Below are 72,089 nucleotides of genomic sequence, written 5' to 3' on the forward strand. Positions count from 1 at the left end.
GCCCATCTGGATGTCGAAGGCCCATCAAGTCAGACCTAAATTCCCTTTGTGTGTGGCTGTCTAGAGACAGGCAGAAACAACCAAATGGCAAAAGTAAGAACATGTCAACTTTCGAAATGTAATTGAGTAGGTAAACAATTACTACATAACTTATCATTACCTTGTGATGTCTGTAACTTACATCTCAAATCAATTCATTATGTCTTAATGTACATGACACAGTTTTGAAACAAAGAAGTCAATCATATACGCAGGTGTATTTGTTTTTCACATATATATATTAGAATCAAACTCGTGATACAGAGAGAACAGGGGTTCTAGACAAAGGATGTTTCATAGTACATTGACAGTGTCCAATACAATGTAATTAAAGTTTAAAAGTTTGTTGACATATGACAACGTACTTAGTACCCACATTCAACATACATTTAGCCTCTTCCGTATTTCGGACGGTCCCCGACCGTCTGATATCACGGCGGGCATGTGCGGAGAACAGCCGGGAGCCGTCCGAACCACGCATGTGTGGAATCCCTCAGCACCGCGGGGAATTCTGGCCACAGCGAAGCGGTTAGAGAATGTTTGACTTTTGATCAAAACAAAAACTCTTATAGGTGTTACAGATGGCGAACGGCCTTTACAATGCGGTCATTACACCGCAATACATTTACATTGCGGTCATTACAACGCAAGTCGTTACAACAACTTGCGCTGGATGGCGCTCTACACTAAGGAATACTATGATTTACTATTCCAACACCTTCTCTACTGTTACACACACTGGAGTTGGGATAGTATATCATACTATTCCTAAGTCTAGCACCTCCAGCGCAAGTCGTTGTAACGACTTGCGTTGTAATGACCGCGATGTAAATGTATTGCGGTGTAATGACCGCATTGTAAAGGCCGTTCGCCATCTGTAACACCTATAAGAGTTTTTGTTACATCACGGCTATTACAACGACTTGCGTTGTAATAGCCGTGATGTAACATAGCGCGATCTAAATGATCGCGTTGTAACGTCACATATTTGTTACAGATTGTTCAAAAGAAAGATGGGTTATGTGTCGACGTTTCGGTCTCCCCAACTCTATTACAGTTACCCAAGTCCACAAGGGAAAATTGGGTTGCCCTTTTGTGTTACATAACTTTCTAAAAGGGACCTTTTCAGAATTACAATTTAAAATCTGACTTCACCATGAGTTGTGATTCAAAATTGTGATTCCAGAGACACCAAACTTGGGGGTTCCATCTTTTCCAAATTGGAAATTACAAGTATAAAATGTAATAAGGTAATCCCAGTACTATCCTGTGGGAGAGATAGGCTTTGCCAATGTGAAAAACGAATTTAAAGAGATTCTCACTACCAGGAGATTTAAAACTTAAAAGTGCATGTCCTACCTTTTAAGTATGCAGCACCCTAGGGCTGTCAGGGGCCTATGTTAGGGGTGACCATAGGTATTAAAAAGTAAGGGTTGGGGTACCTTGCCAGGTTTACCTGGCAGTTTAAAACTGCACACAGATGCTCTGCAATGGCAGGCCTAAGACATTTTTTAAAGGGCTGCCTAAATTGCCGCAGGCCCACTAGTAACATTTAATATACCAGCCCTGGGCACATGTATTCCACTTTACTAGGGAAATATAAGTAAATTAAATATGCCAATTGTGGATAAGCCAATGTTACCATGTACAAGACAGAGTGCACATGTACTTTAGCACTGGTAAAGTGCCCAGAGTCATGAAGCCAACAAAAACTAATTCAGCAAAAAGGGGAGGAGGAAGGCAAAAGATTTGGGGGTGACCCTGCAGAGAGGGCCATTTCCAGCCTTGGGACATATATATATTCTACAATCTGGAAAGTGCTGTTGTGGTTCCTATGGAGGATTTTCACTTTGGTGTTGGGATTTGCTGATTTTGATGTTGGGGTCCTTATTGAAGTGTTTCAAGGGGACATTTCAGAAGGATCTGCTTTGTGTCTTTGTTGATTGTTATTGTCATTGGTGAGTGGGGGTTATGTAGGCCTGATCAATAGCCCTGGAAATATTGGTTGGTCTAATCAAGTAGGTGAGTTAGATGGCAGGCGAGATTAGGCTTTGTAGTAGTAATTTATTGTACAGTTAATTAAAACCTTAACAAGCATGCATCTCATTGGCATATGTTCAGAGCAGCAATTTAAAACAAAAGCAACCATTATAAAAACAGAGAGTGTAGGAGAACGTGCAAGGTACTGAAGCATTGTAAACAGTGTCAATGGTGTTATAATTGACCTAAGTGATCCACATAACATTCATTTTTATGGCAGAAGCCAACAAAGGATTGTCCCAGAGTTGCTTCAGATGTTGACTCTGAGCATTCCACAAACCGTTCATTTAGAGGACCCAAGCAATTATGGAAGGTGCAGGTGCAAGGCAAATTGTTCCAAGGTTGCTGCAGATGTTGCGTAGCAGCTTTGCAGAGGTGTTTTGCATTGCATTCATCTTGGGGGCCAGAACAAGTAGAAAGTCCAAGGTGCAAAAGGAGCAATGGGTTATTCCAGGGCTGCGTCAGATGATAAATATGAGCTGTCCAATTAGGTAGACAGTTTTAAGGACCATGTTCTGCAGCAAGGGTGGTGTTTGCAGAACACATTTTTGCTTTGGCCATCTATAGGAATTTAACTGTTTGCATTTAGTGTGGTATTATGCAGGTTCAGGCTGATGATTACAGCCTGATGACAGGCAAACAAAGTCTCTGCAAAGTAGAACGTTTCTTAGTTATCGCAAGGAAGGACAGATGCATATAATGTGAATGATAGTTTCCTTGCTCAAGCCGCAGGTACGACATGTTGCGCCATGAGTTGCAGGGTTCTGCCATGCCTCGAGATGACCCAGCATGTTCCACTCCCCCAGTCTAAGTGCCACAAACCTGGCTTTTAGCCACAACGGATAGGTGCAGGTGATGTATTTCTGCTGTTTCCATGGGGTATAGGGTTGAATATTGCCCAGGCATGTGAGCGCTTGCTCAAAGCTGCCATATCTTTTAGCGTTGCCAGCTTTTTGCGGTTACTGCTGTGAGCTTTTTAAATGACAACAGGGTTAGGTTGCCTCTGTGAACAAACGTTTGTTTAGTTTGTCTTGGAGATAGCGCTTGGCGGAGGATCCTGAACTCTCTAAGTCAAGCCAGAGAACCCAGTTACACTACTGTGCAAATGACTTGGTTTTTTGGGGTATGAGTGTTAGCTAGACATGGATATCTTCTGCCATCTGGAAGGTGTTGCTTTGGTCTGTATGGAGGATTTTGATGTTGGTCTTGGGATTTACTGATTTTAAGGTTGGGGTCCTTATTAAAGTGTTTCAAGGGGACATTTCAGAAGGATTTTTGTTGTGTCTTTGTTGATTTTTAATGTCGCTAGTGAGTCTTATGTAGGCTTGACTAATAGCACTGGAAACGTGGTTGGTCCAATCAAGTAGATGAGATAGATGGTAGGTGACATTGGTCTTTGTAATGCAGAAGAGGTCCAGGATGCGTCCTTTGCTGTGGGCAGGTGGTGTAATAAACTATGTGCTATGAGCCATTGTTAGCAGGTTGTGAAAGGCATCCCTCATTAGTTTCATCACTCCACCTCCTGCTAGGATGCTGTCAACTGAGTAGATGTTGCTCATTGAGCTTCTGAAGGTAGCTAGAATGAGGTCAGCTTTCTTGAAGTTAAATGCTTGGTTGGAGCCAGATGACCATTATGTGACAATGAAGATGGTGGTTTCAGTTGCATTCTAATGGAAAACTAAGGCAGGAAGATGAAGCTGCTGAGGGCTATTTTTTGCTTTGTTTATGATAACCATGATGTTTTATAGATGACTTCGGAGCCAGTATGTGGCCTAGCTATCCCTGGAGCTACAGCACCAGACATTACACTGCCTGCATTGCACTGAATAAAAACAACCTGCAACAGTAAAATGTTGGGGCAGAGGTATGCAAAATTAGGGTTAGGGGGCACCTCCCACATAACAGCGGGGACACATGTAAAGGAAAAAAGCAGGGGTGTGTAAAAAGAACAAGCATTGGCAAAGCCAATAGGTTTTGCGTATGCAGGATCTATTGGCTTTGTCAATGTATTTTTTTAAATGTCGCGCAGCAGTGCGAGCTTGTGTGCTACATAGCTTAAAGTTTAAACAAAAAGTAATATGACATGGCCTGACTGTGTATGCACGCACAAACAAGTTAAAACTGTTATTTTCCCTTTACTTAATCTGCAGTTTATATTCTGGAACAAATGCCCATTGCAGTTACCAGCGTGTCAAAGCTGGAACACTAAGCATGGAAAGGCTGTGGTGTTACGGCCAGAGCTGCTGACTTTGGAGCTGGGGAACCAGGTTCAAGTCTCGGTGCTGGCTCAACATCCTGTGATTCTGGGCAAATCCCTTGATCTCCCCGTGCCTGGAAAACTGAATGTGTCCTTGTGTAATGTAACTGGAGCTCATGTAAAGCACTCCAAGTCCTTCCAATCGACCTTGCGCTAAATAAAATAAGCTATGATGGAAGTAGGAGAGAAAGAACTAGCCATGGTGTGGGGAAGGGGTATGCAGTGACCCAAGCGAGGTAGTAAGAGGGACAGACCAGCAACGAACAGGGAAGGGGCATGCAGCAATGGAAGTGAGGTGTTCGTAGGAACGGGCAAGCAACAAACAAAAGGCTGACCCTGAAAAGATAAAAAAATAAATAAATAAAGTATGTTAAAAATGCACAGCCAGTGGAAGGACACTGACCACCGGAAGCCGTTCTTGGCCCAAGTTTCAAATCAAAGACAAAGACGTGAAGCTCAGCTGGAGGTAGGAAGAGGCACTGACCAACAGGAAGAAAGGAAACAAGAGTGACGTGAGAGGTTACCAATGGTAAGTAATGGGCAGGCTCTATGCCCCTTTTAAGGTTTTTTTTGTTATAAGAGATTTCACAAGCACAGTACAAGCAATGTGTAGGCGAAACTTAAAAAGGTAGATCATGGAGCCTGCCTAGTCACGTCTAAGCCGTGGTCTGTCCCTAAAAAATAAAAACTTATGAAGCTGCTCTTTCAAGGGGAGCATGGAAAGGGGCACATACAAAAATTGCATGTAAGAAACTGGACGAAGGAAACATAGGGAGTAAAAGAGAAAGGGAAGATGCTGTATGACAAATACAGGGATATAGAGTGTGTCCGGGTGAGTTGTACTGTGAAATATTGGCAAACCTCCATAGACCACTTCATATATTGGACATGGTAGGCTTGTGGGACAGAAGCATCAAAGATGAGAGGCCTTAGAAGTTAGACAGGTTTCTGTAAGAAAGGTAGCTTCATGGCATTGAAGTCATATGGAGTATTGAAGAAGGGAATTCTTCCTCTGTTATTGAGTGTTGATGATCGTGAACTGGTGGGTGTGTTGTTTTCTTTAGAATGGGTGGTAATGAGTGAGGTATTGGTCAAGTTGGTGGAGTTGCTTGAGTATGGGGTGGTGGTTCATGGGCTGTAGTGTGTGCACGCATCAGAGACGGTTATGATGTGGTGTGGCTAGGCACAGAGGATGCACATGATTGCACTGTGGGTGTTGTAAGATGAAGGGGTTCTGGTTCATAAGCACTTACCACGTAATGCCCACTTCAATCGCGAGATGCCCTTGTCTGTGTCAGCCCTTAACCGGTGACACCTGCTGCCAAAAACTCTTGGATGTCAGAAGAATGGAGGTAGTAGTACCTGACCAGGAGGCCAGAGGTGTTACATGACTTGGATCTCATTGCGCACCAGAGGCAGAGGTGTTGAGATGTTGTCTTCTTCTGGCCGTCTGTGAACCTAGTGATCCAGCTGTTGCTGCTTTGAGACTAAAGGAAGGAGAGTGCAGCAGGTACGTTTTGCTGAGCTACCTTTAGCAGCTTCAGGTTGTCACTGAGGTTCCTGTGTCAGGAATCAGTCACAGAATAAAAAATGTATTTCTTTCAAATTTCTTCGTTAAAAATTCTAGCTTACTCTTACTGGTTTTAGGTGTAAATTATTTTTTATTGTAAAATGGACCAAATCATTTCCTCTTGTTTGATGATCATTACATTATTGTCTTTGCTGTTTTGTGGGTGTAAACCACATTTGCACCACCACATTTTATATAATATATGTAGACATGGTAATTTTGCTACTACAGCATATTCTTCGCCCATTAACCATCAGAAATGCCACTTTGCCATCCATCCCTAATAATCCTTTATCAAGGGCTACGGGTAGTGTAGGTTTTTCTCTGCAGTGGTTAGATCCTTTAAGTTTTGTTTTGTCTTATTATACTATGTTACATACACTATATTGAGTATTTGACTGACTGAGTATTCAAAACTCCCCTAAGGCTGTACTATGCAAAGGTGTGCATGGGCAAACAATGCAGATCACTTCTGGACATGGTACGTTGGTCTGTCATGTGCATAGATTGTGCAAGGCTCGTTCTGGCCACTGCTGGGATCATATATGGGATAAGTTAACTTGCTGCGCTGCGCTGCACTGTCTGACAAGGAAATGGCAGGAATGAGCCATTTGTAATGGGATGTGGTGCATTCCTGTCCTTTTCTTGTGCTGGCGCACAATGAACTGTCTAGCGCCAATGCAGGCACCCTTGCACCACGGTGCAAGGGTTCCTGCATTGCATGCAGCATTGGTTTAGTACAGCAAGGGGCACCTTCCTGCACAAAACAATCCTGGGAGGCCTATACCTCTTTCTATGCGTGCTGCAGAATGCAGCAAAGAGGAAGAAACGAGGTTATATATAGTGCAAGTGTGCCTGTGTTGGTGCACAGTAGCCCATTATGCGGTCGGCGCTGGGGGAAAAGACAGGAATATGCTGTAACGCATAGATACAGTGCATTCCTGTCCTTTTGTTTTGACGTAGGGTAATGCAGCAAAATTCCCTGTGGTGCTGCCCTACGTCAAAGAGGCCTCTGTCTTAAGGTTAGCGTCGCTCTTGCACCACTTGGCCATGGCGCAAGAGCGTCGCAATCGGCCTCATTAATAGACCACTGCAACTGTATTCTTTAGTGGCACCTATCCGGCCTGGAATTGCGTGCCAAATGTATTTTCACAAGCACACACTGCGGGCCTAATTTATGACGTCTGATGTAGGGCAGCGCTGCAAGGAATCTTGCTGCACTGCCCTACGTCAATCAATCATAACATTTGTATAGCGCGCTACTCACCCGGAGGGGTCTCAAGGCGCTGGGGGAGAGGGGTACGTTACTGCTCGAAAAGCCAGGTCTTGAGTTGCTTCCTGAAGGAGAGATGGTCCTGAGTTAGCCGGAGGTGGATGGGGAGGGAGTTTCATGTCTTGGCTGCCAGGTAGGAGAAGGTTCTTCCTCCGGTGGTGGCTCTGCGGATGCGTGGAACGGCGGTGAGGGCGAGGCTGGTTGATCGTAGCTGGCGGGTGGGAGTGTAGAAGGTCAGGCGGTTGTTGAGGTACTTGGGGCCCAGGTCGTGGAGAGCCTTGTGTGCGTGGGTGAGGAGTCTGAACGTGATCCTCTTGCTGACGGGGAGTCGTGCGGAGGCGTTCTGGATGCGTTGGAGTCTTTTCTGAAGTTTGGCTGTGGTTCCGGCGTAGCGGGTGTTTCCGTAGTCCACTCGGCTGGTGACGAGTGCCGGGGCGACCGTCTTCCTGGTTTCGGTGGGGATCCACCGGAAGATCTTTCGGAGCATGCGCAGGATGTTGAAGCATGATGATGAGACGGCGTTGACTTGTCTGGTCATCGAGAGGGAGGAGTCCAGGATGAAGCCCAGGTTACGTGCGTGGTCCGTTGGCTTGGGAGTGGTGCCCAGGGCAGGGGGCCACCAGGAGTCGTCCCAGGCGCAGGGCGATGATCCCAGGATGAGGACTTCTGTCTTGTCTGAGTTCAGTTTCAGGCGGCTGTTCTTCATCCACTCGGCGACATCTTCATCCCTTCGTGTAGGCTGGTTCTGGCGGTGGCGGGGTCGTTGGTGAGGGAGAGGATCAGCTGTGTGTCATCGGCGTAGGAGATGATGTTGAGGTTGTGTTGGTGTGCGATGGCTGCGAGGGGGCTCATGTAGACGTTGAAGAGGGTGGGGCTGAGTGATGATCCTTGTGGTACGCCGCAGATGACTTCGGTGGCCTCGGATCTGAATGGGGGGGAGGCGGACTCTCTGGGTTCTTCCGGTGAGGAAATAGATGATCCACTCCAGTGCCTTGTCTTGGATTCCGATGTTGCTGAGGTGCTGCACTAGGGTGCGGTGACAGACAGTGTTGAACGCTGCGGAGAGGTCCAGGAGGATGAGGGCCGCTGTTTCCCCGTTGTCGAGCAGGGATCTGATGTCGTCAGTGGCTGCGATAGGGCGGTCTCGGTGCTGTGGTTGGCTCGGAAACTGGACTGCGAGTGGTCGAGGGATCCGTTCGTCTCCAGGAAGGTCTGTTGACGGTCTTCTCGATGACTTTGGCGGGAAAAGGGAGGAGCGAGATGGGGCGGAAGTTTTTGAGGTCAGTGGGGTCCGCTGTTGCATCACAACAAAAAGGCAGGAATGCACTGTATCTATGTGATACGGCGCAGTGCTGTCCTTTTCCCCAGCGCACAATGGGCTGCCATGCGCCAACGCAGGCACCTTTGCACCATGGGTCAAGGGAGCCTGCATTGTGGGGCTGATTGATTTTGTGCAGGAAGGAGCACCTTCCTCCACGAAATCAATCAACTCAGCCGATTTCCTCTTTCTATGGTGCTGCAGAATGCAGCGCACATAGAAAAAGGAAAAAAACAAGGAGAAATTAGAACATTGCTCCTTGATGCGCCTCCCTAACGGTATCCCTGGGGTGGCGTTAGGTTCTGACGCATTCCCAGGCTTACGATTTTTCGTAAATCTAGGAATGTGTCAGGTTCCATGGGGGTTGCGTTCCAACACCCACAGCAACACCGATGGAACACCCCTTACACGCAATTTTCTGCGTGAAAGGGGCACATATTTATAAGGCCATGAAAAGCCACCTAAAGTGGCTTTACTTAGCCTTATAAATATGCAGTGGCACACTGCACCACCAGAACGTCAAAAAAAAGTGACGTTCGTGTGGCGCAAAAGTGCCGGTAGGGCCTCATAAATAAATCCCTTTATTTCTGTTAAAAGGGAATTGCCCTAACAAAATCACTGTAGCCCATTTTTACATGAAAAATATTGCTAATAGGTTTAGCGCACATTCGCAATCTAAATACACAGGTGCTTATTCACGAGCCCCTTGCGCTGCCGGCGCATCACTTTTAAAATGAGGAAAAGTGACGCACCGGCGGCGCAAGGGGCTTGTACATAAAAGCATGAGTTCCAAAGAGCATTTTCCATAACACGAAATTTCACACAATGTGGCCGTGAAAGGGCCCAGAAGTTATTTACAGGTTTAAGTTGTCCTGTGATAAACTCCTGAGGTGCATACTGGGGGATATGCCTGTGTGTGCCGAGGGCTTACACTAACCCCAGAGTGGAACCAAATGCCGGGCACAGAGTCAAAAGTGTGGTAGGAGTCAGCTTCCTATGCGTGACGAGCACGGCACACTTCCCCTGTAATGCCTACAGTATGTCGGTGTGCTTTTCATCCAAAGACCTGCATTGCAATCATCTTCGCATAGTTACAGTGGAAAAATACACAGATGTTACCAGTTTGACGGCTCTTTTTGATGCTGGACTGTTTTTGTTAAAAACTACAGCGATATTGGGAATTATTTGATTAAACCTGTCCTGTTTCTGCGCAGTGCGTGCAAACCACCGCACATCCTTGACAATGTAATTGAAAGCAACTGTAGTATGTAAATATGATTGTATTGACTTGGGTTGTCAGCACGATCTGGTTATTACAAATATATATAAACATTTCCCATATAGGATTTGTTGTTTTTTGGAAACAACCCCTAACAAGAATCTCTTCGGCATCTGCCAATAACAAACACAGAATCTGACATCAATTAGTACGAGCCGAATTCATGGCAGCCCCCACTTTATGCAGAATATTTCATATGGAAAGCATTAATGCGCCAGTGGCTCTCAACTGTGCCCACGGAAATGTCCCAATTCAAGCAAAACCAAAAAAATACATTATATTTTGAACATTTGAAGCTCAATTGAAATTATGAAATTGAGTGCAGTACAACCTATTTTAGATTACTAAAATATCATGAAAGTTCATCTGGAAAACTGCACCAGACGTCATAACACAATATTCGCTCAAGAAAAAATTATAAAGATAGACACTAAGGGGCCGATCTACAAGAAAGTGCAGCAGCGTGGCACCGCAAGCCATTTGGCTGCGCCACGCTGCGCCACTTTCAGAGCACAGAAATGCAACATATTTACAAGAATATGTCGCATTCCTGTGCTCTCCCCTGCGCTGGTGCACAAACAGCTGCCAAGCGCCGTGGTGCAAGGATGCCTGTGCCATGGGGAGATTGTTTTTGTGCAGGAAGGGGCACCTTCCTGCACAAAAACTATCACTAAAGGCTTTTTCCTCTTTCATTGCGTGCTGTAGAATGCAGCACGCATTGAAAGAGGAAAAAACAAGGAGAAATGAAAACATTTCTCCTCGTTGCGCCTCCCTACGCCACCTCTAGGGTGGCGTAGCATTCAGATGCACCTCCAGATTTACGATTTCTCGTAAATCTGGAGATGTGTATTGTTCCATGGGTGTTGCATGGGAACACCCACAGCAACACCCATGGAACGTCCCTTAAACGCAAAGTGCTGCTTGTGAAGGGGCCGTATTTACAAAGAGAGGAAACATCACGCAGGGTGGCTTTTCCTGTCCTTGTAAATAAGGAGGAGCTCCCTGCACCACCAGTATGTCCCAGTACGTCACAAAATGTGACGTACTGGTGGCGCAGAGGCTTGTAAATCTGCCCCAAGGTGAGTAGAAGTGAAACCAAACATCCCAGTAGGTAAGAGAGATAGTAAAAAGAAAGAGAACCACCTGGTGGATTACACATGTTGTTGTGAGATAAGTACTTCTATTATTTCCATGAGTGCTCCAATCACTTCGACGTGATTACATCAAAAGGATGCGAGGAGTGACGTCTTTGATGGGCAGGTGCAGGGCTAGGACTCTAATATGCACCACCTGGGCTAGTTTATTACCTGCTACCTTAACTTCTGAGTTACATGGCAATACATGTCAGGGACAACTAGCACCACTTCCCCAAGATGAACCCAACCACTTAATACCAAATAAAAATATTTTTTTAAAGATGTTGATTTAATCTCTCAATGTACGTAGTGCAAATAAGCTTGCTGTATTTCTATTACTGCGTTGAACATTTTAAAAGCCTAATAAAAATAATTGAACAATCAGGGAAAACTAGTATCTCTCCCCTATGCTCATGTAGAAGATCCACGTTCAAGTGATATCTGGAATGGGACCACTCTTCATCAGGAATAAAATTTCCAAACACATTCAACAAAGGAACCTCTACTGTGAAGTGACACCTCACCTCAAAATCCCAAGCCACAAGAAAGAAAACATGGGTGGCACATCCTTCTCTGTTCAAGCAGCCAAACTAGGGAACTATTTACCCCCAACATAAGATCCACGGACAACCACCTTATCTTCTGAAAACTACTCAGGAGTTGGCTCTTCCCCACATAGGCACCATGCGCAAACAGAAATGTACAGCATATCCCTCAGTATATAAGCATTTATTTGTACTTAAATATGTGTATTGCTTTGTATAAACATGTAGAATGAATGTTTAAAAAAAAAAAAATGTTTAAGCACAGCACTTGAAAACCAGAGTTTGTCTAATGCATCTTTAATGTACATATACTTCCTTCCTTCATGCATTTATATAACTTCCATGTACTTAGATCTATATATTTATTACTTTTCTCCTTAAAAAGCATATTCAATGCACTACCATATTTCTCATACCATACCTCTGTCAATATTTTTAATCTACATATACTTCCTTCCTTTATGCATCTATATATTTTCCATGTACTGGATCTATATATTTATTATTTTCTTCTAATTCAGCATATCCAATGCACTACCATATTGCTCTCCCTATGCCTCTCACAATATATCTTCTACCTCAACTCTCTAACTCATCTCAAACCTCTTTCTACTACTCTTTCCAATGCATTACCCTAGTCTCACACTATACCTCTATCTATATATCTTCTACATCCACTCACTCATTCATCCCAAACCCCATACCATTACTATGGTCCCCAAAATAACCCTTTCTAGACTCTCCCCTACTCTACCCCTTCTTGCATCACCTGACACCTCATCTACTAAACCAATCCCCCAAAACAAGCCTTTCTAAACTCTTCCCTCTCCACTCCACATTCCTTTTACTCATCCCAAATCTCCTCCTATTGCTATGCCTTCCCACCAAAAAAAGTCTAAATCCTTCACTCGTCTATCCCTCTGCTATCCTTTTCAATCAAGATAACAGACTAAAATGTCCACTTCTCAAATTTCATATTTGACTATACTAATTCACCACTACTCCTTTATGGGTTCCAAAGTAGAGTGCTAATTGCCGAAAAAGCAATTCAACAGCTCATCAGGGGTAGCAAGCGCTATATAAATGCAAACCTTTTTTCCCTCTAATATCCCTCCCCTACCCTTCTCAATCAAATAACTAAGTACACTAATCCTTTAAGGGTTCCGGAGCAGCGTGCTACTCGCCCAAAAACTACTTCAACACCCAATCAGGGGTAACAAGCGCTATATAAATGCAAACCATTTTCCCTCTTCTATCCCTCCACTATCCTTCTCAATCCAAATAACTGGGTTCTGGTGTAGCGTGGTACTCGCCGAAAAAGCGCTTTGACGCCTCGTCAGGGGTAGTAAGTGCTAAATAAATGCAATTACAATTATTACGGAGGAAGAGGAGAAAGAATATCCCTACATCCCAGGATTGCCAATAGGTAAGAGGAAGGTCCTTCGATTGGGAAACTCACAAACTTTATTTCTTTTAGGGCCAGTGATATAGCCTAGCATGGGAGTGTGCAACATACAGGTTTCTTTTTCATTCTATTTTTAGTTGTTTTCAGACTATCTAAGACACAAGGGATGGGTCTTATTTTTTATGGGTCTCAGTGAATAGAGATTTTCATGTTTTGTAGAGGCTAATTACAGTGATTGTAGGAGATGGGTGGGCTGGCTCTTGACTTTGAGAGAGTTGAGACAGTTTGGATTTGAACCCTGCTTCAGTGAAAATACTTTTTGGGGGCTTTGTCACTACTACGTACCCTACTTTTAAATAGAATGCTCGTTGCATTATGGGCATTTAGGCCTACTTGCGGGTGACATTCATATTTTAAAGGAGGGGTTATGCCTGTCAAAAGAGCTTATGTTGACAGGTTGAAATTTCAGTTTTAAAACTGCATAGACAAGCTACATCAGGAAAGTTTTGTGTATTATGACTTTGGAGTACAGGGTGTCCTTTGCCACCCATGGGTGACACGGGGGAACTTGGTTCAATGCACCAGCGATGAGTGTGAAAGACGAGTTATTGTGGCCACGCAAGACACTACTCAATGTGTTATTGAGATAGAAGTATTGCTTGGGATTAGGGCACAGTGGAAACAGAAACGAACCTTATCTTGTTATTCACAGTGCCACATACACTGTTCTAAGAAGAATTACCAATTTTAAGTTAAAGATATTTATAACTACAGGAACAAAGGGTTTCTGAGCACATCTAAAAGACCTACTCTGAATATTATAAAAACACCAACAAGAAAACATGTTATGAATAACACAAATAAAATGAACATTTGTGGCAGTGTTAAAATATCATCTAGAATCTAACACTGTAATGCCTACTTATATGTGCTGTACTAAGAGAGCATGGAAGTTAGAACAACTTGCAGTCTAGGGGCTAGATGTAGGTAAATTGGATGTACAGATTCTAAAATACCGAATTTTACTGATTCGGTATTTCAGAATCGGTAAATCCTATGTAGGTAAACAAACGGAAAAAATAACGAATCGGTAAGATTCGGTATTTACCGAATCGGTATTTACCGATTCGATATTTGCCATCAATTCCTATGGGCCTGGAGGCTCATAGGAATGAATGTCAATTACCGAATCAGTAATTACCGATTCGGTAAAATTGTGAAAAAGTCAAGGGTGGCAGGGTGTCACTTTGACACCCTGTTGCACCCCTGATTAGTGTTGGTGTGCGCATGTAGCATACGTACATGCCCTAAGGGCATGAATGTCTGTCACATGGCACAGGTGTAAATGCACATTTATGCATTTACATAGGAATTCCTTATTTACCACCAACTAATAGTTGTTGGTATATAACGAATTCTTAAAGCCCTGTAGCACTGTTTACAGTGCTTTCTACATTTCATTTACCGAATCGGTAAATAATGATTCGGTAAATACCGAATCGGTAAATACTGATTCGTTATTTACCGAATCGGAAAAATAGCCTCCTACATTGGAAAAGGCTTTTACCAGTCGGTAACGGCCGAATTCGGCCGTCACCGACCGGTATAAGCCGACCTACATCTAGCCCTAGATGTTCTTAAGGAGAGAAGATGCACTGCAAACCTTTTCGACAGCACAGGCTGTCCTTATCAGTGGAGGCATGAAGACTGTGTTCCCCACGAAATGCCAAACACCCAGTGCAGTAGCAGTCAGTTGCTCTTCCTGCGAAAATTGGTTTTATCAGCTTCAAGTGAAATGTAGCACCTGTGAAGTGTGAAGAGTGCTGGCAGTAGGTAATATCATCTCTGGCAGAATCTTGGGCAATAATCTGGGTGAAGGACCCCTCCTCCCAAGTGGTCAAGAGGCAGTCCTTATATAAATTGGAATTTCTGATATCAGTTTAGGAATGTCTGACACAGATAATGTGCATCAAGTTATGGGGTCCAGGGGCCAGATGTAGGTAATTCATATTTACCGACTCTTAAATACCGAATTTTACCGATTCGGTATTTAAGAGTCGGTAAATATGAAGGGGGGAGATGTAGGTATTACAGATTCTGTAAATACCGAATCGTTAAGATTCGGTATTTACCGAATCTGTAAATACCTAATCGGTATTGCCCATTGATTCCTATGGGCCTTAAAGCCCATAGGAATCAATGGGCAATACCGATTCTGTAATTACAGAATCGGTAAATACCGAATTTTGCAAGGGTGCGGGGGTGTCACTTTGACACCCTCTGGCACCCCAAAAATAGGCATGTGCGCCATGTGGCACACAGACATGCCCTAAGGCCATGTCTGTCTATCACATGGCTAGGTGTGCATGCACACATGAGCATGCACACCTGAATTCGGTATTTTAACACCCAATCGGATTGGGTGGTAAAATACAGAATTTGTAGGGCCTTTGGGACTCAGAAGAGTCCCACCTACATCTGGGAATTACCGAATCGGTAAAAATACCGATTCAGTATTTTACAGATTCTGTAAATTTACCGATTCGGTAAATTTACAGAATCTGTCAAATCTGGCCCCCTACATCTCAAGATGACAAATACCGGTCGGAAACGGCCGATTTCGGCCGTTTCCGACCGGTATTTGCCACCTACATCGGGCCCCAGATGTTTTGTTATGAACATATAAGACAAAAAGTCGTCCATTCAGACTACATTATTTTAGTTATACGTCTGTGTGTGATGTTACCTAATCTTGATATGGTTAGGAGTAGACATTTGACCAGGCGACTGTTGCATTAGATGTTGTATCTGTGTCATTAATAAAAAAAGTTATACTATCACAGTTCCTAGAAGATAAGGTCTGGCGACATCTGCATCTGAAGGCAGGCATAACAATGATTCTGCATAAATCAGGGACTATAGCGACTTCCTTTGTCTATGTTAAGCAAGATGGCGGCCTCCATGAACTAAGATGGAGTCGGACCTACATAAAATAGAATTGGACCTTAAGGATTTTACGTCAACACCTGTAGTCATGTTTGCTCTGTCACTGCATCCGGTGGCAACATGAGTCCTGCAGCCCACTAGTGAAATTTGACTTATGGGCCCTAGGTATACTTGGCACCATATACAAAGGTTTTGTAGATACGCTAAATATGCCAATTAGGAGTATAGCACCTTTTGACATGGATTAGGGGTCAGAGCATATGCACTGGGGCCTAGTTAGAAGAGTCCCAGTGCAAAGTTAAAAAAACAACAGCATCAGTCCAAAGAATTGGGCTGATCATGCAGAAAGAGGCATTTAAATGATTTTTTACAAACTTGCAAAGCACAGGATTCTGTTGTTACATTTTCAGATTATAACTTTTTTATGTGTACATAACCTTTTGTTTGACTCAAAATGAATAATCCATTGTAACTGATAACGGATGTTTTTATTTTTCAAGTACACAGTGTGGGGTAATACACCATGCAGCTTATCCCAGTAACCAAGTCTGGATTTATGCTGCTGACTCTAATTAAAACTGTGGGAGGCACAGTATGCTATGCCTGTAAGTGCATCAGTACAATGGACCAGTTGAAGCGACGCCCCACTGGTGTCAGTCTCTGATTTAAAACCTCTATCCTATTGTCCACTGAAGGTTCCTGGTTGTTTGCTGGGTTTATTTCCTCTTTCAATGATTGCATTACCTATTTCCACCCTTGCAGAACTCCCTCTTATCTTTGCACCAGCAGTTGTCTAACCAGACTATCTCTCCTTCCAGGCCCACTCAGTAGAACACCATTTTATTCCGCCCTGCTTTCAATATTATGGTCAGTTTTGTCTCTGTTCTTACTTTCCTGAGGGAGAAGTGAGAACAGACTACTGAGTCCTCACTGCCCTAACCTTCACCATGGGATACTTGTGCATTAGTGTGCAAATCAGGGTCAACCTTTGTTCACTTAGTTATTAAGTTGGTCCAGTGGGGTCGTAGCCTGCTGAGTCCTTTCTGTTCCAGTCTCGCTCGGTATGCCGTATTGTTTTTGCTCTTACTTGTAGGGGCATATTAGTACCTCTCCTGGGACTGAGAACATCTTAAATGACCATGTCACCTAAACTGGTGAAGCGTAAATCTGGTATTGAGGCAATCATGGAAAGATTAGACAACGTGGACCAGGTGTTAGCTCTGTTACAGCCTGCATATTCCCCCTTGGTGCAAAAGGAAATTACCCAGTATCCCAGTCTTAGGGCCGAGGCAGAATCGGACAGTGGGGGGCTGCTGGCAAGTGCTCTGGTCGGTAAGAAGCCACGCAAAGGCAGCATTTCCCCAGTTAGTAACCTAATCAGGAGCAGGTATACATCATCAGTGTCTTCCTTTGTGTTCTCGGAAGACACCTATCCAGACATTAATCATCAGCAGCTTGGATTATGGCAATGCCCTGTTCCTTGCTATGAATGAATCCCTTGTAGTTAAAATGCAGGTAGTTCAAAACACTGCTGCCCACATGGTCAACACATTGCCTCAATGGGCACCATCACCTCCCACACTTAGAGACCTTCATTGGCTCCCCATTAAAAAGAGAGCATTGTTTTAACTCCTCTGCCTGACCTACAAATCTCTGTCAGGTTTAGGTCCCAAATATCTTCAGGAAAGACTTATTCCATGCCTTCCTGATAGGAACCCAAGATCTAAAAATCAACTTCTGCTACATCCTCGGCGCATTCATGCATCAAAATATGGTGGCTGGGCATTTTCCTATCTCGCCCGGTACCACTAGATAAAAGCTCCCTATGTTTATTTGTGCATGTCCCAGTTTTCCCGGTTTTTAAAAACATCCTAAAATGTGGCAATTCTAACTAGTTCCTTCTTTCATCACCTGCCAGTTAGAGCTCTGAGATGTCCCTTCGGGGTCGAGTCGTTGTGCTATATCAAGATCCAATTAACATAACATAACATAACATAACATTAGGGAGAAAAGCAGGTGACAGGAATCAGAGCAGCAGGAGGTGGTTTCAGACACTACTGTAGGGAACCGATGAGTAGCCTCGTCAAGGTGTAGCCATGGCTGTCCTGTCTGAGCACTCAAGGTGTGACGGCTCTTGCAACCACCATGGCCTAATTGCCAGCCCAGCTTCTGGTCTTTGAGCACCAGAGAGGTAGCTGATAATCGATCATGGTATGGGGCTTCGAGCAGCGTGGCCACTTTGGTCCCTTGGGCATCTACTGTCACTATGGCAACCAGCTGGGAGCAAAGGTGAGGACAAGATACAACAAGCATTTGCAATGCAATAGGTCTCGCAGCATTTAAGTTTGAGTTACTGGCATTGTAAATGACAATGCTTTGCATAATTTTTGTTTTTTGGTGCCCGTGTGTGCATGGCAGTGGTGGTGTCTGTGTGTGCATGGCAGTGGTGGTGTCTGTGTGTGCATGCCAGTGGTGGTGTCTGTGTGTGCATGGCAGTGGTGGTGTCCGTGGGTGTATGGGAGGGGTGGTGTCCGTGTGTGTATGGGAGGGGTGGTGTCCGTGTGTGTGTATGGCAATGGTGGTGTCTGTGCGTGCATGGCAGTGGTGGTTTCCCTGTGTGTATGGCAGTGGTGGTTTCCCTGTGTGTATGGCAGTGGTGGTTTCTTTGTGTGTATGGCAGTGGTGGTGCCCGTGTGTGCATGGCAGTGGTGGTGTCTGTGTGTGCATGGCAGTGGTGGTGTCTGTGTGTGCATGCCAGTGGTGGTGTCTGTGTGTGCATGCCAGTGGTGGTGTCCGTGTGTGCATGGCAGTGGTGGTGTCCGTGTGTGTATGGGAGGGGTGGTTTCTGAGCAGTTGAGGGGTTGATTACACAAAATAAACAGGATATTCGGATCGGTGTCTCGGCCGGCGGAGCTGCTCTACGGAGCGGCCATTCTGCTTTGCGCCCTCTAGCGCCCCCCAGTCTAAACCTGGCTTAACATGAATTTCTATTTATTTGAGTCTCACCTTTAACTCAAAGCTAAGGCTCTCTGATTCACCCGCTCAAGAAACATACTTCTGCAGAACTGCTGTTCAAGCACTTGTACTCTCACATCTGGATGGCGGTAGCACTTGGCTCCATAGCCTTCCAGACTGTACTTTGGCTTCCCCTAGGAGCATTCTGCATGCCGCACCACATCTCATCCAAGGCCAAGGATATATCACATCACCTTCATCCTGATGGAACTTCGTCGGCTTCTTTTGAAGGCCCGCACCATCTTCAAAACCAGCTGCATCATTTACAAAGTCATCACAACCAGCATGCCTCGTGTCTGGCTGACTAGCTTACCATCTCCTGTGGCCCTCCACACACACACAACCAGGACACCGATTACAGTGGGGTAAAAGGCAACATGATTTCTTCATTTATGAACTCAGAATCTGGAACAACATGACAGTACTCACCAGGACCTCCATAATCCTGCTCCAATTTAGGACAGAACTGGAGACGCCTCTGTTATGGAACACTACATAACGATCAGGGCCAACTATAGGGCAGTACGACTGGTGTGACCCCGCACCAGGTGCTAACTTCAGGGGGCGTAAAGTTTGCATGTTTATTTTGGTTTTAAAAGCACCTGCTGCTGCATTCCTTGCCTCCAGCAATTTCCAGGCAACATCAAAATGTCAAAATAACTCTGGTGATTAATGTTCTTCCTGGACAGAGATCAGAGTCGTGTCCAGTTGAGGTTTTGATTGATCATAAAATAGCACAGAGGGTTAATATGCCTGCTGCAAAGAACACGTTACATGCAGATCACCAAGTGCATATAATGTAAATAGGTCAATGGGTTACAGGTTTTTTTAACAGACATCCTTTTGTTACTTGCAGTTTATAAGTTGAAATCCTGATGTAGAACAGTGAATTATTAACCGTCATCAAAGAACTGCATGAACACTGCAAAGTATAGATTAGAGCTTAGTTTGCAAAAGGGGTTCATTTGGGTAGAAATCGATTCCTATCATTAAAGAGAACCCCCAACTACGGTGTTGGGTTTTCAGGTCTGAGTTTGTGCTTCTTCAGACCAAGCCCTCCTAAACTATTCTCCCTACCAGAATGGATGGCCCATGGCTCCAACACATGTAGTCCTCTGTCTTAAGTAACCTTTCTTATAAACGGATTTACCCATGTGTGATTGATTGTCTCTGTGTAATTTGTGTGGGATGCAAAGTGCTCCGACACCTTGCACTGGTATCATTAGCTATGCTTCTCTCCACTGTCTTCCGGCGGGGTCCCACATATATTCATACATCTTTGAGCTTTTAACTATATGTCTTTGTCGTAAAGTTTCTGCAGGATGGGAACTGAATATCTTTGTTAGACAATAATTTCCCCAGGTACTAGCCAGGTTTTTAAAGGTTCTTATTTTAAATGTGTTTCCTTTCTAAGTACTGACGATTTCCCAACAGTCTCAACGTTTTTTAGGTAACGACAGTTTGGTCCATTTTTTTTTCTCACCGTTATTGCTTCGCTTAGCTTCACAACTTGACTGCAAACATTTATTTTTTGTGCCTTTCGACTTATTCCACATATTATAGATTTTCCGTTATTTTCAGTAATAGGAGGAGAAACTGGCTCCAGAGCACTTTCTCACTGGGTATATCTCCCTGATAAACCATACCAAAGTGGTTTTCGTTTTGTCAAGTACGAAAAAACGAGGAAAGGAGAGTGATTTTCGGAAAAGCAAGCATAGTATTACACCTCCACGCCTGAACGCAAACACAAGACCACGCCCCCTTGGTAGATCAGCGAGAGACAGCCAGAAATCTATAGCAGCGGCGGAAAGCAGCGAAACCGAAACTTACCAGCCGCGCGCCCCTTGTAGTACAGATGCGGCGTCGGAGGAGGGGGCGGGGAGGCGTGCTGTGACGTCAGCCTCGTTCTCTGAGTCATTTGGCCCCGGCCTCGGATCTTCCACGCGCTGGAAGGCGGACATAATTCACAGTGACGCGGGGCTCTCCCTCGGGCGGAGCCCCGCGGAGAACACCGGACTGGCGGTAAGTGGGACGGGGGGCGGTGCGCTTATGTGTGCGAACGTGTGTGTGGCGGGGGAGCGTGTGTGTGTGTGTGCGCGACGGGGGTCTCTGTATGTGTGCGTGCGTGTATGTGCGCTCCTGTGTGTGCGCATGCGTGCAGGGGGAAGTGTGCCTGTGTATGTATGCGCTTCCCAGGAGACAGACACGGCGAGCGCGTTCGTGCGCGCGTGGCCTGCGCCGATCGCCTTTTGAGAGATGCGCGCGGCCAGGTGCTGTCTCCTGGGAAGCAGAGTCAGTGACAATAGATCTCGGCGAATACTGTGCTTACGCACTGTATCGCTACGAGACCTAAAAAAGCCAGCATAATCAGATGTTGTCATTCAGGGATCTGGCTTGGATTTAATTTATTCATTGAATATTTTGTTTTTTGTTTGTTTTACACAGAGTTGAGAAAACGCGTTATTAAGCAGCTGCTAAAACAACTTGCATTTGTGCAATATGGCCCAGCTTTTATCTATTTGCAAATGCTACCGAGCCTATACATATATGCTGTACTGTCACAATATTTATTGACTGTTGTAAAACATAGGAAACATATGTAGAAATGTGTTTTCGAATAAAGCTTATTTGACTTTGAATTAAGGTATAAGGTAATAATTAGAACCCCAGAGGAGTAAATCAAGGAGTTTAACCCCTTCCATGCTGATGACGGCCCCCAGCCGTCATGCATCACGGTGGGCGTGTGCTGACGACGGCTGGGGGCCGTCATGAACCCGCCCACTCAATAAAACGGCCACAAAGGCGCAGAATTGCGCCCGCGCCCAAGGGGTTAAAGACCGCATCCATAGATTTAAGATGCCCAAAGTAAAGGAAACGTTAATGAATGGATTAAGGGTTTTACCATTTATCAGTCATTGCTATTGGAGAAATAACCGGATTGTGGCATACTATTTGAACAAAATCATGGGCACATATGAAGAATTTGGGAGCTCTTGCTGGACAAAGTACCATAAGGCATTTAGGCTAAAAAAAAACATGATCCCATGCACGTTTTGGGACCAAACTGACATCACTGTGTGGCTACGGTGCATGATATTGAAGAAGCTCAAAGGTAGTGGCCAGTCGCCTTTTCGATTGGCAAATAGTGGTGGTGGAATGGAGGGTGCAGGGACGTTTAACAATAAAGTGTGCTCTAGAGCTCCAGGCTCCTGTAAATTCAAGCACAAATGCTCCTTCTGTGGTACACCACGGCATCCTGAGTTTAACTGCTTCAAGGAGGTCAAGGACAAATTAGTCAAAAGCGAGATGATACTACACATTTGTCAATACCCCCCCCGAGTGTCATTACTTGCACTGAACCCTTGGCAGAACTATTATCCCTGCCGAGGCCCTGTAGTTATACTCAGTCTTTCACGACACTTTTAGTATATCTGTGCCGGGCCTACAGGGTCCCAGTTATTGCAAACATCAACACTCCTTAGTACTCTGCAGGGGTGTGGTGAAGAAAATATTGATAAGGAGCTTAAATTGGGAAGTTTGGGTGGCCCATTGACAGGACTCCTGCTGTATGAGTTTGTATTCTCCCCTTTGGGGTTGCTCCCAAAGGGTAGTACAGATTGATTCACTATCTCTCAGCACCTAGGGGGGCCTATGTGAATGATGGCATTGACTCATAATTATGCTTCATAAAGTATGCATTCTTGGAAAATGGCCTGGTGTTCTTAAAAAAGCTTGGTCCGAGACCCTCATGGCAAAGACAGATATTGAGTCAGCCTTTCGGCTGCTCCCCATTCACTCAGATGAATACCATCGCCTGGGTTTTCAATTTTAGGGGCAGTATATGCCCCTAATGTATGCCCATGGGACCCTCAGTCTCCTGTGGGTTTTCACACAAGTATCATGGTCCAATTTAGTCATCCATTAGTTGGAGGACTTCCTTTACTTGAGGGCGTTAATATGGATTTACTCCTACACTGAATCCCTTTCTACAATCCAATGCCTGATCTTAGACTTCAGGATTCCCCTGGCTCATGAGAAGACTCAGGACCAGCCACAACCTTAGTATTTTTGGGGATTGAGATTGATTCTATGACGGAGAGTACAGGCTTCCGGTAGACAAGGTGGAAGCTTTTTCGCCCTCCCTGTAGGCATGCCTTGGAGCGCAGGAGGTCACTCTACAGCAGCTACAAAGCTTAATAGGTCAACTCAATTTCACCCTGCAGATAATACCGACGGGTTGGCCATTCTCCTGTTCCACAGCCCAGTCCATGTCGGGCGTAAGGAAGAAACACCATAGGACTCACCTCCCTGGGGATCAGAAGCAGGATTTGAGGATCTGGCAATTATTTATGGACACATTCAATGGGTCATGGGTGTGTCCAGCTCTTTTAAGGTCTAGCAAGGAGTTTGGTTTGTTCACGGATGTTGCAGGCAGTGTGGGTTTTGGTGGAATAGTTGGTGATAAGTGTGGTGAATACACAAATAAGGGATTATGGGTCTACGAAAAACTGTTGAATTGAGCCTGACTATGAAAGGAATATAGCAAAAGAAGAAAGAAAGAAAAAACAATCAAGTACCACAGTATATCTCCACAGTTGTAAAGGTACCCATCAGTTTTCGATCGGTTCCGCCCTGTTCATCATTTGGGACTCCTCACACCGAGGAGAGCAATCCTGCAACCACTTGGGAATAGTGGTTGCCCTAGTGTGTCATTTGGTGTAAGGCTGTTAACCGTGAAAACTGAGTTAAAGCAGTGCATATAAATATTAATAATAATGGTGTGATCATAGTGAAGGGATATAAAATTGGAGAAATGGGAGAGAAAAAACTTTATTACGTATCTCCTATGTGGTGCCCAACCTTGGCCTCATCTCTGGTTGGACTCTGGTTTGGGAACCAACATCACTTTTCTGGAACTATTTCCCACCGTGGTGGCTTGCACATTTGGGCTGACCACTTCCGTAACCAGTCCTTGACATTTTGATCAGATAACATGGTAGTGGTAGAATGTATTAATTCACAGCAGGTGAAGTGCAAAGAAGTATTCAGCTTGCTGAAAGAACTGGTTTTGGTGTGTCTCATAATTCTCATCTTGTTTAAGCACCTGCCAGGTGTATTTAATAATGTAACCGATTCATTGACTCCTTCTAAGTTGCAGGATTTCTGGCACTTCCACTCAACATCAGAGACGGAGTCCATGCACTTCTCTGGATATTTATGGAACCTTGGAACCCTGCCCTCTCTGAACTAATTACAGCAAGCCTTGCACCAAAAACGTAGCGAGCTTATGAAAGGCAACACTCGGGGGCACCTTTTCTTGCTCACTAACTGACTTGGTTTTCTTGGGCAATTACGCTCACAGGGTAGATCCGCAGCATTTGCCAGGTAACATTTGGAAGAATTGGCCCTTTTTGCGAAAGTGGAGGGGGGACCCGATCATTCACACTCCTTCCTTGTTAAGAAAGCCCTTAAGGGAGCGGAAAGGCTGGATGGAAGAATTAGTCAAAGGTGTCCCATGGAGTTAGATAAGCTTGGAAGGATCATTGGGGTCCTGCGGGGGGTTTGTCTTCTCCGTTCAAGGCTGCCAATTTCACTGCAGCCTTCTAAATTGAGGCAAGGTTCAAACAGGACACACAGGGAGGGATCCAGCTCAACAACTTACTTGGGCGGGGGGAGATCTGGTGGTGACCATACCCCGCTCTAAGACAGACCAAATGGGAAAAGGTGAACAGGTCATATTAAGAAAGGTAACAGGTCTTATGGGGTGTCCGGTAAAAGCAGTCCTCAGCTACCTCCAAAGGCGCCCTCAGAAGGTAGTCACCACCTTGGTCATTCATCCCTAGGGTCTCCCGCTGACACAATTCCATTTCACTAAGTTCATGTGCAATTCCCTAGGGGCGGCAGGAACCCAGGGCAACTTCAGCACATATTTCTTTAAAATAGGGGCAGCAATCTCTGCAGCAGCGGCAGGGTTCAACAGGGAAGTGATTATGAGAATAGGCAGGTGTAAGTCGGATTGGTCCAAGCACTATGTTTGGCTCAACATGATGTAGGCTTGGATGAATTTCCTTTCAACCGAAAGCAATGCCATTTCTTTTCTCTTGCCAGTTTTGCATTAGGGCATATGGTTCCTGCCAGTGTGTGGATCGTTGGTCATTTCTTTGTGCACTGGGCACAAGCAACATTTTCGCAGTTCCTTAGGCGCACATTTGAAGCAGGTCTTCATCTTCATTGGATTAGTTGGGGCGGTGTCCATTTGGATGGTCTGCGGCAACTGATGGAGGAATCAGTATCCAGGAGGCTTTCACCACCCGCACTCATCATTTCCCACATCGGAGGCAACGATTTGGCAACCCTGGGCAGGAGCACTCTATTTGAGAACTTGTTAGTCGAAATCTCTTGACTGGCCAAAGAATACTTGTGAGCAGTCATTGGCTGGCCCCAGTTTATCCCCAGGAGGGTAGGTTATGGAGGTTTGGTCAGTCTACCAAGAGCCTCCATGAGTCTGCGAGCAGTTTGAATAGCAGGATGACTAGGTTGTTGATTTCAGCCCGCCTAAAGACAATTTCTCATGGTTGCATTCGGGGAGAATCTTTGTTCCACAGAGACAGAGCTCACTTGTCAGCTCAGGGCACTGTGATTTTTCTGGAAAACATATTTGCTTATGGGGTACAGTATTTCTCACATCCTTAGCTACAATTGCATGGGGAGTGACTTCGTCGGAGGTAACCATCTAGGTCTGTGGCATAGAACCTTACACTGCCCGAAGGGTATTTGTGGGATTGGGAACTCCGGGTATGGCCCAGCCCATTGACAATGCTCTACTTAGGGGCTAATTTACAAGCCCCTTGCGACACCGGTGTGTCATTTTTTTTTATACACCGGTGGTGCAGTGTGATGGCCCATATTTACAAAGCCATGCAAAGCCACCCTGCGTGGCTTTTCATGGTCTTTTAAATACAGACCCTTTCCACACATCACTTTGCGTCAAAGGGGAGTGCCGTGGGTGTTACTGTGGGCGTTCCCACACAACACCCATGGAATATGCTGTATTCCCAGATTCACAACATTTTGTAAACACGGGAATGCGTCAGAATCCTATGCCTCCCCAGGGGAGGCGTAATGAGGCACGAGGAGAAATATTTTTATTTCTCCTTGTGTTTTCCTCTTTCTATGCGTGCTGCATTCTGAAGCACACAAAGAAAGATGAAAACTCCATCAATGATTGTTTTTGTTTAGGAAAGTGCTCCTTCCTGCACAAAAACAATCATCCCCGCAACGCTGGCACCCTTGCACCATGGTGCAAGGGTGCCTGATTTGGCACATGGCAACCAATTGTGCACAAATGCAGGGAAAAGCATTGGGATGCGTCACATCTTATGTTATGTTAATGGATACTTGGTATAGCGCAGTGCCACGCCCTTGAAAGGGCAGCTCGGCGCTGAAGCAACAGACAAACAGAGACGCAGTTATAAGAACAACCAGGTCTTAAGGAGTTTTAAAAAACCTGGGAACTCAGTGCACGCGCTAATGAACAAGGGAAGGTGTTCGATTGGTAAGGTGCAAGATAAGAGGAAGCTCATCCACCATATCTAGATGTACGAATACGCCTGGGACAAAGAAGAAGTTGACTCCTTGATCTAAGATTTCTTCTAGGAAGATAAGGAAGGAACCAGTTTGTCCTGGAGATATATTTGAGTCCTTTGCCAGACAAAGCTTTATGTGTCAGGCAGAGTAGCTTGAATATTGTTCTTTTCCTTACAGGGAGCCAATGATGGGCTTTGAGCAGAGGGACTGAGGATGAGCCATGTTAGCAGTTTGTTAACCAAACGAGCTGCAGTGTTTTGTAGTACCTGCATTTTAGATAGAAGGGATTCATTAGATGCAGCAACTGCATTTCCATAGTCATGGTTGACTGATTATCAGAGCTTGGGCAATGGTATTCCGAGAATTCAGCGGAAGCCACTGAAAGAGCCCCCTGAGAAGGCGCATTGTCCCAAAACACATGCCACAGATGGATGTCACCTGGTACTTCATTGATAACTTATTGTTTAATTGGCAATTTTCCTCATGCAGGCCATAAAACGATGTCTAACATTCTCAATGTCTCGCCCAAATATTTAAAAACCACAGGACTTGACTAGCTGAGCGAGGGAAGCATATTGGAGGTACGGATTAAGTTTTCATGTCAAGAATTCCAGTGACACAAGTAATCCAGACCTTCAGCACATCTGCAGCCCCCTATTTCTATTCAGGTGACAGCCATTGAAGCATTTTCTCAGGGGGCGGTCAGTCGCTTCAACTTCCCTTGTGCAAGGACACCAAATGAGCTGGGGGAAGGAGTCCTGAATGATGGCCAAGATGGTGAATATAGGATTAGGTTGGAAGAGGCAAGAGTAAAATTAGAGAGGATTTGGAAGGGAGCACCCTAACAGAGTTGAATAGAGGACAGGGTAGAAAAAGGAATCAATATCTGTTTAGTGGTTGCTGAATTAGTAGTGAGATTACGGGAGGAGATTAGGGGAGGTATTCAAGACCAAGAGCCAGGCATTTCAGGAGATTAGATGGAATTGTACATTGACTCTTTGGTGTCCCTGCACTCTTCCAGGCAAACTAAAAGGGAAATAGAGTGTGGGGGCAATAAAGCCTAATGCATATTTAGAAGAAGGGGGATATGGGGTGTGGTGTGTGTCTTAGCTATCCATGTACTAAGATGACAATTTTGGGTCTTATACTGATACCCTTATGATCATATCCTTTAAATTAGTCCTAGCTATCCTGGTTTCTTAAATGGAAAGGAGAAGAAAACACTGGCAATGGCACTCATTACAAGTTAAGGGTTACATTCCGTAAAGTCTCTAATTAAATATTTGAATTAAATCATAATAGGTGTATTTATTTCATCATTATTGTAATGTAATATAGTGTAAGGACAGAGTAATGCTAATGCAATGTTTTAGCATTAGCATTACTATATCATTGTTAATATTTTAATTTAATGTGCAGAATATACATGTTAGGGATTAGCTTACATTTTGAATTTATTATAATAAATTATAATTTAACTTAATTTAATTTAATTTAGGGTTAAAATGAGTTACCGGTTTAAAATTATTGAAGATTGTGATTTAATCCAGTTTGAGGTAAGGAAAGGGTTAGTAATAATACAATGTAATTAAACTAAATTAACATTATGCACGCAACGTCCCAGTAAAATTTGTAGTGACTGACAGGGGATGAGGTGGGGGTATGACAAAATAAATGGAAAGAGGTAAAGGTCATTTCAATGCTATGTATGGGAGGGTGAAGTAAAGAGAAGGTTGGAAACTAAGGGAATCAGGATGTAAAAATAGTCGAGATGTTAACATACATTGTTCCGTGTGCAACTGTTACTGTGTACTTGCCCCCAATAGTTTGTCTACTTGAGTCTGTACCCACATTCATAATGTGTATCCCTCAGGTCAGCCTTTTGTTTTACTACTTTTTACTACATTGTTAACTATAAAATGTAACAATGTAACTTTTTAATTGTAATTTTTAATTAATAGATTTCTGTACTTTTTAAGTGTAAAGTGAACTGTTTTACTTTATTTTAGTGTAGCAGATATTTTAATATAAGGGAAATGGCCTTGTGTGTGAGACATTAGGGGTCCAATTCACAAATATAACCTTACACTTTTGTGTAAGTACTTTTTTCAGTATTGAAAAATAAATGATTTAATAGTAAGTTTACGATTTCGGAGACTCCACAGTCAGGTTGACAACTTCACACATAAAAAGAAAGGACTATTCTATCTTTTCATGTGCCAAGTTCTCCACCCCAACTGTGAAGTCTCCGTAGTTGTAAACTTACTATTAAATTCTTTGTGAATACTGAAAAAGAGTGAATGTCAACAAAAGTGTAAGTTTACCTTTGTGAATCAGGCCCAACGTTATAAGCCAGTTTAGAGTGGTGGGTGTGATCCTGTCAAATTTTCTATTGTTGTTAAATGACTGGCTGCAGAGTAAAGATTAGCTTTGAGGGAGCTAGGTGTGGCATAAGTATCCTGTGAGTAGTGTGTTCCCAAGTACAAAACATAAGATCAATAGTGGCTGAAAAATGCACTCAAAGTCTTTTTGGATGAAGAGTTGCATGTCGTGCTGCGTTATCAGTCTTCAATTTTTAGTAATTTTCTTACAATGAAGGTTCTGGCTTATGGCTCGGGTCATAGTGAACCGAAGGGTATAGCAAATAGTACATTCATAAGAGTTCATTACAGTTAAGCATTTTTTGCATACTAATCAATTTGTGGACAATGATATTGAAGACTGTCAAGGAGTATAAGTGTGCATTGCTTGCCTTCATCACATATCTGTGTGTCATCAATGATTTTGAGCATGACATTTTCCATGTTATGTCCTGAACTGAACCCTGATTTATTGTCTTAAAAGTAAATTTCTGAAGTGAATACTTTCAATCATTCTACTATAGGTTTAGTGAGAAACATTAGCTGTGCAATGTGTCTATAATGTTCCATAATATCAGTGGCAGACTTATGTTTTTAGTAACAGGGATACATTTTCCATTTTAATTGCTCACCAACAGGTCCTTGCTTGTGATAGGCTATTATGATTTCAATTACATTGTGTGTAATTTTTTTAAGTTCTCACCCGACTACTGGCAAAACTCCGGACACTCACCCATTTTCTGGAGTGACACCGCGAAGGACTGCTGGACATCGCTGTGAGAGGAGGACGCTGAGGTGAGGTGCGAACGGTTGGCTGGGACTCTGCGGTATGCATTTTTGGGCACTACAACTACGTGAGCCCGGGGCTGTGCGGCCTACTGAGAGGGGGGGGCAGAGCTTCGGCGTGGTGAAGGAATGAAGCTATTGACACAGACTCCGACCCCAAACACTGAAGGAAAAGGGCAGGGGAGTGTGACCCTCACCCGGGGACCGGCTGGCTGGAACTCTGTGATGGCCATTTGCGGGCACTACAACTACGTGAGCCCGGGGCTGTAAGGCCTAATGCGAAGGGGGTGGAGCTGCGGCATAGTGGAGGAAAGAGGCTATTTACACAGGCCCGACCCCAAACGCCAAGGGAAAAGTGCATAAGAACGTGATCCTCACTCGGGGAAAGCTGCTGCATGCTGGAGGCATATCTACAACTAAAACATCGACCATTCTGTGGGCGCTCTCACCACCATAGCCCTGGGACATACGGAGGCATATCAGGATATTCATTGGCTGCCTCTTTTTTCTCTCCCCTGATGCGGATGCCCAGAGACACCCCAAACACCCCCTTCTGTCTATAACAGCGCAGGATGGTACACGCTGGAATACTCAGCTCCGCAAGGACACAACCCAGGAGAAATACAGCCCCCCCTCCTCTTGCACACAAGTGGTGGAGCCTACCCAGACCGTGCTGTGCCCAGTGAGTGACTTTGGTGACAATACTACTGGAATTCAGCAGCTGTGACCCAACAAGCGCTGCTGTGCGGCTGGAGTGTACCCTGCTCCCTCCTTACCCCTATTATATTACTGGGATACGAAGGGGGACAGCACTACCCCAACACGATGGGACGAAACAGATTGAAACATCAGGGTCAGTTGGTGGTGGACCCCACGCACGATATGTCAGAGGAAGTGGATGCTACGCCGAGATCAGAATGTGTCCCCCCTACGGTGGTGCCCGCACAGATAGACAAGATGGACCTTATTCTGCAGGAAGTGAGAGACTCCCGGAAGGCCATAGAGTCGCAGATAGGCACTCTAACCACAGGTTTAACCCTACTGAGAGCGGATCACACGAAGGTAGCAGACAAAGTAAAAGACCACGCCAAGACCTTAGCGGAGATGCTACCGCAACAGAAACAAGCGGAGGCGGATGTTAAAACCCTGCTGACTCAGGTAGCCGCCCTAATAGACCGGGTGGATGACGTGGAAGGAAGGGCAAGGCACATTAACATTAGAGTGATCGGCCTGCCGGAGAAAAGTGAAGGAACTGACGCCAGGAGCTACATGGAACAATAGTTCAGGGACCATATGACGATGGAAGGTCTCTCCTCGCAATATTGCATTGAACGGGCACATCGCATACCTACTGGTAGACCGAAACCGGGTGCCCCGCCATGTCCCCTTAATGTGAAATTGCTCAATTTCAGAGATAGAGACAAATTATTGCAGAAGGCCAGAGAGAAGGCGCCGATCACCTTTGAAAACACTAGTGTCTCCCTATATCTGGACTAAACGCAGACGGTTCAGCGCCAGCATTCCTCATTCCTGGATGTGAAGCGAAGGCTAAGGGACCTGAATATCCAATATGCTCTCTTGTTTCCGGCACGCCTGAAGATACTACATGAACAAAAAGCCTACTTCTTCGAGAGCCCTGGGGACGTAGAGGACTGGATCGAGGTGATGGAGCCGACTGCCTCAGCAGATACCTCTAGCCGCCGGGGCCCAGCCAAGGGATCTCAACAGACTGCATCAATGGGTCGCAAAGGTGGACACATCCGAAGGACCTTCCAAAGTAAGCGAGTCCCCTCGCAACGGCTGCAACAATCTAAGCAAAAGGTGATGATCGCGACGGCAACCTTTACAAACGATCCGCGAGCTGGTAACGAGACTAAATCCTCCACAGAAGAGGAATCTTCGCATGGTTCGGACTCTGAAGGCAGCGTAGCACTGTTTCAATCGGCTCCACCCCAACTGACACAGACTTATTTGGTTGATATATTCACGCAAGTATACACTGTGATGCATTTCTAAGGCGTAACTACGATACACTGTTGAACATTGTTATCCGCTAATTATATGCCTATTGTAGGAGAATACTGATAGGGCTCGGAAACCGTTGTAGCTTCACAAAGCTCTCTCAAGGTAATGCATGTGCGCATGCGAGGTGCAGGAACCGCCCCCCACATGGCGAAGGCCCTTGGTGCGCAATTTTTGATTTGCTTGTTGCACTTTTACGTTGTGGTCTGGTATAGTTCTGGTCCCAGACGTGTATTGGGAAAGTTGGGGGGAGGGATGGTCACTTTCATGACGCAGATACCACTTAAGTCGCGTTACTACGCACCACATTTGCATCCTATAGGATGTACAAATTGACACCGTGCATGCACTGGACAGCTATACTATAGTCACCTGGAACGTACGGGGTATGGGCACCACACACAAATGTCATAGGATACATGCACAGCTGATTCAAAGCAAGGTGCAAATAGCCTGTTTACAGGAATCACACATGGTGGCCGGTGAAATAGTAAAACTTAGAAAGAAATGGAGAGGGCAGATTTTCTCCACCTCTTATTCAGGCTACGCTAGAGGTTCTACGATATGGGTACGCCATGGGGTGCCCTTTGTGGCACATGAACAAAAAATCGATAAGGAGGGCAGATATGTTTTTGTACGGGGGGACACTGGACGGTCAACTGGTGGTGTTAGGATCCATCTATGCCCCTAATTTTGATCAGGACAAACACTGGGATTTACTCAGTGGTACACTTGCAGGATGGGATACGTGCCCCTGGATACTGGGTGGGGATTACAATACGGTAGTGGATGTAACCTTAGATAGATCGCACCCGCCACTACGCGGCACAGGGGTACTCAAGCAAACTGAGGCGCTGGTACGGTGGATGACGGGTTGGAGACTGTGATGTGTGGAGGATGCGACATCAAAACCACCGGGAATATTCATTTTACTCGGCAGTGCATTTATTACACACTAGAATAGACAGGATTATATGCTCTAGTGACATTGCAATGCAGGTGTTTTGCTCTACATACCTACCCAAAACATTCTCTGACCACAACCCACTGGAGGTCACTATCACGTGGGGCAGGGTACCTTCACCGATCCCCACATGCGCCTATGGCCACAGTTACTAGAAGATACGGTATTTCACACAGATATACTACACACGATAAATCGGTACTTCACCGAAAACAGCGACACTGCGACCAACAGATTGATCAAATGTGATGCGTTCAAGGCAGTGTTGCGGGGCAGGGCAATCAGCATAACGGCGGGGGCACGACAAGAATTACATAGGTCATTGGTAGAAACCGAAACGAAGATGGGCAAGTTAGAACAGCTGACAGCGAATGATGACACACACTCAGGGGCGCTCCAAGAACTGAGGATTGTACATGCTGAACTGTTGGAATCTCTTAGAAACATAGATTATCAAGAATACACCAGACATACACATGTAGATGCAGACAGAGCAGGCACTATGCTAGCCAGACTTCTCCGGGATACTCCTCCCTCAGTAATGATTACTGAAATTAAAAAGGTTGATAACACAAGCATATACACACAAGGAGAGATCAATGAGGCCTTGAAAACATACTATGCTTCTTTATATAGTATACCCGAGACGGCGCCAGACGAGCGAACTGACGATTTCCTATCCACCTTGACCTTTCCCACACTGACACCCACGGCACAAAAAGCCCTCTCAGGGCCCATAACCCCACAGGAAATAGGGGTTGCTATGAAGGGCCTCCCTCGTAATAAGACCCCTGGTATGGATGGTCTACCCATCGAATTTTACACCACGTACGCAGAGATGTTAGTACCCAAATTAGTAGACTTATACAAGACAATCTGGGAGGAAGGTGCACTACCTCTTACCACCGCGCAAGCACTGGTAATATCATTGCCTAAGCCAGGTAGGGATCACACGGACATGGTCAATTATCGCCCGCTATCGCTATTGCCCACTGAATACAAAAAACTGAATAAGGTACTGGCCAACAGGCTCCAACCCTACTTACACCAACTGATACATGTAGATCAGACAGGGTTCATACCAGCGCGTAGCACCACCCTGAACATTAGGAAGTTACACCACTTGAAGTCGGAGACACCGCAGGAATTTCCACACGCGGGATGTCTCTCTTGAGACCTTCAGCAGGCGTTGGATTCGATCCACTGGGAGTACATGTTAAGGGCGCTACCGTGATTTGGGATACCAGAGAGTTATATAACATGGCTGAGACTGCTTTACATGGAGCCAACAGCAAGAGCGAGGACCGGTAAACACATCTCGGGCGAATATAGGATACACCGTGGGACGAGACAGGGCTGCCCGTTATAGCCTCTGATTTTTATACTAGCACTGGAACCCTGGGCGGTTGCACTAAGGCAGACCTTCCCAGATATGGGAATACCACTTAGACACACTACCCATCTTTTTTCAGCGTATGCTGATGACATAATTATTTATCTCCGTGATCTCCATCAGCCTTTAGCGCCACTCTACGACTTGTTTAAGTCCTTCGAGATCATGTCTGGCCTGGCCGTGAATATAGCCAAATCACAGGTCTTTTTCTTTACAGATCATGCTGCCACCGTAGAGGTGGACTTCGGGAACACTTCACTGCAGGTTGCTCCCACTACATTCAAATACTTGGGTATCCAAGTGTATAGAATACATGCTGACATGCTAGAGGGCAATCTTGGCAGGACTATACGATCCCTACGATCCAGTATTGTTTTTTGGACCTCGCTATCCTTAGCCGTTATGGGGAGAGTCGCAATAGCGAAAATGGTAGTTCTACCACGCCTGCTTTATTACTTTATGAACTTGCCCCTAATAGTGCCACTATCCACCTTTCAAACATTGAACACCCTGCTAATAGAATTAATATGGGGCGAAGGCGGCGGCGTATTAGCTTGAAGAAACTGCAAGTAAGTACTAGTATGGTAGGGTTGGGTGTCCCGGACTTCCTTGCATATTATTACGCCTGCCAATTACAATGGTTATCCTACTGGGCGGCAGGCCGAAATCTCCATGAAATAGGATACACTACGACTGACTTGGAAAAAGGCGCCCTACACGCTCTCTTACTGCCCATCTACAAACTGCATAGAGACTTACCTACACTACTAACCACTGCATTAACGTGCTGGAAGGCGGCAACCCAATGCACAAAGACACCCTCCACATATGCGAGCAATATACCTCTATTGGGCATCCCGCTTGCCGCTGGTGTCCTCACTAAACGAAAACTGGTGCCATGGGCGGACTCTGGTGTCACAACAGTGGCAGACCTATTTAGACACGAGCTACTGTTGGATCATGACACGTTTGTTCACGAGACAGGTGCACTGCCACACTTATTTTTAACCCACGCTGCTCTACTACAGTACATTAAAAAATATTGGGCACCGCAGGGCCAGGAACCATACCAAAATGAATTGGTGAAGATGGTACATTATATGGGGAGAGGGCGGCACCTGATCCGCTGGATATATCATGGGATCAGCGCCCATACCAGGATGAGCTTAGATTCATTGCGTGCTGTATGGGGGGAGGAGATAGGTAGGGAACTATCGGACAAAGAGTGGGAGAAGGTTCTGGAGCATCCCAAAAAGGTTTCCCGAAACAGATTCAAGTTTATACAAACCATGATGCTCCACCGGGCCTATCTGGCTCCTGATCGGCTGAATAAAATGTTCCCCCAGACACAACATTTGTGCCCACGATGCCATATCCCGGGAGCGGGATTATTACGTATGCTGTGGACATGCCCCTCCCTATTAGACTACTGGGTCAAGATTAGAGAGATGTTGGGACAGTGACGCACCTTACTCTGCACGATGCAGTAGAGGAATGCCTGCTGGGCTTACACAAACACACATCAAAACATAAGGTACAATTTCGCTTCATCGATCTGGCGTTCCTTCTTACTAGTAGGAATATTACGTGTGCTGGAAATCCAGCAGGCCCCCTGAGATACAGATATGGCACGCGGAAATGATAAAATGGGATAGTGAAGAAGGTGCAGCGCTGCGCAGAGAAGGGGCGAGAGGATTACGTAAAACACCTATAGCTCTAGAATGGGAGGCTATGTTAGAGGCGCTCAGATTGGAGGAACCCGATGCGCTAATTTGAAGATTACAATATATATGTGTAGTAAATACTGCAAATTGCCCATACCTGACTATCCAACGGAATATGTGGCTGTGTTATGCAGTTGTATGTAACTTAACTTACTTGGAATGCAAATGTACAGATGCGGATTTTGCTATTGAAATGGACCAAAGTTATTGGGGGTGAGAGGAGGTATGTACGGGGGTTTTCTTTCTGGTTACCCGTTACGGATCACTGATATGTACTTCAATTACGTAATTGTCGCACCAATCATATTTCTGACATGTGATGTACTTATATGACCACTTTATAAGATTATGAACGGAAATTAAAAATCAATAAAATATGTTTCACAAAAAAAAAAAAAAATGCACCGGCAATTTTTGTTTCTCGGGGTTCATTCACCTCTGCCTGTGATACCATAGAAAAGATGTTCGATACCGAGAAAGCCTTCTCAGGCACCTTTATCAAGGCCCAGATTTACAAAGCGCTTGCATTGCAATTGCGTCATGCAAGGCATCACCAGGCAATGCAAGAGCTTCAGTGAGATTTACAATGCCGTGCAGAGCGAACTGGTGTGGGTCTGTGTGGCATAGTACATCTGGAGTAAAGCGAGGCAGGGCAAGTTTGCCTTGCATTACTCTGTGCTGGGAAGGTGTTCCATAGGTGAAGCATGGTTGCTCCCACGCCATAGTTTTTGGTGCTTCCCTAGATTGACTTACACTAGTAAACCTAGTAATGTGTAAGCATGCTACGCCTTCCAAGTTGAGGTGTAACAAGGGGAACCATTGTTATTTCGCCTTGTTTTTTCCTTTTTCTATGTTGGAGTTTGGGAATGCCCACAAACTTCCACATGTGTGGGTCTTCACAAACCTTCGAGGAAGACAATGCCTTGCTCCTCCCTCTCCTCACTCCTTTGATGGGATTTACTACTATGTAATTCTATGCACTCAAAGTCGAGATTTACATAGTAGTAAAGCTATTTACCACCTAAGAAAATTATTTTGTGGATAGCTGTTGCTATTTACCTCTGTACACTTAAGTGCAGGGCTGGACTCGGAACCCAAAACAGCCCAGGCAATGTTCTCAGAACAGCCCCTGGGGAAGCACTGCCTGGCCCCAGGAGGCTAGAAACCCTTGCTTGCTGCTTTTGTTACTGGTTTTGTGCCCGATATTGCAGCACCGCATCCTTCCAGCTCCCGGGGAAGTGCCCGATGAGAGGTACGGCCAGTCGGGCGTTAAATGGCTTTGTGAATGGGGTGCAATGTGTAGCACAGATTTTAACATTTTTCCAGTACATTTGTGAATACTGTTTAACTAACACAAGCTCTCAAAGTTTTACAAAGACTAGGAAAGAGTTACAGTAGTCTGGCTTATGACTAAAATAAATTTGTATCTGCAGCATTTAAAAACGCGTTCTGAGGTAATGCAGACAGCATGTTCAGTTATGATGGGACACAGCACACCAGCTACAAAGACTATTTTGGTCTATATAATTTCAGTGCCAGTGAGGATTGAGAGTTACCTTATAGACCAAGAGGACCCCCTTCCTAATCATATATCGCAACTTACTTTGGTGATTCAGAATAAAACCTGAAAATCATAACAAAGTGAAACTGTGAAGTGTATAATAAAAGCGCCCAGCACCGTGTGCCATCTTCGTAATTACATCCTCCCATGTTAAAAACAATGATTTCTTAAAATTGCAAACTTTCTTACGGTATAATTAAACTTTGAGCTTTAAGTACACCCCGTTAAAATTATAACCCAATGTTTCGTTTTAATCAGTCGCATGTGTTTAGTGTGGCCTGTGGCTTCAGTGACTGAATCTAACACAGTGTCAAGCATGCCATCAGTGGAGAGCAGACCCCAGACATCTCACAAAGCAGCTGGAGAGAATTAAAATTCACTCAAATAGAGCTGTGACGTCTCAGACCAGAACACTTGCTCTATTGCATAAGGCATCTGGTCCAATAGGAATCTCGCGATGCCTTGCACTCACTGTGATGTCAGAGAGTGTCAAACCAATGTCCTTTGACCGTGATGTGAAGTCTCAGCAATGCTCAGCCTCTTGCCAACTGCCCTTACAGGAGGGTTTGCTGTTGTCTTAAGCTGACGGAAGTGTATTAGCAGGACTGGTTACTGGCTAGTGTGCCACTCGGGCATTTTCTAGGGGGCTGCATCATAAGGGGCTGCTTTCAGAACCCTATGGGTTGCCGTGACCTAAACATGAAGGCCCCTTGGCCCTAGGGCACAAGTCTTAAAAAAAACGAAGAGATGTGACTAACCAAGTTAGACATCATGCAATTGACATCATAGCGCGTCATCGCACATGGCATCAAGGGAAGTGACTGCACAGACAGTGGCTTCATGATTTATGACCTCACAAGAAGTGATATCAAACCTTAAGACCTCACACTTGCTTAACACGTCTTTCATGAGTACATTTGAGTGCATTACGAGGTTTAACAAATGAAACCTGATCAGTGCTTAAACCTGTGACTTGATTTGCCTGTATGAAGGAATTAACAGCCCAAATTAGGATGAGGTTTGGGGGCTGACTAACTACAGTAGACAAGCCATGGAGTGCTACACGCTAGGCATACTAAACTTTGCACCAAGAACAAAGGAGAGTCCATGTATTGCATTAAGATGCTAGCAAATGCATAACTGAATATCCAAACTATAAAATGTACTATCCTACTTAAAATACCACCATTATATAAACTGAAAATGTTAGTACACTTTGACCATAATCAAAAGAATACAAGTTGCGTACTGCATTTGGTATTCTGAGCATAGCAAAAGGTATTCCCTATAAAAAATACAGGTATATCTGGATATTCTGCATATATATTTATTCAGACATTATGGACCATGCTATATTGCCACAGAATGTTTAATCAAATAAAAATGAGTAGTTATTGAGGCCTTTTACATCATTACATTGGTGTAGATAGGGTCCTTAAATACAAGAACAGCCAGCACTTGCTGAACATACATAAGTTGCCCATGCATGATTTGTGGCATGACTCCATCAGGTTTAATCCCACACCTTAAACTGTCCTCAGAAAAAGTAGTAAAAAATATAGGAAGTAAATTTCTGCATCCAAGACTCAAGTAGAGAAATAATCTAAACCGCCGGGAGAATTTTTAAATCCCTTGAGCACCTAAATCCATAAAGCAAATTCTGAACAAGGTGGTGAACTGATCATTTAGCTGTTTTAAGTTAAAAGTCTATTACTGCAAATACCTGTGTGTAGCATGCAGATATGTTTGAATCATAGCCACACAACCTCAAACATTTCACCATACTGAAACATTTATGTAATAAGAACCACAGAGTTAAATTGGGCATATCTAAAGTTATGAGGTAGGTACAGTGCCGGGATTGAGACCCTAGTAACTGCAGAAAACAGGACTGAAACTTGTCAGACAGATCAGTGGCCAAGGCATTTTGTCAGGAAGTGAGCTCCATACTTGTCATGGTTGGAAAACATCCTGCATGCTTTCAGCGATTGTGGAGTGGATTAAGATGCCAAGGAAAAAGAAGTATATATGCCAACACTACTGATTTAGGCAGAAGACTCGCACTTTCGTCAACTATACATAAAATATTGTTTCCTTTTGTCAGTGTAAAATTTCCTTTACCCAAGGATTGAACAAACTAACTCAGCCGCCAGTCCACTCCACGGGGAGATAAACACCAGGAGGAAAACCTACCGTTGGTGAATAAAGAGAACCCCATCATGAATCTATCCTGTCAAACGCTGTCACAGGATCAGACGAAGATCCTGAGCAAGGGCCTAACATTCGTCCCCACATCCCATGCAAATGTGTTTAACTTGAAAACAGAACTAACAAAATTCTTTCGCAAGATAAGACTCAAGAGCTTCTTCATGCACAAAACCCCCTTTTCGGAGAGATCATTCACCAGCCTAAGAAAACCTTCCACCTTTACTCCTCACACAGCAATGACTGACCATCGGATCTTGACCTATGAGAATCTGGTCCTCAGGGATGTCCTCAAGACCTGCAACAACGAGCAATACGTGAAACACAACGTTACTAAGAAAGAGCGAGCAGCCCTGGAAGAACTCAGGGACAATAAAACATTGGTCATTAAACCTGCCGACAAGGGGGGAGCAATAGTCATTATGGATGTCGATGACTACAGACAAGAGATTAACTCCCAACTAAGCGACAGGGTAAGCTACCGGCCGGTAGCCACAAATCCCACAACTGAGATCCGGCGTCAAATCCAACTGCTTACTGACAAAGCCAAGGAGATTGGCTTCCTGACTGAAAAAGAATATGCCTTTTTAAACGTGGATCAACCTCGTACCCCCACCATCTATGTGCTACCAAAGGTTCACAAGAACCCCACCAAACCACCGGGTAGACCGATTATTTCAGGGTGTGGATCCCTCCTGGAACCACTCTGTAAATATGTTGACATTTTCTTGAAACCCTTGGCAGAGGCGACCCCCACCTACTTGAGGGATACCATGCAGGTCATCAACCTCATGGATCAACAACCTTTTGATAAGAACACCCAACTCCTTGTAACAATGGACATCGTGTCACTTTACACGAGTATCCCTCGATTACCAGCTTTGACTACAATACAAAGAGCATTGTCTACTAGGCCCCAACCAGCGGAGGTACCCACAGAATTTTTGATTGATCTCTTGGAGATCGCGATGACGAAAAATGTCTTTATATTTCAGGACAAATACTACATGCAATGTAAGGGAGTGGCAATAGGGGCAGCATTTGCCCCAGATCTAGCCATTATATACATGAGTGAATTTGAGCAGAACTACATCCTCTCACCTCATAATCCGTTTGCCAACAAAATTATGGAATATCGGAGATACTTCGACGATATCCTGATGATCTGGAATGGACAGAAGGAGGATCTAGATGAATTTATCCAATGGTTGAATACCCAATCAAAAGATATCCAATTTACCAGTAGTAGCAGCAACCACTCAATTGCTTTTTTGGACATTAGCATTAAGGAACATGAAGGACTACTATATACTACACTCTATAGGAAGCAGTCTGAACGCAACACATTGCTAAGATATTCAAGCCACCATACCAGGGCCCTAAGAGATAATCTTCCCTTCGGACAGTTCCTCCGGATCCGGAGGAACTGCACCATGAAAGACGACTACTTTGCAGAATCTGATGAACTCATCTCACGACTAATTGATAGAGGATATCCCAAGAGATTGGTTAAGAGAGCCCGTAAGAGAGCTTGGTTCAGCGACAGAGCAACTCTACTAATACCCAAAGACCGCACATTGCCTGAAGATAGGATGATCTGTGTAACCACATACTGCAGCAAGAGCAATGAGATCCGTAAGGCAATTAACAAACATTGGCACATCATAGCAGAGACAATAGAAACACCCAATCCTCCGATGCATGCATTCAAAAGAGCTAAAAGCGTTAGAGACTATGTTGTCCGTTCATTACTCCACACCCCTCCAGCACCAAGTATACAAACCATGTGGAATCTGCCTACCGCAGTGGGCAATTATAAATGCACCAAATGCAAAGCCTGTGCGATGTGTATAGAAACTAAGACAATCACACACAACAATCTGACTATCCACCTGAAGACACTAACCAACTGTAACAGCCAGGGAGTGATTTATGCCATTTTCTGCCCATGTGGGCACATATACATAGGTCAGACCAAGCAAAGGGTAAAAAACCGGATACTGCAACACTGCAGCAGGATAAGGTGTCAAACCACAGGAGGACCCCTAGTTGAACATTTCATGACAACGTCACATACACCTGAATCTCTCCAATGGGTGGTCATTGAGAAGATTACACTTGGTGCCCGGGGTGGAGACTTAGACTCAATCATGAATTTACGTGAATGCAAGTGGATGCAGTTGTTTGACTCTGTCCAAAATGGTTTAAATGAACAGGATGCAACTTTTTCCCAGATGGCACTACTCAGCCAATAGCCGCAGTATATGCAGAAATGTGGATTTTAGCTGTGTGCTAGGATGCTTGATTTCCTTATGTTCGTGGGTTTAAAGTACATTCCAGTCTCTTTCCATAGAGATTCCCTGGTTAATATTACCTGTTATGTATTACTTACGATTGCTCTGACGTTAAACATATGACAACAGCATTTCTTTAAATATCTGACTATATACATCTAATTAGACGATGTGATTGCACATAATATGTGATACTTGCATCAGCATCTTGTAAATAGCACAAGTATGTGTTGAATATTGCTTTGTTGTCACCTCAATACAACTACCATCGTAATTTTAACACTATCTTGTTAACAGTTTCAGCATGTGTGGAGCATTGCTCTGCTCTAACGCAATCGGGATATAATGACAAAAAGATCGGTTTTACTCGTACACAAACTTCCTTCACCACTTATTTCAGGTACTGTTCTGTTTTTTACAGTACAGCACAAACAAACCTCTACTTGGTCCCTAACATGAACATCCCACAGCTGGACTTTTGACACGTTCCCTAAACACCAAGATGCCCTGATTGGCCATGAGCAGCCGAGCCCCTGGGAAGTATCCGGCGGCTGCACCTCGCGGCGCAGACCTAACCGGCAAGCGAGAACGAAGGATCTTGTAGACAGCCTCTGCTGTCAAATCTAACGGTGAGCCTTCCAATCAGTCTTGAACTGAATAATCCATCCCCTCCGCGGCCCTAGCGGCTTCAGAGATCTGACGCGCGCTGTACTATAGCGCTTTGTAGCCTTTTAATTTTTATGCATAATGCTGTATGTCAGCAACCTTCTTAGCGGCTAAACCCAGCGCTACATTTTAGCGCCAATACTTCCTGACAAGGCCCCATTCTTTAGAAAAGAACGTATCTCTGCGTTCCTTTGTTTAAAAAATATAAATGTTTCTCAAATGTCCAGGCAATTGCCCTTAATACTTGGCTATGTTACATTCCTCCTCCTCCAGAACCGCGTGGAGTGCGCGAATTAAGACCGCACAATCGCTGATTTAGCAGGAACAGAGAAACAACCCATTGGATGGAAGGCTCCCATTCCCAGTAAGTACCCCCCTAGGATCTTTAGTCAATTAGTGCGTGTTCCGCGCCTACAATTATTTGTATTAGTAATTAAACAATCCCCTTTCAGATGAAGGCGGGATAACCATTCCAAAAGAAAGGAACCCTTGACGGTCCTACCACAATGGCCACGTAAGGGCCTCTGCCAAAGTAAGCCATTTCTCACTTTTGACATGTTCCCTCAGTGTGTGTTTTTTAGCCTCCTTAAAACATGATACACTCATTTAAAATTATTATTCATAGGCGCTCCTGTATTTTCCTGTCCTGATGAAGACCCCAATATGAGGATCAAACCTACCCTTTAACCAGTGGGTCGAAACGTAGACCTGATCACAACCATTCTCCAATCATAGGATTAATCAGCAGAGTAACACAAATCCTATGTATATGTGCATATTGGAACTTCAGATCTAACTACAGACTGTAAAGGGTTTATTTTATCCCACTGTGATTGTTTCTAGTCACAACCACCTTTACCCAGTCCTCACGTGTTCCCCATCACACCTATCCTACCTAACTGTTTCCCTATTTCTATCACTTTGAGCGCGACGTACATGTAAATAATTGGTGTATAACGTTTGTCTTGTTTCTTTATATGAAGCTCTTAAGTGGTATATACATATGAGACTAATGTCCATTGACGCATATATGATTCAATGACGTAATTAAATAACTATATTTCTTTTGTCTGCATGTAATGATACTCCTTGTGTCTAGGTACCCGTTGAATTGAACCGGGTACCTGTCAAATACTGTGCTGAATTAATGAATAAATAACATAAGCACACTTTGGATATAATATTATTTTGTTTTATACCTGATTAATTGCTTGTTTAACATTTATTGTTCTAATGAATCGATAGACTCTGACCATCGTTATTGTAACTAAGTCCACTCCACAAGGCGTACTATTCCATGTGCAGTACAATTCCATGTAGACATGATTACTTAGCTGCCTGTATTCTCAAAAGGTGAAGTATGCTTACCCAGCCCTAACCACCACCTAATGTCTCAGTGGTAGATACCTGCACTCACTTTAGGAGATTGAGGCTCATTTTTCACCAACAGCTCTTGACCCAGAGCAAGAGAGAAAGAAGGAAAGGAAAGAAAGAAGGAGAAAGAGATATAGGAAAGCAAAGGTGAAGGCAGAATGTATAGGTTAGCGAACACTGGCATAACGAAAAGTGAGGGGGCCTCCCTGCACGGCACTTAGGGGTGCCCCCTCTGGGCTCAATCAGGAGCTCTTCCCGTTCAGAGTTCAGTGCTGAGGGGGCCCCTTGGAGCTAGGGGCCCCCCCGCACCGCATGGGCTGCGGGGGCCTGTGTTACGCCCCTGGTAGCGAAAGAAAAAGGTAATGCTAACCCTGGCTTTCAGCAATGGGACCTTAAAAAACTTTGGGGCTATGCATTTATTTATTTACAAATGACACTCTGCCCCCCAAGAGTTGTCACAGTTAGCAGCAGACATGCCTCATATTCTTATTGTTAGAAAAATTATATTTGAAACACCCTCACATTCACTAGTGCAACCGAATGACAACTCACCCTGGAATCAGTACCACAAAATACTGGAATGGAATATATATTTCACAGGAAGAGGTGTCAGCTCTTCTTCAAAATAAGTGTAAGCCAACAGTATCCAAGGATGAGAAAGAAATGCTGATAGAATTAATGCACAAGAAAGGGGCCCATCCAATTCCAGTCCCAACTAGTACTTTCAAGAAAATATTGGCAGTTGCAAGCAAGTATTGCTCGTTTGCAAAGTAAGACTACTGTAACAGGGTGTACCGGCGTGCCCCTCCGGACCTAGATGCGGGGACCCTTCAAGGACTGTCCAAACATACCCCCCTTCTTTCTTGCCTTTCACAGAACGACTTGCCAGATGTCGAATTGGGAATGGGCTCTCGGGACGAGGTGATGGAAACGCACTGGCCCTTTAAATTCAGTCTGAGGACGAGTGGGCGGGGCTACAGGAGGACGCCAATGCTTCAAATGCGGAAGTCTTGGAGAAGCCGGTGTGCTTGTTCACCCGGAGTGGAGACGTGGAGAAGGAGAAGGAAGAGGAGCGGAAAGAGCTGAGGAGCATTGCAGAGACGAGGAGACGATCGGAGGAAGCGGAGAGCTGTGGATAAGCGGCGCCTGAGATCGAGGTTAAGCCAGGAGGCCAATGTCCCCACGAGCCGCCCAGCCACACACCCGGGGGAGGTGTGTAGCTAGCCCAGGTACGGAGTAAAATCAGGGGCTGGGTTGGAAGGAAGGGCGCTCCCACCAATTAGTCCTGGGTATTCCCTTGTCCCGGTATCCCTTTTCCCTGAGCACAGACCCCCCCCTTTTAACAGGCCGGACTTAGAGAGAGTGTGACATGGGTTTTGTGCTTCCTCACTCCTTTCCCCCTGAGCACGTGTACCAATAGAGCACCTTACTCACGACTTGCTGTATTTGTTTATATCGAGAGGCAAGACGGACATCGACGGAGCCTCGACTCGACGGAGCCCCGAAGGACATCGGAGTGGCGAGAATGACAAACCCCAAAGCAGACAAGCCTTTAGAAGCCGCTTACCCCGTTGAACTGTCCCTACTTGAAAAACTTGTACAGATTACCTTTTTGCCACATTAAAGCCTACTAAAACTAAGACACGCCTCCTGCCCATCACTCCTGCTCCCATTACAGTGGTGGAGAATGCGAGCAAAGAAACCATCTGTAAAGAAAAGATGGAGACAGTAGTACAGCAATTGGTGAAGGGACAGGAGCGGCTAGAGTGGGTGGTAGAGCAGCAGTCGAATTCAGCACAAGCCGACAGAGAGATCCTAAAGACAGCTTTGTCAGCGCGTCCAGAACCTTCTCAGCCCTGGGTGGATCCGGTATCACGAGGAGGCAGTGAAGAAAGACTCATCCCATATGGCTCAGCAGCTGTATCCCTCCAGAAGTACCACCCTGGTGAGGATCCAGACTCGTTCCTGTTGAATTTTGAGTGAGCGGCCAGGGCATGTGGATGGCCCATTAGCAAGTGGCCTTTCTTCCTAGCCCAGCTTCTCGTGGGCGAGGCACAGGCCGCATATCAAGTGGCCAATCCTACGGGAGACACCCCATATGCGGATGTAAAAAGAATTATACTAGACCATCTAGGCTTGGATCCTGAAGCCTACAGATTGAGGTTTCAGAAAGAACGGGGAGCCCCTAGAGAAAACCCCAAAACCCTTTTTGTGCGACTAAAGATGGCTGCAGACAAATGGCTCTCCTCCTCCACCAACTCAAAAGAGGAGATCATGTCCCATATATATTTAGAGCAGTACTTAGAAGCTCTACCCTATGCCACCCAACGGTGGCTTCGCCAGCACCACAACTTAACGTCTACACAGGCCATTGATATGGCCGCCTCCTTCGCCAGGGCCCAGCCCAAGACCCCCGGTTGGGACAGCGAGAAAACCTCCAAGCCTGGTCCCAAACCTGAGAAACGGCCTATACGACCTCTAGACCCACCACGGCCTCGCCCCTGGAGGCCTGAAGGCTCTGGGCCCCCAGATCCCCAATGCTTCGACTGCGGCAACTGGGGCCATATTGCACGACTATGTCCGAGACGGCGACAACAAGACGAACTTATGGAGGTGGGGTACCTGCCCAAAGCCGTCTTATATTCAGCTGAGATGGGGAGTACGTACAGATTAAGTGTCAGGGTGAACGGTTCTTCTATAGAGGCCCTCTTAGACTCCGGCTGTAGACAGCCCGTGGTCCTGACCCAACATGTGGCCCTTTCTCAATACTTACCCGGGGAGAGGGTGAGCATAAGGTGTGTGCATGGAGACGTTAAGCCATACCCTGTAGCCAATCTCCTATACAGCCCTTGCATGGGGATCCCCATATAATACGGGTAGGGGTCCTGTCTTCACTCCCAGAGGACTTGAATATAGGGACAGATAACCCTGGTTTCCTACACCTGTTTAAGAAAAGTATAGAGCAGGTCCCGGTTCGCCCTTCCCGACCATCCTGATCTATAGACTTGTTCCCTGCCCTGCTGTCCCCGGACCCCTGGGTGTTGGACCGAAGCTTCCGATTCGCCCAGGCCAATGATCCTACCCTCTTCAACGCGTGGGAACAAGCCCACCAAGACCAAGACAGCGAACCATCAAACTACCCCCGGATCCTGATACAAAAAGACTTGTTATACCGACAAGGAAAACAAGATGATCCAGCGCAACTCTTAGTCCCCGTATCCTTTAGGGACCAGGTATTATTCTTCGCGCACAGCCATCTGGTCGCAGGGCATACCGGAGCAGAGAAGACCACCCAAAACGTTCTCCGGCACTTCTATTGGCCTGAAATCTTTAAGGACACTGCGGTGTACTGCAAGGAGTGTAGCATATGCCAGAGGAAGAACATGACCAAACCGCCATCCGTCCCTTTGCAACCCCTACCCATTATAGGGAAACCCTTTGAAAGGGTAGGAATGGACCTTATCGGGCCTCTACCAAAGACCAGGAAGGGGTACCAGCACGTATTAGTGGTCGTCGACTATGCCACAAGGTTCCCCGAGGCCTTCCCCTTAACTACTGCCACCTCGAAGCAAGTTGCGGAAAAGACAATAGAATTGTTTAGCCGAGTAGGATTTCCCAAAGAGATCCTGACGGATCAAGGCACACCATTCGTCTCCAAGCTCATGAAGGAGGTCTGTAACAACTTAAACATACATCAGATTTGTACGTCGGTATACCACCCGCAGACCGATGGCCTGGTCGAGCGCTATAACCGAACCCTGAAAACAATGCTCAGGAAGATGCTAGAAGTCAGCGGGACCGAATGGGACCAGATAATGCTACTAGTGCTGTATTTGATAGGAAGCCAACGACAGAGTAGTACGGGAATATCAGCTTTTGAACTACTGTACGGCAGACAGCCGCGATCCCTACTTGACATGACCAAGGAGGCTTGGGAGAACGAGATCCCAGAAGAGACCGCCACAACATTAGACTATGCCCAGAGTCTCAAATCCAGGCTAGGAAAACTACGGGATCTAGCATATACGCACCTAGAAGAGAGACAGAAGCGTCAGAAAGTAGCTTATGACCGAGGTAAGAAATGGAGGCAACTGCAAAAAGACGACTGGGCTTTAGTTCTCCTACCGTCCTCCACTCAGAAGTTCCGAGCGGAATGGGTTGGACCACATAAAGTGATCGAGGTGATTGGTAGACCGAGTTACAGATTACAGATCAGCCCTTCCAAGACGCAGACCTACAACATAAACCTGCTCAAAAAGTGGTTGGGACCACTCCCGACGGGAGTGAACTTGGTGTCGGACCCCCCAGTAGGTTCTTCTACTCGGGATCAACTGGCGATCAATGAGGAGCTAAATATACAACAGCTGACAGAGCTACAAGATACCCTGAGGGACCACGATTCTTTGTTCACTAATGTCCCTGGAAGGACTTCTATGGCCGAACACTGTATCGATACCCCACCTGGAAAAACAGTCAGGATCTGGCCATATCGAGTACCAGAAGCACGAAGAACAGCCATCCGGAAAGAAATACAAGATATGTTGGACCTTGGGGTTATCCGCCCCTCTAAGAGTAATTGGTCCAGTCCGATAGTCATGATCCCAAAACCTGACGGGACCAGACGTTTTTTGCATGGATTTCCGAGCCCTAAATGACATATCCAGCTTTGACGCGTACCCAATACCTCGAGTGGACGAACTCATTGAGAAACTTGGCGACGCTCAGTATATCACAACCCTAGATCTCACCAAAGGCTATTGGCAGGTGCCCCAAGGGAGGAGGACAGAAGAAAGACCGCTTTTTCTACGGATGATGGACACTTCGAGTTCACTGTCCTACCTTTTGGGCTACACAGGGCACCTGCCACGTTCCAACGTTTAATGAATACCGTCCTGAAGAACTTATCCGGATTCGCGTCAGCCTATTTAGACGACATAGTCAGCTACAGCCCGGACTGGACCACGCATCTCTCCCACCTACACTCTGTGTTTCTCGCCCTCGAAAAAGCAGGCCTGAAGGTAAATTCGAAGAAATCGCGTGTTGCGTACCAAAAGGTGAAATATCTGGGCTACGTTTTGGGACATGGCCTCATTAAGCCCCAGATAGAGAAAATACGAGCCATCGCGGACACACCATTTCCAACTAACCGGAGAGAAATGAGGGCCTTTCTCGGCCTCGTCGGATATTACAGGCGCTTTATCCCCAATTCGCCCACCTAGCCGCCCCCTTCACAGACTCCCTGAGACAGACAGGTAAATCCACCACTCCAATCCACCCCACTGAAGCCATGCAGAACGCTTTCCACCAACTGAAACACATCATTACATCCACTCCCGTCCTTTCATCTCCCGACTTCACACAACCCTTCTCCTTGCACACAGATTCCTTGGATTATGGCATTGGGGCTGTACTCTCCCAGAAGGGGACCGATGCTATTGAACACCCCATACTACACATAAGCCGCAAACTGTTTCCGCGTGAGCTTAAGTATGCGACCATCGAGAAGAGTGCCTGGCCATAAATTGGGCCGTTGAGAAGCTTGCATACTACCTTGAGGGACACCATTTTGACTTGTACACTGGCCATACCCCCTTGTTGTGGATGGCCCGCAATAAATCCAATAACGCCAGATTTATGCGTTGGTTTTTATCCTTGCAGTCTTATGCTTTCTCAGTTCACCATCGCAAGGGTTCTGACAATGTGGGGGCCCATTTCCTCTCCAGGCATCCGCTCCCCGATCGTGAGCGTCCAAAGGGGGAGGTGTATAACGGGGTGTACCGGCATGCCCCTCCGGACCTAGATGCGGGGACCCTTCAAGGACTGTCCAAACATACCCCCCTTCTTTCTTGCCCTTCACAGAACGACTTGCCTGATGTCGACTGGGGAATAGGCTCTCGGGACGAGGAGATGGAAACGCACTGGCCCTTTAAATTCCAGTCTGAGGACGAGTGGGCGGGGCTACAGGAGGACGCCGATGCGTCAAATGCGGAAGTCTTGGAGAAGCCGGTGTGCTTGTTCACCTGGAGTGGAGACGTGGAGAAGGAGAAGGAAGAGGAGCGGAGAGAGCTGAGGAGCATTGCAGAGACGAGGAGACGATCGGAGAAAGTGGAGAGCTGTGGAGAAGCGGCGCCTGAGACCGAGGTTAAGCCAGGAGGCCAACTTCCCAACGAGCCGCCCAGCCACACACCCGGGGGAGGTGTGTGGCTAGCCCAGGTACGGAGTAAAATCAGGGGCTGGGTTGGAAGGAAGGGCGCTTCCACCTATTAGTCCTGGGTATTCCCTTGTCCCGGTATCCCTTTTCCCTGAGCACAGACCCCCTCTTTTCACAGGCCAGACATAGAGAGAGTGTGACACGGGTTTTGTGCTTCCTCACTCCTTTTCCCCTGAGCATGTGTACCTATAGAGCACCTTACTCACGACTTGCTGTATTTGTTTATATCGAGAGGCAAGACGGACATCGATGGAGCCTCAACTCGACGGAGCCCCGAAAGACATTGGAGAGGCGAGAAGGACAAACCCCGAAGCAGACAAGCCTTTAGAAGCCGCTCACCCCGTCGAACTGTCCCTACCCGAAAAACTTGTACAGATTACCTTTTTGCCACATTAAAGCTACAAAAACTAAGACACGCCTCCTGCCCATCACTCCCGCTCGCGTTACAACTACACACGTGTGGAGATGTAGGAACAGCATGAGACACCACAAACTATACCCAGTAAGCAGAATTTATACTAGACTACGCTCGCTAATAAGAACGTTGCTCATCGTAGACATGGTGCACAGGAGTAGGCCTACGTGTTTATAGTAACACTGACTTGTGGAATACCTATTCAATGTAACCTTGTTCTGAAGGAGCCAGCCTTAAGTAAGCATGTTATCTTTCATCTTATTTCAATTGATCAATCAATCAATCAGTATTTGTATGAGTGCTCTCATTAGCCCGGGGAGAGGGTATCCAGGTGCTGCATGAGGTGGGGCTTTTTTGAACAGCCAGGTCTTGAGGCCGCTCCTGAACTTGGTGAGGGAGGTAGCGGTTCGGGGTGGATGTTGAGGTAATTCCAGGCCCTGGTGGCAAGGGGGAGCAGGCGTGTCCACCAGCTTGGGTCCGACAGATGCCGGGGACGTTAGTGAGGGCCAGAGAGACCAACCCAAGGTGTCTGGTGGCCTGGAAGAAGGTCAGGCGGCTTTTCCGGTTTTTTAATCCCGTGTTGTGGAGGGTTTTGTAGGCATGCATGAGCAGTTTGAAGTGGCATCTCTTCTTGACGGAGGGCCAGTGACATCTACAGAGGAGGGGTGATGTGGGATCATCTAGGTAGGTCCAGGATGGCTCTCAAACTCATATTTAGCCTAACTTCAGTACATCGCCAACTTTGCAGCATCACTGTGGTAAGTAGGGGTCAGAAGGGCAATAACAAGACCAGCTATACCGAGGCAGGGTAACAACTTGGCAAATTTTAACACAGCCATATCCAGAACACTCAAATTTCCAGCGAAATAAATAAGCAAATTGTCTTCCTTTTAAGAAAAACAGCTCTTCAACATTTACTGAGTAGAACTGGGAAATAAAGCACATCATTTCAAACATTTGGAAATCATTTTTTATTATGTTTTGATATATTTAGATACTTCTGCGCCAAACTGAAATATTTGGGTCATGGAAAGGCAAGCAGGCTTATGTGAGACACCCCTTATTTGAAGTGAAAAATGTACAGTTGCAGCATAGATGCGAGAAAAAGTGAATATGTGAATTCTACAAGTTGCCAAATAAGCTTGCCTCAATCGGTGGTACTGACCAAACTTGACAAGATTGTGTCAATTAAAGAAGTGTAACATACATATATCGGTCTATACACAGTCACAAACATACAGCAATAATTGGAAGCTGCACTAAGGCTTTCCTAGGAGTGGTAGCGAATACCTCTTTTGTGTGATTTAATCACTATAATGCTGTTCAATGTATACTAAAAATCTATAACATATGTAAGGTGCAAATGACAATTGACTTGCATATCACTTCTGTCTGCCACCCACATTCCAGCCTCATGTGCCAAGCATTAAAGACAAATCATTAACCTTTGATGTAAAACAGGAGAAATACAGAGATGTCCATCTAGTGGTGAAATGAACAATGGGAAAGCAGAAAACCTGAGATCAATCCCGGCTTCCCAGCTTTACCAAATCATGTGATCCTAGCCAAATCTTGCTTTTGTGTTTGATTAAGTAGGCTGTAATATTGACCACTGTATAATAAGTATCTAGGCCACATATTATGTGTGCTTTACAATAGACTTCCATGTGGCTTCTGTCCCCCATCCACACAATAATCTCATGTGGCAAGACTTAAATACAAAGCATTAACCTTTGCTGTAAAACAGGAGAAATAAAAAGATATCCATCAAGAGGCCGAACTGCACAGTGGGATAGCAGAAAACCTGGGATCAATACCGACATCTCCACTTGACCAAATTGTGTGAGCTCACGCACATCTATCTCTTGTGTTTGATTTAATAGACTATAATGCTGCATGTAGAATAAGAATGTAGGCCACTTATATGGTGCTCATGACAATTGACTTACCTCGTTTATTAATAGCACTATTGTCGGGCCAGGGGGGCATAAATGTTTCTAAGTCTGCACTTGTTTCAGGCTAGCACTTTTAGTAAATGCCTGTCATTCCAACTATATAATTTGTGATACTATGGCGGCACTCTGCTGATTTTTAACAAAATGCACTTTTTAAAAAAAATTGGGATGCAACTTTGCATATGTTGTTGCATGAATTACTTACCAATTTCATGGCTCAGCTCATACCCGGGCTCACCCTGTTAATTTGTTCGGTAGCCTACTTCTAAAGAACCTAGTGTTTGAAAGCAGGGCTCGGTCATGGGTGATTGTAGTAGTACACTTGGGCCCAGCCTTTGGAGTCTGAAACATTTCCATGGAAATATGCATCATGCCAAGAAGGTGCTGCATCACAGGGGTAGTATTTTGTCCACAGATAAGCAGCAGAATTTCTTTTGTACTGGGATGAGGTGAAATCTGGCTGGGGTACCACGAACTTAAATAAAGACCTGGATACAGTAGACTCCCCTCCAGCAATCTCTGCCAGTCTTTCTTCCTCTTTCAGTCTGTGTGCTCCAGTTTCAGTAGAAAGGGAGGGTCAAAGGCAGGTGTATGGGCTTAGGAACAAAACATTCTGACTGCTCACCTTTTTAAATGATGTGCAGTGAATGTAGATCTTCTGGCTCCCTGGTGCGCTGCTTTCTGGGAGCATCACAAGTTAGATAATTTTCTATGTTGTATCTGTTGAAATCACAGGATGGATGTGAAGAAGGATTGAAATGGGGTCTAGCCTTTCTACTGCCCTGTGTATGATCCTTACAGCAGTGCTGGAACAATGAAAACTTTACACCGAGAACCCATAAATTATGGGTCAAGGTATGACAGCAAAATAGGGTTGGGTCATGAGCGGTGAATTCAAGAAAACAGTCTCACATTGAGGGCTAGATTTAAACAGATTCCATGCAGCACAGCAAGTGAAGTTGCTTTGCTGCATGCTTGAAAGGAAATGAGCAGTTGTTATGGCTGGATTTTCCGTTGAAATGGGATCAGCCCCCAGGGGCCCCTATGACCCAGCCAAAACGTACTCACCTTCCCTCCTTAGACAGTATTCACAATGGATAGATGTACGGATATATATACAGGTCGTACCTAAGGATGGGGAATATACATAGATTTTCTACAATATCTTGTTCACATCAGTTGGTCTCGCGGCCACCCCGACCCAGACCGGTCTACCCTAGGGCAGATCTGACACACAATCCGGTGCGTCTACACATGGGCCTGCAGAACCCAATGCTCCCTTTTCCAAACTGTTCGCAATCCTGCGAAACTACACGCTAGTTCGACCTCCTAGCGCTCTCACTTATTCAAGCCACAATCCTGTGGGTATCGGCACTGGTAATCCTCCCCAGTGTTCTCACTAACGCCGTATATCAACGACGACCACATTCCTATGAACAATCATCAGGATAATATCTCAGTTACCTACTCGGGACAAAACTATAATAATGACGTTTGATACGGTTCCCAAATTATATGGTGTACCTCCTATTCTTGGCATCAAAGGTCCACTCATTCCCTCTTTGTTCGATCACTATTTACCTGATCGGGATTTCACATCCGCTCACATAAACAACGTTCAACTAGGAGATGCATTTACCAAGATTGAACATGAACACGAGGCACACGATAATTCCATAAGAATTAGGATATTTATTAACAGTAGACACAAATCACATTACTATGCAACATAACTTCTGCAAAGAAAAGGTAAAGATTAGAGTGCACGTTCTATTAGAGCTGGTCGGACGTCACCTGATTAATATGAAGTTTGGGCTCGGCAGTCATCTAGGTTCCCTTCTCGTCTCTGTATCCTGGCTCGCCTTGCAGTCACACCCCAGCCGTCACAAGTACACGTCTGCACCGCTAGGCTCAACCTCGTCTGCTTCCCTTCAGGACACCGGAACCTTGCTGATTATTAGATACCGCTTCTTTCTCTCTCTGTATCAGTGCGCTCCGCGCTAATTCTCGCTCAGTCTTTCTCAGAGAGTTTTGGTCTTAAATCTTTCTCGGACTTCAAAGATGGCGACTGTCCGCCATGAGATGAGTAATGGCAGAGATGCTAACGGCTAGGTGCCGCCTACGGACTAACTGACAAACTGACTAACACCTTCGCTAATATCAAAGCCCGTTCCTTCATGGAAATTCACGGCCAGTAACCTGCCGCCCACCAAATTCTTGTACCTCCCCGTACCAAGGACACTTTCCCAGCCGGCCGGCCTGAAGTTGTGTCTTCGGAGTGGAGAAAAATACATTCCTTCGATAAGGGTCAGCCTGAACCGGTTCTCTCCAAGCGAACAACAGCTTGAAACTAAAACACTACATTTGACCTAGAAAGCCTTCTCGAGCTACCGGGCAGAAAGCAAAATGGAGTCTGTCTCGTTTAAGGCCTACGGAGCCCACAATATGCATAGCTCCATGGAAAATATTCCAGCATGTTAGCAAATGAGCAAATCATGACTAATACTTATATATCTATCCCCTAACTTAAATTCATAAGCCCTACTTTAAGGAGAATAACACGAAAATGCCCTAATATATGTAAGACAGGGGCCCTGTCTATAGTCCTAATCCCTATGCTATGGGGGTGATAGGCTAGAGTCACTCTCCATCATTCTCCCTCTCCAAAGAGCCAGCAGAAGGGCAGCCATTACATTACACCCCTTGACTCCAGTCTATTAACCACAAACTAAATGGAACTAACATCAGTAGAAGAATAATAGGAAACAAAATTAACTGATCTATGTCTCTTACTAAGTCTAAAAAATTGGAGCAAGGAAGGGATGCACTGAATAAAGCAACAAATAGCTATTAAGACACAAATAGCGACAATAACTCCCCCTAAAATCTGTCGTAAAGAATGCAAGTCAGGCAACCAATTAAAAAGCCAGTCAAAGAAACCCTGATCTATATGTTGTCTAATTTCTGCAGTCAAGTCGTGGAGTTTGTCAATATGGGATTGGATAGCTTTAGAATGGTCAGACAAATTAAAACAGCACAGACCTTCAAAATCAGAACATTCATGTCCATGTTTCAGCAGGAGATAATCAATGGCGGCCCTATTTTGCAAAATAGCTCTACGTTCACCTTGGGCATCTAATAAGAGGTCAGATAAAACCGTGGATGTTTGGTTAATAGACTTAACCATCCAGCAGGCCATTTTGCCGATTGTTTTGGCATTATAAACAGCCAATGCAGGCACTCCAATAATAGAGAAAGCTAAACCAAGATATTCTGATCTAGAATAGAGGTGAACAGAGGAATCACAATCTTCATGCAATGACATTGAATCACGTACAATACGGGAATGTGAAGTAGGATGTGAGGAAAACATTAGCAAACTCAATCTAGTGATGGCACATGGGCCACCAGAAATATTCGCAGGAATATAGGGCCAAGATGAATTCCCGCAGGAGAACAGCCATCCAGCTGGTAATAACATTGAACGATAATGGCTAGTGGTTACTAATAAACGTTTACAAGTCATGTTATTTTTCACTGAAATACATGAATTCGGAAGTCTCTGTAAACATAATAATCGTTGATGAGTTGAAAAAGAAGTAGCGGCCTGGAGCTTTAGCTTCAAGCACTCAGTAATAGCCTTAGGGTCACAAGTCATAATGAAACATAAATCTCCAGGGGTAATATTAAAAGTAGTAATACGGGAATGAATAGCAACATCAAGGTCTGGAAGAGCAGTACATAAGGGGCAGAAGTCATGAGCCGCAAAGTCACCCAAGATAACATTAGGTCGGGCATTTGAAATATTAAAAATGTGTCGCAAAGTCTCGGTAGATGCAGGGACAGCAACCAAACAGGTCGCTAAAATGTCAGTGACAGATTTCATTGGGGTAAGACAAAAATGCGGAGAGTTCGTCACCCGCTTTGCGAGTGTAATCCAAAAGTTGGTGGAAGAACTCCACGCAGACCGCGGAGTTCGGATTATCCCATCAACCGGCGTCGGTGGATCCTCTCCTCTCCCGGCGTAGCAGGCCAAAAGGAGTCCAGCGCCGACACATCCTGCAGCAGCAGTCCAGAGAATGATCTGAAAAAATACAAACACAGACCTTAATCATTCTCGTAAGTAACATTTATCAGCTGGGACAGCTTCCCAGCCATCTTTCCCTGGCTTCATCACCAAAACGGTGTTGTCATGACCGGTCGCAATAATATCAGCCTGTTCAGGAGGATTTTTAGGCGATTGCACCCATATCTTAGCTCCAGGAAGATCAGACGATCCGAAGCCTTTTTGTCCTCGCACAGTTAGCAACGTTGGGGCAGAGCCTTTTTTTATCTCACCACTGAAGACAGGCATAATCAGTAACTGAGCAACACGGTCAGACTTCTTAATGAACAAATCCGTCTCACTGCTATTAAGCAGGAGAACCTTAATCTCTCCCTGATAATCACTGTCAATTACTCCTCCGAGCACTTGTACACCTATCAGGGCCAGGCCAGATCTAGGAGCAATTAATCCAAAGCTACCGGCAGGTATACAGACACCAATGCCAGTTTCAACAATGATTCGATCCTTTCCTGGAAATTTAGCATCATTTAAAGCATGCAGGTCGAGGCCTGCAGAACCTGGGGTCGCTCTACATGGAGCCAAAGCACCGGGGGTAATTTCCCAATACATAACAGTGTTCGATACAGAATTAGGTTTCGCATCAACATTTGGAGGAAACAAACGCATCAAAGGAGATTCAGCATGTAACAAAGGGCGATTATTTAAAATCAATAAAGCTTGAAGTAGGACATCTCTCCACTGGCTGTAACGGTCATCAGTCAACTTGCGCAACTGTTCTTTCAACAAGCCATTCATCCTCTCAATCAGTCCTGAAGCCTGTGGGTAATATGGAATATGAAACACCCAATCAATATTATTTTCCGCACAGAATTCCTGCACCAATCTTCCACGAAAGTGGGATGCATTATCCGATTGAATTTGGAATGGGACACCATAGTACAAAATAATCAGCTCCAGGGTCTTAATGGTATTCACTTGGGTAGCGTTCTTACAAGGGAAAGCGACCAAAAGGCCACTATAAGTGTCAACCACTGTACAAATATATTGACAATTTCTGCTCATAGGGAGCGGACCAATATAGTCAATCTGCCAAATTTGGGCGGGCAATTTACCTCGATGTAAGTGTCCTCGAACAATCTGAGGCACCTCTTTTTTCCTAGAATGCTGACAAATGGGACAATGTAGAATGACATCTTTTATTAAGGAAAAAGGAATATGAATTCCTCTATCGGCAGCCCACCTGCTAGTGGCTTTCTCTCCAAAATGTCCTGCCTTCTGATGGGCCCACTTCGCCAATCCCGCCAAATCAGAATCCTGCATGTCCACCACTGCCTCAGCAATTTTAGACTTTTCATCTGCAATGTTATGGAAAAATTTGTCAAGGGAGTCAATCGGAGTGTGAGCATCCACGTGAAAGATTGTTACAGTACTCTGCGGGAGCAACTCCCAAATTTCTTGCCACAGTTCTTTACCCCATAATTCTTTGGAATGCAATTCCCAATTATGAGAATGCCATGTTGGTAACCATACTGCCAGTCCATTCGCAGTGGACCAGGAATCAGTGAAAATATGACATGTGCCAGGTAGTTCCTGTTTCAAAACTTGGTAAACTGCATAGAGTTCAGCATATTGACTACTCTTACCATCTCCAGTTGTACTCAACAATTTCTGCGTGATCGGGTTGAATATAACAGCTTTCCAATGTCTTTTGTCACCAATGAATTTCGCAGAACCATCCGTAAACCACACATGTTTTCTATCCTCCACGGACAGATCATCAAATGATTTACCCCACTTCACGGGAGACTCCTGCACTACGGGAACCGAACACTCACTTTCAATCTCATTGGAGGGCGCCTGCGCCACTCGCTCATGTAAAACTGCCACACCTTTCGGACCCACACGTGCCCTGTCCTGAATGTACCATTTCCATTTAATCACACTAGCCTCCTGAGCATGTCCAATTCGGTGAGACTTCGGTGAACTCAAAACCCACTGCATAATGGGAATTTCGGGCCTTAAAATCACAGCATGGCCTAGGGTCAATTGCTCGGTATCCACCAGAGCCCAATAACAAGCAAGCAACTGTTTTTCAAAAGGTGAGTAACGCTCACCAGCCTCGGGTAATTTTTTGGTCCAAAAACCTAATGGCACTTTTTGTCTGCCCTGCTTTTGCCACAAACTCCAACTGGCATACAGGCCTTCCACGGACACATTCAAATCCACATCACCTTCACTCACGGGCCACAAATCCAAGGCATACTGAATAGCTTCTTTAGCCAAATTGAAGGCAGTCTGCTGAGGTTCACCCCATTCAAACGCATTCTTTTTACGGGTGACTCGATACAGTGGAGCCAAGATTTGACTCAAATGGGGAATATGCTGACGCCAAAATCCAAACAAACCAATGAAGCATTGAGCCTCTTTCCTGTTTCTGGGGACAGCAAAATCAAGTATTTTGCGTTTAACCTGTGGAATCACTTCTCTGTGACCCTCATGCCAATTAATTCCTAAAAATTTCACATTTTGGGATGGAGTTTGTAATTTGTCCGGATTAATTTCCCAGCCTTTCGCTCGCAAACAATCAATGATCTGATCTACATGGGACTGTACCTGGTCTTGCGTTTCACCTTGAATCAAAATGTCATCAATATAATGACAAACCTGAACTTGTGGATTCGTAGGCACTTCAGACAAATGCTCCGCCACCAGCCGGTGACAGATCGTAGGACTATGTATATAGCCTTGAGGAAGACTCCGGAACGTCATTTGACGTCCATTCCATGTAAAACTGAATTGTTCCTGACATTCGGGGGCAATCGGAATTGAAAAGAATGCATTAGCAATGTCAATAGAAGCATACCATGTACCTGGATGCTTTTGAATTCTTTGAATCAGCGTGACAATGTCAGGCACTGCAACAGTCAATTTAGGTGTATTTTTATTCAGTTCTCGATAATCAACAGTCATGCGCCAAGAATTGTCACTTTTGCGCACGGGCCAAACAGGATTATTCCAAGCAGATGTGACCGGAGTAATGACTCCCGCGTCAACCAAATCCTGAATAGTAGCAGTAATCTCCTCATGACCACCTGGGATACGATACTGCTTCTGACAAACCACCTTCGTGGCCAAAGGTATTTTAATAGGTGGCATTCGTAAACGGCCAGCCCGTACGGGTCTGGTCGAAATGTACTGTCTAGTTCCAAATTGATAACAACCATCATCCAGATGCAAAGTCATGCCTTTCAAAATGTCAATTCCAATTATGAATTCCAAAAGTGGCACAACCAACACAGAGTATTCTCTACGAGGAATTCTACCAATTTTAATTTCGAGTGCAGTTTGAACTGCGGGTGTCTCTTTACCACCCAAACCAGTAATTGTAAAAGACTGTCCATGAAATTTTTTCGACTTACCATGAATTAAAGTGGCCTCCGCCCCAGTATCAACTAATGCTCGGGCCCTTTGGATATTACGATGTTTCCCAAAAATCTCAATATCTACATAGGGTCTGTTATCTCTGTGAGCCCACTTGCGTACCGGAGCTTGACCTATTTCCTAGTCCTTTTTCCCGCGTTCCGCCAACCAAGACAAATCAGGGTAAATGCTCTCAGTTTTCTTTGGTATCAATATATCTTGTTCATATCCGTCTCCAGTACGAAACGGATTAGTGTCATGTTCAAAAAGTTGTGAATTACGGTCAGAAAGTCTGTTACGATCCTCTCTCTTTCTCATGTCAGGGGAATAACTCCTTTCATCTTTTCGTCTGTTAGAAACACGCTCATCTCTCCCCCTCTCACGATCATCCTCTCTCCCCCTCCCGTCATTATGATGAGGGGATCCATCACGTTCATAACGCCGATCATCATTGCGATCAGAATTTACACGTCGCTTCTCATCACCACTGTCATCCGAACCACGATCATACTCATTCTTTCGCACACGACGGGCACCCTCCTTCCGATCCAAACCACGCTTACGAAACATGTCCCATAAGCGATTATTAGGCTCACCGTCAATGTCTTCCCTTTTGACACCATCAGCAATGAGAGCAAGAAACATGTCACGTCTAGAGAACTTATAGTCTCCACCAGTACGACCCTCAGGTCGAGATTGTCTTTCAGGTTTAAACCATTCACCCAGCTCACCAAGCTGACGAACAGACTCAAGCACAGCAGACAAAGGATTGCCAGTTTGGTTAATCAATAATGTCATCATGACCTGCTTGTAAGCAACAGGAGAAGAACGGATAATGCGATTGCGCACAGAAGATGTTAAAAGACCATCCAATAACCTATCAGCAGTACTAAGAAAGATAGCAGTTTTCATGACTTCCTCCTTTAAACGTTGCGACGCATCGCGCAAAGTGTACCACGGTTTCTCATCAGTGGGCCAATCAGATTCAGTTGGATATTTATGATTACAGCCGTCAGACGCAAGCTGGAGCAAAGTAATTTGACCAGCACCATTATAGTTTCGAAAATGATCTTGAATCGTAGAATCAGAACTTAAAGAGCAAAACCGTAAGCAATCAACAGCATCAAGAAAAATACCGGCAGCGCCAAGTTCATAAAGACGCACCATCCAGGTAAGCAAGGCCTCACCAGGCCGTTGTCGAAATCGTTGTAAAATGTCACTAACTTCCTGCTGAGTAAAATCTTCAATACAATCTAGAGCTATACCAGCCGGGTTACCAGGGGCTTGTTGTAGTTTACGTCGAAACACAGGGTGAGCAGAAACTTCAGGAAGAGCTTCCGAGGAAGCCCTCATCTTAGATTTAGTATGGCAATCAGGGCAAGCTACGTCATCCGAACGGGAAGAACGAGCACGGTCACTAACAGGACCTAGATCAGTACATGAAGCAGATTTACAATCACGTCCGGAGCGAGAAGACTCGCGCTTGTTACCCTCCTCTGCCGAGGAGTCAGAAGTATGAGAATCCCAGATATTACCGTCCCACTCATCGGGGTTCCAATCCATTCCAGCTTTTGCTACAACCATACGCACTTTGCGTGTAGATACACGACCACGACGATGTTTATACTTATATCGTGCAATACGGACCGCAGCTCTTTCGGCAATGGTCTGATATGTTTCAAGTTTATCGGCAAGCAATTTATTTTGACAACGTAAAAGAGTATGTGCATTTTGCAACTCAACACACTGTCCCTCCATGTCCTTAAACTGCTTTTGTAGCTGTACAAACCTCTCATGCAGTATTCTATATGCATTAAGAACAATCCAACCTCTGCGTCCTAAAATAGAAAGCTCATCACCCTTCACTACTGGCGCTTTCTGCAAGCACGACACCACATCGGCAGGCTCCGCCTGCTCCAGGCATGAAGACCAATTTTCACTCAAACCAGTAGAATCGGCCCACTCACGGGCCAAAGCCTCGTAAGGGGTACATTCCCAGCCGGGAATCTGAATCGGTAACTTGAAAACCGACGATGATTTTTTCGCAAACATAATGACACAACAAAGTTATATACACAATTATAAACAAAATTTTATACGTACAAGCCGAGCGCAAACCAACAAGATTAAAACAATACAATGCACACAGGCTTCGTAAACAGTTCGTGACGCCAGATGTTATGGCTGGATTTTCCGTTGAAATGGGATCAGCCCCCAGGGGCCCCTATGACCCAGCCAAAACGTACTCACCTTCCCTCCTTAGACAGTATTCACAATGGATAGATATACGGATATATATACAGGTCGTACCTAAGGATGGGGAATATACATAGATTTTCTACAATATCTTGTTCACATCAGTTGGTCTCGCGGCCACCCCGACCCAGACCGGTCTACCCTAGGGCAGATCTGACACACAATCCGGTGCGTCTACACATGGGCCTGCAGAACCCAATGCTCCCTTTTCCAAACTGTTCGCAATCCTGCGAAACTACACGCTAGTTCGACCTCCTAGCGCTCTCACTTATTCAAGCCACAATCCTGTGGGTATCGGCACTGGTAATCCTCCCCAGTGTTCTCACTAACGCCGTATATCAACGACGACCACATTCCTATGAACAATCATCAGGATAATATCTCAGTTACCTACTCGGGATAAAACTATAATAATGACGTTTGATACGGTTCCCACATTATATGGTGTACCTCCTATTCTTGGCATCAAAGGTCCACTCACTCCCTCTTTGTTCGATCACTATTTACCTGATCGGGATTTCACATCCGCTCACATAAACAACGTTCAACTAGGAGATGCATTTACCAAGATTGAACATGAACACGAGGCACACGATAATTCCATAAGAATTAGGATATTTATTAACAGTAGACACAAATCACATTACTATGCAACATAACTTCTGCAAAGAAAAGGTAAAGATTAGAGTGCACGTTCTATTAGAGCTGGTCGGACGTCACCTGATTAATATGAAGTTTGGGCTCGGCAGTCATCTAGGTTCCCTTCTCGTCTCTGTATCCTGGCTCGCCTTGCAGTCACACCCCAGCCGTCACAAGTACACGTCTGCACCGCTAGGCTCAACCTCGTCTGCTTCCCTTCAGGACACCAGAACCTTGCTGATTATTAGATACCGCCTCTTTCTCTCTCTGTATCAGTGCGCTCCGCGCTAATTCTCGCTCAGTCTTTCTCAGAGAGTTTTGGTCTTAAATCTTTCTCGGACTTCAAAGATGGCGACTGTCCGCCATGAGATGAGTAATGGCAGAGATGCTAACGGCTAGGTGCCGCCTACGGACTAACTGACAAACTGACTAACACCTTCGCTAATATCAAAGCCCGTTCCTTCATGGAAATTCACGGCCAGTAACCTGCCGCCCACCAAATTCTTGTACCTCCCCGTACCAAGGACACTTTCCCAGCCGGCCGGCCTGAAGTTGTGTCTTCGGAGTGGAGAAAAATACATTCCTTCGATAAGGGTCAGCCTGAACCGGTTCTCTCCAAGCGAACAACAGCTTGAAACTAAAACACTACATTTGACCTAGAAAGCCTTCTCGAGCTACCGGGCAGAAAGCAAAATGGAGTCTGTCTCGTTTAAGGCCTACGGAGCCCACAATATGCATAGCTCCATGGAAAATATTCCAGCATGTTAGCAAATGAGAAAATCATGACTAATACTTATATATCCATCCCCTAACTTAAATTCATAAGCCCTACTTTAAGGAAAATAACACGATAATGCCCTAATATATGTAAGACAGGGGCCCTGTCTATAGTCCTAATCCCTATGCTATGGGGGTGATAGGCTGGAGTCACTCTCCATCATTCTCCCTCTCCAAAGAGCCAGCAGAAGGGCAGCCATTACAGCAGTGCAGCATCATATTTTATGATGAAATTCTGCTCTCTCAGAGTGCTGGAGCACATGTGGCTGCCTAGTTCCAATGCAGGCCCCCTTGAGTCATGGTGCAAGGGAGCCTACATTGTGGTCAGGACAGTTTTTGTGCAGGAAGGCATGTCTTCCTGGTAAAACCTTCTTTTGATGCAGCACACATGCAAAGAGGATATAACGAGGTGAAATAAAGGGATTTCTCCTGGTTACTGCAGCCTCAGGTAGGTGCACCATTTCAGTGAAAACCTATGTCTCTATTTTTATACAGGGGTGGATGCACGGAAACACCCATAGACACCCATGTAACGCCTGTATGACACAAGGTAACACACGGAAGCGATATGTGCTGCTTTGCCCTCCTTTTTAACATTTTGCTTTTTTTTTAGCAAATCTTAGTAAATCTGGGCCTCAACTTTACCTTTTCTTTTTTTTACTGTGCCACAAAGAAAGCGGCAATAAAGAGAAATGTGACAACAAACCTTTTCTGAGTATCTTATCGGGTTAAGGCACTTGCTCCAGAGATCTTTGTGTGCTAAGTAAATCTCAAGGAATAATAATAATACTAGTAAGAGAACTCTGGTGGTTAGCACATTTGCTGGAAAGATCTTTATTTTCTATTCACAAATTTGACTCACAGTAGCTTAGAGGGTTAATGTGTCTCCTGCAAAGTACATCATTGAACATTTAGATAAGAGATGTTTCTTTTATGTAGATAGTAACTAGACTACTGCTTTTAACACAGAGATCCTTTCATTGCTTGTAGTTCATAAATTGCAATGGTAATACACAGCAGTGAGCTATGAAGGATGCTATGTACTCCTATACACTAACCTTCAGTGTATTATGTAACAATGCATTGGCATCTAAGTGTGAAGATCCAAATAGCTGCAAGCCAGGATCAAAATCGAACGAAAAAAGGACTAACAGCCCCATATCTTTGGCCTTTGTTTTGAGCCCCGCTTGAATTTGAAATGCATAAGACCCCACACCACCTGCACGTTGTTGCTCAGAACAGAAAGCTGCAGATTGTGTCCTGGTGTGGAAAATTAATCTGGGACAAGATCAACATTTTTCACTGAGGTCCATCTTCTTGGCATAGGAAATGGTCTCCACCCTGGAAAAATAGCCGGATGATACCATCTAACCATGTGTACCCCTGACTTGTCTCCTGTTCGGTTCCATTCTTGCCATGGGCACTATGATGATGAGGTGGTAAGTACATTCACAGGAAATGTTTTTTTGACAAGTAGGCCAAGGTTTCAGAAACCCGCTGGCAGTACAGTTTATTTCACTGCTCGCACCCTCACAAGTTCCTCCTCTCCAAACCACAGCATTCTTCCCATCGAACATTCCATGCACCCACCACACTCAATGCCTCATTCATGTGGCCAGCGCTGCACACTTGTCCCCTTTACAATAACAATAAAGGACAGTGGGAAAACAATATGCCTCATGCAAGTGCTAACACACCATATTTGGGCCCCTTTTCCCTTGTTCCCTGCAATCGAACTTGCTAGGCGCCTGAGGAATAAAAGGAGTTAGGCTCAATTACAATTTAATAATTACAGTGTAACCCATCTGGCCACACAGAAAAGTTCAGAGTTGAAAGATGGGATAAAGTACAAATTTATTCAAAGCCAGACTAATATACACAAGTCTCAGGAATACATTATAACAATATAGGATTACTAAAGGCAAGCCAAAACCACTGATAAAGTTTAGCCTCAGCAACATAAAACATTTAAAAGAATTGGTGATCACAATGCAAAATATTAAACAGAGGATCTCTATATGATTTATGGTCCTCTTGTCTATTATGCATGAGGATAATCTAAATCTCATGACCTAAACCTGATCTAAAGTGTGATGGATGGGGAAACCCCTAATTAAATCCATTAAGGTGTCAGCATAGTAGATCCTCTGTAGATATTCTCTAAAGGGAAAGAATATTATATAGCATGAAGCCACACAACAGAGATGTTGCAAAGAGGTCTGAACCTCTCTAAGTCTAAGAGGAGTCTGAATAAACTGAAGTGTGATCAATCAATTATACCCACAAAACAACCTTCGAGAATCCAATGCCACATGTCTCATTATGTTCCACCTTCAAACAGTAAAAATTGACAACTACACTTAAAACTCCTTTCCTTTGGTCCACACATCAGAACGTCCTTGGATTCCTCCTGTCTCCCAATTCTGTACAAACAGTAGTCTCCTTTGTTCATTAAGACTTTTCGTCCTTGCAAAAACATACCCCTTTTGAGCCTACTGTCCTCTCACACAATGTGCCTTTTTCTATTAGTAAGACCACACAACTGCACCCTAAGAGGAGTGAAACACATTGCATGCAAAGCAGGCGTTCGTTGAAGGTTATACATTATGAAATCCACGAGTTTATGGCCTTTGGTCAATTTAGTGTGCCAAGCATCTCATGTTTAAAGGCATGATTACAGATTCATATATGGTTATAATATAAAGGTAGATTACAATTCAAATGGATCAATTTTCAGTTATGAAATAAATGCAGAGTTTTATTCAAATGAGTACATGAATACATAAGAATTAACAATATTATTCAAACCTCACAAATGCAGGTATATATGAGAACTGCAATTCAATGTTACTGCAAGGAAAACGTTAATATGCACACATAAATCTATCAAGATTACACAGTAAATGCACGTTCTGATCAGTTCAAAGCACTGCATTATTTTAATAATAAGTCGCATAGACATATATGTGGCATAATCAAAGAAAAAGGTGAAGCCAACATTACGCTGCTCCACAAGCAATGCATAAGAGTAATAAGAATATCAGATATGATTAAGCCAAAATAACATCTGAAGATAACATATGTCATGGAATCGCCAGTAAAAACAATTTGTTGTTATCAGCCAATAATTTCATGAGCTCACAAGAGTATGTGAATAGAATCTCCCTTATGTGATCAGGACAATATTTTGGACTATTAAGAATTTTGGAACAGAAGAATAAAGCTTAATATTTCAAAATATTGTCCTGATCACATAGGGGAGTTGCTAGTCACATACTTTTTTGGGCTCGAGAAATAATTGGCTGACATCAACAAATACTGAAGCTGTGAAACACAAGATTGTACTTATTTAATTAAGTCTTGAGAAAGTCCCATTATGGATGAAACAGGTCGTCTGTTTATGAAATCATATAATGCATTGTGATCATTTAGAATATAAAGATTTTTGGACCAGAAGACGAATAAAGCATATTTTTCGAACTTGGAGGACACTTCAACTGGATATATTTGCATGGATGGACTTCCACTATTAAAGCCATGAATTGAAATTACGATCAACTAAGCTTACTGAGTGAACATTATTAGGAGAAGATGACTTGTCTATGTCCTAAGAATCACCTGAGAAGGACTTTGAGTCTCATACTACGCCTCTCTGTACACCCCTCAACTATCCCACATGAGTGTGGTCCACTAAGATGCCCCAATGGCAAGCCAGTCTGCACCTGGCCGAAACCAGCTACCATGCCTGTTCAATTCAATAGTCCTCAGCAGAACAATGAGAATTTCTCGGTAAGCTACCAAAGTAACCATGGTGCAATAATCAATATGAAGGTTAATGGTATATCCACTAACTCGTCATCACCCACACAATACCTAGGTACAAGAAACATATTCATTAATGGTGTCCCTTTATCAAACAGCTTAAACATGTGTTCTACTTGAACAGTCGATCTTTAGTAAAGATAGAATGGAGATATTCAATCTGCTTTATGCAGAAAGTCCTGACATCCGATTGCTCTCGGAAACCTGTGGTGGCACTACCAAATAACGATAGCGTTTTTTCAGGTGAATAGGAAGGGGAGTAAGAAAGGGGACTGTATTGCGGCAATTGTTCATTAAAAACTCAAACTGTCACTACTACAATGTGAAACATTGCCAGATATGGAAAATTAACAGACCCTGATCTGGGTATTAACCTATGATACCCCACCTACATGAATGAGTTCCCCCAACACTTTTATAATATTATATGCCCCCCACTGTTCTATTATGAACAATTACTTTGAATTGGGAATTTTAACTACTAGGCTAATGACACGAAAAGAGATTGCAAGGGTCAAGAATTTTTGGAGCTAATGAATAGCTTATACTTCCATCAACATCTATCTTGCCAATCTCATAGTAAAGGTAGCTTCCTGGACGTGTTATGGACATTTCAGCTTCACGTAACAACACTTGAAGCAATCCGGTGTATTTGGTCTGACCAACACCTGTTTAAATTTAGGTTACCCATCTTTCTAGAAAATAATACCAGGGACACTGTATTTAAAAATCTCTGGAAATGGCACTTAGTGAATACTGAGGGTATGGGATACACATTACTTAACTGTGTGAATCACAAAGTTAACATAGCAACTGACAATTATCAATGACTGACAGCAGCCAGTGGCCAAAATGCCCAACTATTAAAGTCCTGAGTTAAAATGCTGACTTACCAGGTCTTTGGTTTTCTCAGGCACTAAAGGGATCTAAACAAAAATTATGGGAAGTTGAACGCCAATGACAGAAAGATTACACTGTGGAAGTCAAGAATTAATGTAGGAAATGGATGACTGAATATGAAAACATTATTAAATCAAACCACAATCTCTTTTTCCACCAATAAGATTATGAAATCTACCAACAGACAAAAATACTTTTTTAAACAGTAAAGTAAAAAAATGTGAACCTGACAGAAATGATCAGACGGTCACACCCAAGAGTTCTGTAGCTTGCTGAATGTTTATTTTATCGATCAAATAAACAAAACCCAAGATAGTATTCCTAACATTCCTGGTAAGCCTGTAAACATACTTATCCTCCTCAAAAAGGTATACTACTACAATCTACATGTTCTCCCCATCAACGAAGAGTGGTTTCTTTTTTTGATGTCTACGGTGAAATCTAGCACCCTTTTAAATCCTTGTCCTCTATTAAAACTTCTTCAGCCTGAAATTTTAAGTCCCCTACATTCTCCTACAGTCCCTTTTACATGAATCCCCGTCTCAAAGGATAGTACCTAACTCCCTCAAAGAGACTATGGTCATTCCACTGCCAAAGGAACAGGGCAAAGATCCCTTGTGTCTGAAAAATTACCATCCCATTTTCCTCTTAATATTTTTATCCAAGTCCTGGAAGCCCATGCAGTGAAAGAATTATGTCCCAATGTACCATCTTCCTTGATGCTCTACTGGCTGGCTTTCCGCCGGTCCACATTACTGTGTCAGTTATGCTATCCGTAATTGATGACCTGCATTAGTCAGGTGAAATTGGACAAACATTAGCCTTGGTTTGGCTGGCCCTATCAGTGACATTCAACAGGATCAATCATAAAATGTGGTTGATCAGGTGGGGTCCGGCAAACAAGTAGATTAAATCCTTCTTAGATAATTCCACTCAAGCTGTAAACCTCAGTTTGTTAAAACCACCACAGTTCAGGTGAAGTTTAGGGTGTCAGAGTTCCTCCATATCTGATTACCTCCTTAATCTTTATGTCTGGCCTCTCATCAAAGAACTCGGAAATAAAGATTATATTTTATATAACTATGCAGATAACTCCCAGATCATCTTCCAGTTGGATGGCTCTTCTGTTTCTCAGGAAAATTTCATATGGGGATGGAGACCGCCCGACATGTAGTCGGCATCACAACCCACCTATTACGATCCGACTGCAGTGAAGGCGGTAAGAAGCATTCCTTTTTCCATTGAGGCTTGTGCTGCGGCCCAGTAAAGGGCCGCAGCACAAGACACACTTGAAAAGTGCATGTTTTTAAACATTCATGCACTGTGTGCCAGGCACCATCAGGTGTCTGCCACAAAGTGTATTGATGTTTGGGGGGCACCACATGTGCCCCCTAGGCCCCATAGAGGAGGCCCCCAAATTCCCATTTCGTCTGCCTTTTTCTGGCATAGGGAAAAGGCAGAGGGAAAATGGACATCGTAATCCCTACGGCACCACTCCCATTGTAGGGACTACACTCCAACCAATGCTCTGATGGGCTCCTTGAGTCTGTGTGAGACATAGGTTGGTCCCTCCTCCCACTATGCTCCGAACGCCCTCGGCATTATGTGGTGGTCGGACGGCAGCCTCAAATATCATACAGAATGCCACCGACAGCCTGTTAAATTAGGTGTAGCCCACGATCTTTCTTGCATCTTTTAGTTGTTCATTTTCAATAATACTTGGCCCCTGAGCACTTGGTCATATTTGAGCCCGAGTAAAGCTTTCATTATGCTGGCGTAATTGGATTCATTTTGGTCAGTTTGAGTAACAAAATCTACACAAAATTACATATATTACTCTATCAGGACATCGCATATTTTGGTGGAAAAATGTTAACATAAATGAACAGTTCAGGCAATTTTTGAACGTAAGCAGTATTTCAGGTAGATCTTATACCCAAGCAGACCGTTTGGGTAATTTATGAGTGTAAAACTACAAATCTGAACACGGGCAGCAGTGTTGAGAGTGGCAGGTCCTTTAACATGGTTGGTCAACCAACATTTCAGGTAGATTTTTTACCCAGGCAAATTGTTTGGGTAATTGTTTGCACAAAGCTACAATTATGAACATGAGCTGCAAACGTGAGGAACCAGAAATCAACTTGTTATTACATTTTCAAGTTGGATTTTTACCCGAACAAAGCATTCGGTTAATTTGTGAGTGCAAGATGAATTTCATATAATTACGCCTAACTTTGGATAATTTTGCAGAAATTTTGCATTATTCACCTACAGCAAATTACACTGCCATGAATTCTTCTATATTTTGAACAAGCTCTTGTTTCAGTGAGTAAAATGTATATTGCTCCATTAATGTGTTAATTGGCTGCATTTTGCAAAGTCAGTTATAGCCTTAAACCTTCACCACCTAAAGTGTTGTTAATAAGAGACAGTTTTGTTTGATGGGGCAGTCATCTCCTTCAACGTACACTAAAACATTTGGAGCTATACACTGCAAATTATTATAGGGTCTCCTGGTGTCAGCACAAACAATGGAGTTGCACTGCTCTCCTCACAATAGACAAATGGTTATCAACATGTTGCTTGAGAGCAACTTGTTCCTTGTAGCACCTTGAAATGTTGCTTCCCAATGGGAGAGCAAGTTTTAATGAGCAATGGTTTTCAGCACAATGACCATCATAAATGCTAAAGAGGCTTTGGGGAGATAAGTGGAAGACATGCTAACTGCATACTAAAAGTTCCTGAACTCTGCCCAAATTACTACAGTATCTCAAACTTATGATTTGATTGTTGCAGATCAACCCAAAAGTAACTCGGGTATCTGTCTGTGGTGGTAAAAGAGGGAAAAGAAGCAGAGAGTGTGAAAAACATTGTGAGAGAGGATAGGAGCGTAGATTGTCAAAATAAAACGCAAAAGAATCGGAGGGAGTGGGTATTCATTAGATGAGCTAGGGGATTTGTGGTAGTGTTTTACTAAATTCTTAAGTTGGAAATATCATCTTACCATTATTGGCATTATATCATAATATCCAAAATATTATTAAGTGGAATACTGATGGTAAGGATGAAATTTTTACTCTGATTTGATTTGTTTTTATGTATTTGTTTAGTGTTTTAATATAATTTTAGATTTATTTTTTATATATTGTTTAGTGGTGGTATGTAGGGTTAATGGGGGAAAGGGGTAGGGAGTGTTTTACATTTTTTTTAAACGTTTACAAAAATATATTTGACAATACTATGCTATTTTGTTTACATTTGTGTAAAATGTGTTCTGAAAGTGATTATCTTTTAATATTTGTTTATGAAGAGATTTATTTACAATATAATTTTTTTATAATTTGTAAGAACTTTGTTAGAGCTACCTTTTAATATATATTTAGTTTTTGGTGAAATGTTATTCTCTTTATATCAGTTTATATGATGTTTTAATTTTGATGTTGTTAGACTTTTAAACAAATAATTATAAATGAATATACATTTAGATTTGAACTTTTTTGGGTTTTCAATATTTTGTGAGGAAATATTGTTTAGTTTAATTGTTGATGCTTTTTTTAAAAGAAGCATTTTTTTAAATTGAAGTTTGCAAAGCTACATGATTAATAAGAATATTTAGAAATGATTTTAAAATGTAAAATATTATAGGCTAGTTTAGTGAAATTGCTTTTTTGATTTCTTAAATTGTAAAAATGTATTAATGTATTAATATTTTATTTTACTATATGTTTCTATTTATATTAAACTATGGTTTTACTTGAGTATGAATAGTAGTTATAATTAATCCTGGGCGTAGTTTGCGTAGTTGCGCTATGCGTAGCTACGCGAAGGGCACTTCGCACTACGCGAGATACGCGTGGCGCTACGCGAAC

The sequence above is a fragment of the Lissotriton vulgaris genome, chromosome 6 (genome assembly GCF_964263255.1).
Source record: "Lissotriton vulgaris chromosome 6, aLisVul1.2, whole genome shotgun sequence".
Taxonomy (NCBI): domain Eukaryota; kingdom Metazoa; phylum Chordata; class Amphibia; order Caudata; family Salamandridae; genus Lissotriton; species Lissotriton vulgaris.